Genomic DNA, 69,762 nt, shown 5'->3' with positions numbered 1-69,762 from the left:
TTAACCCTTTAATCTTGTTAACATGAGCTTTTCGCTCTTTCTGCAAAGTTTCCATTTTAAAAGCAAGCGCTTTAGCCGTCAGTTTTGCAGATCTTTTTTCTTCCAGTTCATGTTCGGCTTCTTTTATTTCACTCATCGTCACTTTTTCACATGCATCAAAACAACATTATATTCCACAGCTTCAAAGATAGACCACAGCCAATACTTTTCTTCCGTGTAAACCATTGCGCAGCAGCGTCACAGGCTGTCAAAACCAGAGCAGAGTCCTCCAGCTTGCCAAATCAAGCACACGCACGCACACAACGCAGATCAAACCAATGTCCCCAATGGACAAGCGATGACACTTACAAACTGTGTTCAAAACATCCAATAATACACAGAGTGAATCCGCGTGTCCTACCGCTTCTGAAGTGTCTGTTGCGCTGCGTTCCACCATGCCAGTGTGACGGTGCCGTTTCCAATTACTCATTTGAGAACTGCGTCCACTCATCTGACAGCTCCGTGACTCCAAAACGTATGTCCAAAAATCCTCTTCATTGTTTTGATGCGTGCAATAAAAGACACGGGTTTTTCTGTTGACTAAATGTTGCGACTTTCATCCGTAAATAAAGCCGCGGCCGGCTGAGTTGGTTGTGTCCCTGTGACGCGCCTCCAATAATCCATAATGAGTCGAACTTGTACTTTGCGCATTTATTTTAAGAACAAAACAAGAACAAACATTTGCGCTTTCAATCAATTTCCAACTAGCGCATGGATTAACTGGTGTGCCAAAAAATGACGGTCAACAGAAAAGTTTGCCCACAAACCACTCACCCAACACACCTGCTGCGAACACCGACCTCAGGTAAATAGACTGTGACCACACCCACACACCATCACCTGAGACGCAGGTAAAGCTATACACCTGTGCCACCAAAACAAAAAAGGAAAAACATAAACATTGACTTTGGCTCTTACAGGGAGGAAAAGAGAAGTTTGTGGTTGAGAAAAATGTGTTGTATGCAGTTGATGGGGACCACCAGCGGCTTGTGATCCCTGCTAGTTGTAGACCTCTCATTCTGCATTTAGCTCATACCCTCCCCTGGGCAGGCCATTTGGGTCGCCAAAAAACCTATTTACGGGTTAGTACGCGTTTCTTTTGGCCGTCAATGTATACGGATGTACAGAAGTACTGTCGTGCATGCCCTGTGTGTCAGAAAACTTGCCCAGCGCGCAAATCGGATCGGGCTCTGCTACAACCCTTGCCGGTCATCTCTATCCCCTTCCGTAGGGTAGCTATGGACATTGTGGGTCCGTTAGTAAAAAGTGGTCGGGGTTATCAGTACATATTGGTGGTGTGTGATTACGCGACCCGTTTCCCAGAGGCGTTTCCGTTGCGAGCGATCACAGCCCCTAATGTTCTGCGCGCACTGATACAGTTGTTTTCTCGGGTGGGGATACCTGATGAGATTTTGACCGACCAAGGGACTAACTTTACGTCGAAGTTAATGCAGCTCTTCCACACTCAGTTAGGCGTTTCGGCCATCAAGACGTCACCGTACCATCCACAGACAGATGGGTTGGTGGAGAGGTTTAATCAGACTCTCAAACGGATGTTACAGAAGTTTGTGTCAGACACGGGAAAAGATTGGGACCAGTGGTTACCCTTTCTTTTGTTCGCGTATAGAGAGGTTCCACAGGCGTCCACAGGGTTCTCCCCCTTTGAGTTACTCTATGGGTGGGAGGTACAGGGGCCGCTTGATCTCGTTCGAAAGGGGTGGGAGTCTTCGACCGTGGCTCCAAATGAGAAAGGGGTGGTGCAGTTTGTGCTGGAGATGAGAGAGCGGTTGGAGCGGTACCAGGCCGAGGCCGAAGCCAATCTGCGGGATGCTCAACGAAGCCAGAAGATCTGGTATGACCAACAGGCCCGGCAACGTGAGTTTCAGCCCGGACAAAAGGTGCTGTTACTTCTCCCTTCTTCCAACAGTAAACTGCTGGCGAAATGGCAAGGGCCCTATATCGTGCTTCGCCGAATGGGACCAGTGACGTATGAGATCCATCATCCGGGAAAAAAGAAACCGAAACAAACCTACCATGTGAACCTCCTGAAGGAATGGGTGGAGCAGCCCCGTCCGGCGCCGAGGGAGGCACTGATGGCCAGGGTGGTGCAAGGAGGAGGACAGAGTGAACCTGAGCAGGCTACGGATCCAAGGTCTCCGGTATTGACTCATCTGACCTCACAGCAGGCTGCGGAGCTACTGAAAATTCTGCAGGAGACGCCTTCGCTGTGTTCCGTTAACCCAGGTCGGACTACCTTGGTTGAACACGTGATCCGGCTAAAAGAGGGACAGCCCATCCGGCAACGGCCCTATCGGGTTCCGCAACACTTGGTGGAGAAGCTGCGACAGGAGGTGGAGAAGATGCTGGAGCTTGGAGTGATCGAGCCGTCCTGCTCCGAATGGTGCAGCCCGGTGGTCATTATCTTCAAAAAGGATGGCTCTTTACGCATCTGCATCGACTTTCGAAAGCTAAATGCCATCTCCGAGTTTGATGCGTACCCCATGCCGCGAATTGAGGATTTACTGGAGAAGATTGGGGCTGCCCAGTATATCACCACTTTGGACTTGTGCAAAGGCTACTGGCAGGTGCCACTGGAGGAGACGTCGAGGCCGTACACTGCTTTCGGGACCCCTGCCGGGCTCTTCCAGTTTACCGTGATGCCCTTTGGCCTACATGGGGCACCGGCTACCTTCCAAAGGCTGATGGACAAGTTGTTACAGGGCTGTGACGGTTATAGCGCCGCCTACCTGGATGATGTCGTCATCTTCAGCCACACGTGGGAGGAGCATATGCAGCATCTGTCGGAGGTCTTGGGAAGAATTCATAAGGCCGGGCTGACTCTGAACCCCTCGAAGTGTGAATGGGCACGGCAAGAGACTCGCTACTTGGGCTACCAGGTGGGACGAGGAGAGGTGCGACCGCAGCTGGATAAGGTGGAAGCTATCCAGAATTGTCCTCGGCCTCGCACCAAGAAGGAGGTGCGGGCTTTCCTGGGACTGGTTGGTTGGTACCGAAGGTTTGTGCCCCAGTTTGCAACAATGGCGGCGCCGCTGACGACATTACTGGGGAAGAACCAACGAAATCCGGTCATATGGACCGCAGCATGTGAACAGGCGTTCCAGGGACTGAAAACTTGCCTGTGTTCGACCCCCGTGCTCTGGAGTCCGGACTTTAAGAAGCAGTTTTTGGTCCAGGTGGATGCCTCCAAGAGCGGCCTGGGAGCCGTGTTAGTTCAAGGGGACCCGGGCGAGGAGCACCCGATCCTATATCTGAGCCGCAAGCTGCTGCCGCGGGAGACCAATTACTCGACGGTGGAGAAGGAGGCTCTGGCGATTAAGTGGGCGCTGGAGAAACTCCGGTATTACTTACTGGGAAGAGAGTTTGTGTTGGAGACTGATCATCGGGCGCTTACCTGGATCCAGTCCATGAAGGATCATAATAGCCGACTTACACGCTGGTACCTCTCACTGCAACCTTTCAGGTTCGCCATCCGGCACAGACCAGGTACACTCAATGTGGTGGCGGATTACCTCTCTAGGTTGCCGCACATCGCCAACCTCCGGGGGGAAGGGGATGATGTGACGGAGTGACCCGTCTCAAGGCAGAGTCCGCTGAGTATGGCACCGCCACCATTAGATCGCCACCATTAGTTCGATTTGGCACCCGGGGCGGCGTATCTTTCTGACGACCGAGTAGAGGAATAAAAGGGGTGAGGAGCGAGTTGTGAGCCGCATCGGGGGTGGCTAGATTTTGGTTCCCACTTACTTGTTAAGGGCGTCGGTTGGGGAGACGTGCGGGGGATCGCCAATCGTGCAGGGTGACGCAAGCCGATGGTATGGGGGTGTGGGGTTTAAATAATGAGTTCACGTGTGTCTGGACCGTCATGAGAATGGCCTCATTACGTGGGCCGTTAATGTGTATATGAAGTCGGGTAGACTTCCGGGAAATAGTTGAGAGCCTGTATCAATGTATATGTTTTGTGAGTGTATAATGAAAAAGAAATTCTGGGGGAGGGAGACGGGGATTAAAGTTAGAATAAAGAATTGGTGGTGACGCCAAGGGGGAGGGGTTACGGGATATAAGAGACGGCGAGCCGGATATGAAGGGGAGTGTGTTGTAACATACAGGCTGTGTAGCGCGGATCTCAGTTTTATGTCTTTGCAACCATCTTTTTATGCACTGGGGAGGCCGTTTCAAATAAAGTATCCACACTAATACCTTACCGACTACGCCTGTGTTTGTCCGGGAGAGGTCTGGAAGGGGACCCCGTGACAAGGGCAAAAACCAAAAAAAGCAAACAGACAAAAAATACAAATATCAATCACCTGTTGAGAAAGAAAAAAAGAGAAAACAAGCAGAAGAAAAAAAAGAGCAACATATATGTGAATATGACAGTAAATACTAAATATTAAACATCATTGTGCAGCACATAAGATCAACAGAACACAGTGTGCTTTGAGGTAGGAGCCAAAAAGGGTGTAGTTTGTGGGTGTGATCACCCGTGTGTACACCTGTGAGCATGGACGCACTTGTTTTTAAAAGGTTCCTTCATGTAATGATCTGCTAGAGGGTGTGGGGGGGCCACAGCCCCGTCCTCCAGGGCATGAAGCAGGTATGGAGGAGATCAAAACTCCAGACATCCAGAGGCCCCCAGAACACAAGAGACCAAGGAAGACCAACAGAGGGGCAGCCGCGCCACTGTCCCAGAAAGAGCTGAGGAGAGTCCCAGATGAGGGCTCACTCAGCAGCCGCGGAGCAGAAGCCAGGGGGAGTTGCAGTGACGCGCCCGTGAGCTCCGCCGGCAGCCAGCTGCACCAGAGTGACCGAGCCCCAGGCCGAGAGGACGAGGGCACCCCACCCCCGAAGTGGCCCGAGCGAGCCCCAGGCTCCAGGCCCCGATAAGCGGCCGCCAAGGAGTGAGCCGGTGTGTACCTGGACGCCCATCCCCGGACACAAAGAACCACCAACGCACCAATGTCTGAGGGGGTCCGCCACTGGCAGGGGAAGTGGTGGTGGGGGAGATAGGCCTCCAAACCTTGGAGGGCCTGAGATGTCCCCAGAGAGGTGGCGTCTGATACCCAACCTGACATATAGACACAGACATACAGGCACACACATATACAAACATCCATTCCCACCCTCATGCTCTCATATGCACTTACTCCACACTCAACCAACGTGGAGACAGACATAAAGAGACGCTGTACACACGATCACACTCCCCAAGCGTACTCTACAAACCGGGTCTAGGTGCCCTTGCCCCTGGAGGGGGGAACTGCACCCAGACCCAGGTGGTGTTCCCCTTTTCCCTGCGGTGGGGAGAGGCAGACTGCCCCGACTCAGCAGCAGCAGGGAGGCCCCACACTCCAGACCGCAGTCGGACGGCCAACTCCTCCTCCTAGCCCCCCCGCTCCAGCAGGTCGCAGAGAATGGGGGTGAGAGAAGACTCCAAACCTCCCTCCACCCGCTCATTGTAGTGTTGATGCATGTGTGTTCTAAGGTGCCTTTAAAACCCAGGAGGACATGGAGCTACCTGCCAGAGAGCAGCAGGTAAGCGCATAGTCCCTCCTGCTAGCCCTCAATGTCTACGTGTACTGAAAATTGAGAGGTGGGCAACGACGCCAGGGGTGAGGTGTACACCCTGATGGTACTTTGGATTCCGTGTAGCGTGCCCACCCCCAAGATCTTATATGTATGTGTAATGAGAGTGTGAGTAATGTGAATGTCTAAGTTGTGGGATAAAATTGAGGCTTCTGGCTAACTTGTGGTGCTGTTGTTGTCAGACTTAAACACAGTTTCTTATTGTTTCTTCATCCTTGTGTCTCGTTTCCAAACATGAACTTCAATATCTGGCTTCTGGACGTCTTTAATAAAGAATAAAGTTGCTTCTTCATAAAGACTCTTTATGAAGAAGCAACTGGTGAATCATTGTGCCCAATAACATTTGCAGCAGCTTGGTCCTTGGTGCAATGACACGATTTCGCCACCAGGGGGCGGGAATTATGCAGTTCTGAGTTCGACTATCACTTCCACCTCTTCTTATAGTCAATTAAGAGCTTTTTTATGTGATGGCATGAAGTTGGCTGTAATGTGAGTTGAAAGGTCTTTGTGTTGATATTGTTACAGTATCACTTTGATCACAAACTACACCCCCGTCGAACTAAAACAACACAAACTTCAATAAATAGTGCGACGGGTGAAATAGAGACATACAATGATCTATGTAACATACAAAACATACCTCGCTGGCTGACCTCCGCTTTGAGGCAGAAATGAGCACTTTACAGATACTTTTAAGAACATTTGAACTTGCTCTGACTTAAATTGGCCTCTACTGCTTCAACTTGCCTTGCTCATACATCCACATGGGCATGCATCTCACTCAGGTGCACCAGCAGAACTAACATGCAGTACAATAGTTCATGCATGAGAATTTCCACAATAAATGACCTAATGACATATAAAATATGCGTAGTATAAAACAAAATACATTAATTAAAAGTATGGCAGTGAAAATGAGAGAAATTCACTAGAATAGAAGCTCAGGAGCACGAAGGAAAGGCGCAGGCTTCAGGGAGCGCAACCGGGAGTCTCAATAGAGGTTTGCAGGTGGAGAAGTGGCAACAAGGGAGGTGGGGTGAGGCGGCTGGGTTCCGAGAGCGAGGAATCGGCGGGATGCAATGACGGTGACTGAGGGCAGGCAGGTGAGTTGGTGGAGTGATTCAGTGGAAAACTCCCACAGTTTCCTCCTGTTATGATAATATAGCAGGATGATTTATGCCGTGAGAGTTGAGACTCGGGTGTGAAATGTATGGTTTTCAGGGTTTTTATCGTTAACTCGGTTCCTCTGGGTCTTTCCCGTGTTGTAGTTGTGCGTCTTATTTTGAAAGAAATGTTTCCCCGTTATAGCGACCAGAGAGCAGGATGTTACTCTCAATGTTGTTGTCAGGAGGACGCTGCTGATGAAGTTACACAGTTACACAATGAATTCTCGTTTATTATTATATTTACAAAATACCAGGTTTTTTTTTGTCTTGGTCGTATCATTTTATTTTGTTGTATTTATCCGCCACATCTTAACAGCTGGTCCGTGAAAATATTGCCTGAAATTAAACCGTCCGTGAAAGGTTGGCGACTGCTGATTTAAACCCGCTCTAATAGATAATCATGCCTGTTCTGAAAATGCTGACCTATTGCCAGCAGGTGTGTGGGCGTGGTATGTATGTGGTGCACGCTGCATAGAAGTTGTGGATGTTTTGTCTGCTTAATCCTACTTTTTTGTCCATTTTGAGGTCACACTACGACAATACTGACACGGAGAAGTGGGATCAGGACAGGCGCAGAGAAAACATGGGGACAGAGACTGAACACAGAACAGGGACCATCAAAATAAAACAGGAAGCATAACGACAGGCACCGAGACACAGTTCTGACACTGAGCAGAGGGAACACGGCGTGCAGGGACAGGAGTCACATGAGACACGAGTGATAATATTAATCAAAAGAAAAACACCGAGTCATCACATACAGGACCGTGATAAAAACATTGTTTTCCTTTGAGTAATAAACTTAAACGGAACTGCAAAATGACCTTTTCTGTCTCATTTTAGTGGAACAAACCTGTGTGGCTTGTTGGTGTTTCTACTCATTACTCATCTTGAGTAGAATTGCCGAGGCGGCGTTGTTGCTGGAAGCCGTGGAAGCCGTGGAAGCTGTGCTGTGTCACGGATGGTCTCAGAACTCAGAGCAGGCTGCTGGCTGCGATCCAATCACAGCAGCCGATTCATAAAAGTGTCAGAGCGCTTCTTTGATGTGTCACATCCGCATATTTCTATCATCGCTGGGGAAACTTTCAGACTCAATATATGACTGACTGCATAGTAGATCTATAAAAATAAGCGTTTTATGAAAATGCTGAATGAAAAAAAAACTTCCTTGGAAGAGATCAACGTTCAGTTTGCTGTTGAAGATTAATATACTACATTATTATTACTATACACAAAGTGTCTTTGAATGGCAGAGGTGTGCGTGCATGTGTGTGCATAATAATAATGTAATAATGTGTATGTGTTAGTCCCCATAGGGAAATAGTTCCTCTGCATTTAACCCATTCACCCAGTGAAGCAGTGGGCAGCCACCAATGCAGCGCCCGGGGAGCAGTGTGTAGGGACGGTACCTTGCTCAGGGGTACCACAGGGTAGCCGTTCAATGGAGTTGAACCCCCGACCTTCCGATCATGGGGCCACCACTCTACCTACTGAGCTATCCCTGCCCTATGTGCGCTTGAAGCCATTTATAGTTCACTTGTTTGTGGTGAGCAGCAGAACAAACAAGCGCGAGTTTAAATTTTGGACGTTTAGCTGTGATTGAGTTTTACAGCTTTTCCCACTGATTAAAACCTCCTTAATGCCAGTCATACAGCACAAAGTAATTAAGTAAGAAACAACTAACCTGTTGAAAATCAGAGCCCCGGTACCCGGGGAGAACATCTGGTTTAATGGGATGTATCGCCACATCTGCTATTTAAATACAGATACGTGTGTTGTCCACAGAAACATCAGCATCTCAGCTAAAAGCCCACAAAACCATTTCAACAACCACCAAACGATTAGCAAGCAGGTAAACAGATTCCTTTAAAACATGTAAACACAAAGTGGACACGGACACGCCGTCTGTGCTGAAAGCCCACATCTGAGATTCGGAAGCTGCAGGTTTCATCACTCCAACCGAAACTCACCGAACCAGCAACAAAACACATTTGAGAACATCGTCATGAATTCCCTTTTGCTTTGGCTGTTTTACTTCCACTGTGATAAAATCGCCCTTCTGGGCAGCTCTCTGTGTTAAACTATTCCAAGTATTAAAATGCTTTTTACGATCCCAGGAAAAACAATAAAATGATAAGAGCCAAAAAGCTCAAACCTCGGCTCTGCACTGGCTTCAAACACTGGACACCATACTGGGCGTCCTCTAAAAATCGCCATGTTTGCTTGCCTGGCTATCACTGAGTGAGGGGCGGGGCACACCCTGGACAGGTAGGGCTGCAGGTAGGCTTGACTTTGGGCTGATATTGGCCTTACTTCAGCTGTCAGCTTGGCTTAGAATCTGGCTTTTGGTTTTGGACCTGCTTGAAACTATAAACTGTTGTGGTGCAATAAGACTGTAATTCGGATGCCCCTCCCCCTGAATAATTGATTCCATGTGTTTGTTCACCACTGTCAGCAAAGCCCTGTGATTTTTCTAAATATTTGAGTGTCTCTTCGGACTCTGAGGTCTGAGGAGCGGAGCGAGATTCAAACATAGACTAGTTCCATCAGAGCACCCCTAAAAACAACCATTAATAGTATTAACAATAACATGTTACAATAACACTCTGGCACAGCTGGCGGAGCCCACGGGCACGCCACTGCAGCCCCGTCTGGCTTCTGCTCCGTGGCTGCTGGCTGACTCCTCGTCTGGGGCTCTCCTCAGCTTCCCAGGTGGGTGGCACAGATGCCCCTCCGGTGGTCCTCCTTGGGCTCTCGCACTCCTTGGGCCTGGATCTCCTCCATGCATGCTTCATGCCCTGGGGGACAGGGCTGTGGCTCCCTACACCCTCCAGCACACAGGTGTCGAACTCCAGGCCTCGGGGGCTGAGTTTTTGCCTCGGGTTCGATAACTACAGGCTCCGCCCTAAAACGGTGGATTAGATTGAAATCTCTGATTATTCCCTCTGAATTATTCTTAGACACTACAGTAGGTCATCCAACACATTAGGTGGCTTTGGAACGTAACATTGTGACGTTTTCCAGTTGAATCATTAATATTAATTACAAGGCACGCGTGACAGTATGATTGGAAACTGAGCCCCCCTAAAAGTTTGGACCCGCCCCTGGATTCAAATATTAAAGCAATTCTACATTTTCTGCATCAGCAGCTGAACACACGAACACTGCAGTGATGCACAGTGTGGGTTCCTGTGGTGGCTCCACCCCATCTTTCCAGGTATGACCAGCGTCCGATAGAAGCTTCAGCAGTGGATGGGTCTGGAGATGTGACCACTAACGAAGGAACAGGGAAACAAGATTAAACACAAGGACTAAATCACAAAAACAAGGTACATGAAGACCTAGTTACCACCAGAACGTAGCTGACAAACTGGTGGAGAGTGGAGGACAGCGCTGGCCTCAAGAACCTTCTGCTGATTAACCGTGGATGGAACTCAGGTGAGACACCAGGGACTAAAATAAGTGCATGAAAGTCCTTCAGACTTTTTTACTGTGCGGAGTTTGTCCTGTGTTTGATTAGACACACAGGACATAATAACATGTATGTTATTATGAATGTAAATATATTTTATTAAAACAACATTAGCACAGTTACACACGGTCTTCTCTGCCTCATCAGAGAAACATCCACAGCTCAGCTGCATTTCTAATCTTATGACCTCTTACTGACCAATGGGAGCACTTTGAACTGCATGTGGCGCTCTGACCGCACGCTCATACAGCAGGTCACATGGCCAGCATAGAATCAAACTAACGCGTGAGTCTTTAGACTGTGGAGGGAAACCTGCAGGCGCAGGGAGAACATGCAAAACTTACACTGAAAGGCCCCGGCTCGGCTCGAGGTCACGGCTGACAGAGGTAGCACAGACACGGCGTGAATACACTTTCATCGTCTCAACTTTCACCAGAACTGCCATTTCCCTTCAGCTGACCCACACTGGTGAATCTAAACCCCCCGCCCTGTAGGGTTCCTATGAAGGGGGAGTCACTGCTGAAGCCTCTGCTGGACGTTAGAGGAACTGCAGGTTTTGGCACTTCAGCGTGTACCTCATAGCCCCAGAGCTCACTCCTTGTGAATGAGATGGAGTTACAGGTTTGAGTCCAGAAGCATTGAGGTGCTCAGAGATCCAGCAGCAGCAGCGGTGATGTTTTTAACCCAGAGAACAAGTTCAGCACCAGCTGAACAACTGGCTGCTGTTCACACTGGATCAAACTGTGATGTTTCACTGGTGCAGAAGAGCAGACTGCACCATCTGGTTGTGTGTTTGAAAGGCATGCAGCACTGCTGCGCTTCATTCCTGGAAGAGCTGCATTCACAGTTTGCACATCAGCATGTAAAGCACACTCTTATCTGAAGGTCTAATCAGGTGAACAGCAGGTGACACAGGTGTGCAGGCAGCATTCCTATGATAGTGCAGCCTGCTGAGCCTGAACTGTAGCGTGCGAGTAGCGTGTCGGGAATCCACCTCAGGATCATTCAGATAAAGGTCACATCTGATAGATATGGAAAAGACGGGTTAATGTAGACACGCCGAATATTTTACAGAAACACAACTCGCATACATCTTGAATTTATTTGGAGCTGGAATTGTACGCCTTTCTTTTCTTTAAAAAAAAATACAGAAAGAAAATGAAAAAAAAAATCAAAGTAAAACATAAGGAGAACAGAATAGTCATAATTAATATGGTAACATATTCAAAAAGGAGTAGGAAGAAGCTAAACTTATCCAAGTCCATCACCTTCTTCCATTTGTACTAATAATCATCACTTTTTCCTTCCTGTCTGTGCCTTATCCAATCAGGACTCAGATTCACGCTCGAGTGTCCGGGCAAGGTGAGAGCAGTGGGAGTAGCAGGAGATCCAATCCAGAGTTCCAAGGGAGTCCAGGAGGAGAACGATGGTTACAGATGAGCTTTCCAGGTATGACCAGCATCTGATAGAAGCTTCAAGACACTCTCTTGTACCATGACACACACACACACACACACACACACACACACAGATAAACTGACCGTCTCTAAGTTTAGCTGCAGCACACAACCTCAGGGGTGAAAGATGTTTTCTTGGGATTGCCTCTAAACATGTCTCACTTTACAAAGCTGTTTACAGGTCTCGGTCCTCATTCTGGTCCCGGTCCTGGTCCCGGTCCCGGTCCTGGTCCCGGTGCCTGTCTGATGGAAGTGACTTAAACTTGGTGCCTACTGCACCTTTAAGCAGTGAATCTCGATGGTTTTTGGGTTTCTTCGTTGATTCCCACTCACCTCAGCCAAGGACATTATGGTTTTTGTAGCGTTTGAGTGTCTGTAAACATGATAGGTGGAAAAGCTTTCAGTGGATCCTGATCAGACTTTGACCTCTGACCTTTGCCCTTTTAGATCAAAGGGATAATAATGCTATTAGAACCTGTTTCTCACTGCCGTGGTTCGTACTGACAGCTTACGAGCATGATGTTAGCTGAGTAAGAAAGCCTCACCGTTGTCCCTCAGTATCAGCTGATTTCCCGCCTGCTCCTGTCACGCTGTGTCGCGTTGCTGCTCGCTGCAGGTTTCCTTTTCCTTTTTCTTTGTGTGAGGTCTTCCTGTTCTTGGTGTTCCTGTGGTTTCCTGGCTGGCGTTGGCTGTTTTCATGTCCAGCCTGTTTTTGGACTTTATCATTATAATTTTTTGCTTCCACTTAATCTTTTTTTTTGTCGTTTTATTTTTTGCTTGGCTGGCTGATTAAAGATTAGTTCTGTGGACTGAGTGAGATCAAAATAAAAATAAAAAAGGCCTCATATTCTTAATCATGTCTCCATTATGTGATTTTGTAATCATCCGTGAACTATGTGAAAGTCCACTCTGCTGTCAGTCATGAGAGTCCGTTCACCCCGCTGAACCGGCCCTGCACTCTGACAACATGCCCCGCCCCCCACGGTATGCTGTTATGACTCTCAGACAGGTTTGTTCTATCCTGACATCTGATCTAACCCTGTTTGTCACGCTAACAAAGCCGTGGGCCTATAAGAAGCTCCGCGAAGCCGGTCTCCTGTGCCGACGGGTCCAGCAGACGCAGCATGGGTAAGTGTCTGCGCTCATTGGTAAAAATCTGAGAAATAAATCTATAAACTGCTGAGCGTCCTGTGGGCAGACCGTGTGCATCCACACAGCTCCCAAACAAACCTCAGGTTTATGTCTTTCTTTATATTTCCAAGTATTTGTAATTTTTTTCATAAAGTTTGCTCTCAGAACTGTAAAAACAGTGACCTCAAAGTAAGAAAGATTTTCAGGTTTGGATAATGGATCACTGCAGGAATGTGAAAATGGCGTAATGAATTAATACACCCCACACTGGGTGTTCTCCAGAGGTGTGGACTCGAGTCACATGACTTGGACTCGAGTCATTAATTTTATGACTTTAGACTTGACTTGAAAAAATGTTCTAAGACTTGTGACTTGACTTGGACTTTTACACCAATGACTTGTGACTTGAATTGGACTTGAACCGGTTTACTTGAAAAGACTTGATATTTTACCCCAAATATAAAATTTAACATGCATATTATATAGAGATTGAAAATGTGACGTCATTCACGGGTAGAACCGCAAAGGATTCTGGGAACTCGTGGCAAGCGGTACTAGCGCACGCAGGCTTTCAATTGAAATCAGTCACACAGCGATAAAAAGAAACACAAAAATGTCAAGAAGCTGTTGTATTATTAACTGCAATAGCCGGTCGCATGACAGCCACGGGAAGCCGACGGGTAAAGAGATCGGTTGTTATCGGATTACGTCGTTGAAGAGAAATTGTTCGAGCCATGTTTCCGAAGTAACAAAGACGCGACTGGATTGCAGCCATTCAAAGACCAAATATAACGTCCCAGAACACTCCAGCTCACAGGTTAGTCTGCTCCAAGCATTTACACCAAGGTCAGTCTGCTGTTGTAGTTAATGCGTCATTTTTCTTAACATAATTGGTGATATAGGTTACAAGCAAGTCTGGCGCTGAACAGAAATTGTCGCACTATGCTCCTTTATTTATTGTGCATAAATAGTGAATTGTCCTGACACAATATTGCGTTTCGCTTCTGTTATTATGGTACATTGACAAAAACATATACTTTTATTCACAGGATAAAACAGTTGTTTTGTATCACTAATTGTCCAGTACGATTACAGCATACAATATTATTGTCACTGCTACATTTCTGTGATGCTACCAGAAATTATTTCCACTACTAATTAATTACCGTTGAGCTCAAAGGTTATATTAATAAACGGTTAACGAATGTGTATTTATGACGACGATTTGTGAGACTGGTAAACTTATGATACGTACGATGGTCTTTCGTTCTACACGGTGCATTTCAAGGTCCTGCACCCATCCGTCGGTAAACTGTACCTGGGCTTGTTGCAGTGACCGGAAGTTACTAACCTTCATGAGTGTATGCACTCACTCCAAGAACCGTATAATTATAAATATGCATATAAATATGCTACGATGAGATAGCTGACTTCATCTAACTAGCAAATGTTTTCCAGGCTACGTTGGTGATGCAGTTTTTTTTAAAAAAAATGATATTTTTAAAAAAATATCATTTATTTATGTATGATATTTTTGTCATGCGATTTTAAGGCCGGTCCTACAACCGCATCCAAGAATAACATGCAGCTTATCTCAGAACTGTCGGTGAAAATTATTCTTGGAGCTAGGTTTAATTGAGCTGCATTTTAAAGAGGTGCAATTTCACAATTTGTGTATATTTTCTAAGTTCACTATTTTGTCATGTGTTGAGAAAAACACAGATTTTAAAATCACATGGTCTAATATTTACATTTAGCATAACTGCAACATGCTTTTTTCGTGTGTTTTTTTTTTTTTAAAGACTGGAAAGGACTTGAAATTCAAAATTTCAGACTTGAGACTCGACTCTGACTTGCCTGACATTACTTGAGACTTGACTTGTGACTTGAGGATAAAGACTTGAGACTTGCAAAACAATGACTTGGTCCCACCTCTGGTGTTCTCACATTTGCTTATTGGTTAAAGTGGAAGGAAAAACTAAACTGGAGGCTTCCTGTTTCTTTTTTATTCTCTCGGACTTCTGAAGCTGTGCATGAAATAAAAAAATAAGCTAAAAACAAAACAAAGGAATGTGTTTTTGTTCTTACATCCAGATGGACCAGGAGGAATTTATAATAACAGAAAGCACTGTGAAATCCTGCGGTCAGCCTGCTGTGACTTTAACGTTTCTAGTTTCACCTTCTGAAGGTTATTTACAGGATTTTCTGCTTCCTGTCTTTTGTATTTAGAAACACTATTTAAAGCTCGATTGTGTCGGACGAGCTGTACGTCTGTGTTTACTGTTAAAGAGGAAATGTTTCTGATAAACATCCAGATTTAAATTTGAACTCTTTTCATTTTTTTCACTAGTTTGTTCCAGTTTTCATATTTTGAGCAACACGACAAAGAAAGTCATCAAACTTGATTTCAAGGTTTAACAGCTCTGTGTGTGTGTCTGTGTGTGTGTGTGTGTGTGTGTGTGTGTGTGTGTGTGTGTGTGTGTGTGTGTGTGTGTCTGTGTGTGTGTGTGTGTGTGTGTCTGTCTGTGTGTCTGTCTGTGTGTGTGTCTGTGTGTGTGTGTCAGCTCAGAAGACAGCTCTGATCGTTTACGCCCACCAGAGTCCGGCTTCGTTCAACGCGGCGGCTCGAGACGTGGCGCTGCAGGAGCTGAAGCTGCAGGGATACGAGGTCGTCGTGTCTGACCTGTACGCCATGAACTTCAAAGCCAGTGCCACGCGGGATGACATCATCGGTGACCCCCCCCACACGGGGAACACACACACACACACATTATTGCTTGTTTCATCATCAGTGCTTTACAGTTTTTTTTCATCGTTTTATTTTTAAATCAGAGCAGAGTGCAGGAGCTCATCATATTTGTACATTTAAACTTTATGACTTCAGATGCTGCGAGACAGAGATGACTGCAGGCGTGTCTCTCTGAGCTCACGTTGCATCTGTCAGTCAGTTTTTGGCCTTTTTTGTGCTTCGTCTGCATTCATCTGACATATTTATTCTTTGTTGTTTTGTGTCTTTGGGCACGTTTTGAGCCGAGCTTCATCTTTCTCATTGTCAGCAAATCCTGGCAAAACACCAACTCGAGCTTTAATGCTGCTCTCTGTGTGTCTCTCAGTTTGTGGTCCATCACCTCACCTTTAAATCCTCACCTTCAAATCTGTGTAAATATTTAAAGTGAATGAAACATACCTTGGTCTGATTCGCAGGCTAATCATTTCTTTGTCTGCTGTAGTCTGCTCTTTAATGCTGTAGTGCTCAGACGGGGCATGCTCTGAGCTGAAATGCCCCTCAGCTCCACATGGTGACACAACTTCTGTGTGCAGTGGACACCAAAGAGGAAGCTGAAACTTTAAGACACGTCTCCCGGTGAAAAACAACTCCTGTGCGCCCTGAACTATCATCAGAACTTTTAATGATTGGACTGATGGATGAAGGCATGCCACGTGACTCTTGCTAACCTCGCCTTCATCACCTCATCAAACACTTTGAAGCTACCCAACAAACAGCTCTGCTGCCTCAGCTTTGCACTCAGACCTTAGATGCTGACCTGAAGGGATGTTTCAGGGACTATGTGAGATTTGCCTTTTTCCAGCCGCTACAGCTTTTGTTATAGTTTCTACAGAAAGTTTTTAAAAAATGCTGCTGATCAGTTTTTTGCACACTGGACTATCTCCCCTCACAAGCATCACACTTGTTAATAAATTATGGCCTTTGATGGGTATCAGTGAAATAACTCTCAGCTTAAGTCAAAGGTTTGTTTTATATAGAAAGGGTGCCTCTGGGTTGAAAACACCCAATTAAAGTGAACCGATAAAACCTCCCAGTGAGATTCTGACTGAGCGTGTTGTGTTCAGGTGATGTGAGGAACTCTGAGCATTTCCAGTACGGAGAAGAGACCCTGCACGCCGGGATGGAGGGCCGTCTCAGCGAAGACATCGTAGCTGAGCAGCGCAAAGTAACAGAGGCCGAGCTCATCATCTTCCAGGTCAGAGGTCACTAAAAGCTGCAGTTATTGAGTGTCACAACTTCCCATTTCATGATGAGTAACCTCTCCATCGTGCCCACAAACACAAGTGAGCCCACATCCTGGATTATCCTGAGAATACAGAGATCGGTTCCATTTTTAATGGTTTGTAATGTTCAGCTTCTGTGTTCTAAATTCAACAAGCTCCTTAAATCGCCCTGCTCATCGGGAATGTTGTTGTTCTTCTGAAAGATTATTCCTGAGGCGGATTCATGAAAGGTCAGAATATTTAAAGTGAAGCAGAACACAGACTAATAAAACCACCATCTGAGCAACATGAAGTAAAGTGGTTTTAGAAATAAATTTAGATTTAAATAGGATTTAGATTTTCAGGGTGATAAAATTCATCTTCCTCAGTAGCTGTCGTATCTCTATTGCAAATAAAATTCTCCAAACCTGGAGCTCCGCCTTCTCGGACGGTCTGTTAGTACAGTGACCTCACAGCAGCCATATTTTTGGTCACATGAGGTCATTGAAAATACTCCATAAGGCTCCAACAGAACAATTATTCGGTATTCAGAATACATTTACCTTGTTGAAATAAAGGGATTACACGGCGGTATTTTCCTGTTTCACACTGTCGCAGGTCAGGACTGTTTGGGTTTTGTTTGACAGCTATGTTGTTGTTCCAGGCAGCAGCGTTACAGTTGCCATGGTTACAGGGTGACGCTCTCTCTGCCACTGTGTGTTTCCTGGGTGAGAGAGGCCTTGTTGTTGTTGTTGTGCTAAGCTAACAGGCAGAATGCTACAGGCTCTAAAGAATGCAGCATCATGGGCAGTGTAGTCCGTGCTGCAGGGAGAATGGACTGCCATACCCGTGATGTGTCTGTGAGCGAGGAGGGAGAAAAATGAAAAGTATGAGCTGTCACGGAGCAGAAACGGGAGCTGGAAGCATGTAAATATAATAATAACCACTGCAGCCAAAAAGAGAGCCTGACGAGCCCAGTTGTAAGTAAGCTGTTAAGACTCGACTGTACACCGTGTTCCTGTTTTCCTCCGAAACAATAAGTTTTGTTGCAGCAGCCTTTCAACGCCTCTCTCTGTGTCTCGCTAGCAAACTTGACCCACACAACAAAGTAAAGTAAGTTTTCGGCTACGAGCCCGACATGAACCCGACGTATTAGTCAGAGGTCCCTTTACTACGGTTCAGTGCCGCGGACCTTCAGTAATAGTAATAAATCACATTCATGTAGTTGTAAACTGCTTGATAATATATTAAGTTATGGTGGACCACTAGAGGGCTCCACTCACACCCAGTGTTGAGGAAGTGTGTTGCTGTGTTTTGTGGCGCGATGTGTTCAGTTGATTTTGGAGAGGAATAAAGAAGGAGTGAGAACTGAGAGCTCTGTGTCGTCCATGCTTACCTCCACCACAAAGTAATCCAAAGTATTCAGAATACGTTACAAAATACATTTTGGGGCATGTATTCTGTAATCTGTAGTGGAATACATTTTAAAAGTAACCTTCCCAACACTGGTTATAGAAACATTCTTCCATGTACAGAGACCAGCTACCAGGCTGTAAACATGTTTGTTTCTGTTGTAAAGTTTGGAAGTCTATGGGGACTGACTCACTTCTGCCTCTGCTGGACATTAGGGGAACTGCAGCTTTTAGTACAGGCATGTTTGCGTCTTTGGAAATGCTTGATGTAAAAGAGTGTTGAACTAGAAAATGACTGAGAATAATAAAATTCTGAATGGTATTAATAACAACATTATTTTTTCCTTCTGTAGTTTCCTTTGTACTGGTTCAGTTTTCCCGCCGTCATGAAGGGCTGGATAGACAGAGTGCTGTCACAGGGCTTCGCTTTCTCCCTGGAAAAGATGTACGATAACGGGATATTCAAGGTACGTTCCAGCAGAGAACATCAAATCATTAGAAGGATGCAACAAATAACACAACCAACTCCATTAATATCAGTCTGGATTTATCGATTTAACCTACATTTAAGTGGGACAGTCAGGTGATGCGCTCATGTTTCAGAGATGAAAAGCAAAAGACAAGAAAGGAATTTCTGTACATATGTTTGAAAATTATTGGAAAACTTGATGTTGATAAAATAAAGAGCTTTTCTTTGTGGACGTGTTTTGGTCTGGTTATCCAACTGTATGTTATATTTCCTCTAAGGATAAAAAAGCCATGTTGTCGTTCACGACCGGAGCAGCTCCGACGATGTTTCAGCCTGACGGCATCAACGGGGACATCAACGTCACCCTGTGGCCTCTGCAGGTGAGACACCCGAGAAATAAACTCAAAACAAAGACCAAGAATTCACAACTTACTACAAGCATAGTAAATTATATAATTAATCGGCATGCACAACTATGCAGTAAGATCCAGTAAGATGAGAAGTCAAAACATTAAGGCAACATGGTGAACCAGAACACACAAAACAGAAAGTTCTTAGGAGGAAAATCAAAGACTCAGTGATGCTGCAACAAATCAAACAAAAGAATTCAAAACTTCAAACAGCAGAAGAGTAACAAAAACTCAGAGGATCCACTGTAATCCTAATCTCACATACAGAAACCTGTTGGAGGCAGATTAATGGGAATCGATCATAGCTGTGATGTTCCTGTTGGAGACAGATGTTGTTTTCATTCCTGAGTTATTAAATGTCACAATTTTATCAAATCCACTGGAGCCTCTCAGTCACACATGGATGTGGTACAGCATCAGGGAGACGGGCCTGGCCCTCAAAGCTCATTTTTTTCAATGTGTATGGTTATCGTAGTGAAGGCCCATATTTTATCCCAGAGGATTATCTTATTCTGATCCTAACAAGCTGCAGCACAAACAAAGGCACAAATGTGATTCAGTGTCTCGGCTGATAAAACTGTGATAAACCACTGAAGCTCCTCCAGTGTTTCAAAGCTGACTTTGTCCTCATCCGTTGGCCCATTTACCGCCGTTATCAGCTGATACAAACAGACATGCACCCTCCTCCTCTGACAGGCAGGCTCGTGGAGCTGAACAGAAATAATTTGTTGACTGCTGAGGGGCCAGGGTACGATAAAGGAACGCCTCTAATTCATGCAAAGCTACAGTAGGAAAGTCCAAGGAAAAAAATATGAAGCTTTAACTGAGCATCAGGAGTCTTTGAAAAGCAGCAACACTGCTGATGTGGGTGTGATTACATAAAAAGGAGATAAGAGCCAGTCACCGAGCTGCTGGTACAGTGGGGCAAAAAAGTATTTAGTCAGCCACCGATTGTGCAAGTTCCCCCACTTAAAATGATGACAGAGGTCAGTAATTTGCACCAGAGGTACACGTCAACTGTGAGAGACAGAATGTGGAAAAAAAAATCCATGAATCCACATGGTAGGATTTGTAAAGAATTTATTCGTAAATCAGGGTGGAAAATAAGTATTTGGTCACCTCAAACAAGGAAAATCTCTGGCTCTCACAGACCTGTAACGTCTTCTGTAAGAAGCTTTTCTGTCCCCCACTCGTTACCTGTATGAATGGCACCTGTTTGAACTCATCATCTGTATAAAAGACACCTGTCCACAGCCTCAAACAGTCAGACTCCAAACTCCGCCATGGCCAAGACCAAAGAGCTTTCGAAGGACACCAGGAAAAGTATTGTAGACCTGCACCAGACTGGGAAGAGTGAATCTACAATAGGCAAGCAGCTTGGTGTGAAAAAATCAACTGTGGGAGCAATCATCAGAAAATGGAAGACATACAAGACCACTGATAATCTCCCTCGATCTGGGGCTCCACGCAAGATCTCATCCCGTGGGGTCAAAATGATCATGAGAACGGTGAGCAAAGATCCCAGAACCACACGGGGGGACCTGGTGAATGACCTGCAGAGAGCTGGGACCAAAGTAACAAAGGTCACCATCAGTAACACACTACAACGGCAGGGAATCAAATCCCGCAGTGCCAGACGTGTTCCGCTGCTGAAGCCAGTGCATGTCCAGGCCCGTCTGAAGTTTGCCAGAGAGCACATGGATGATACAGCAGAGGATTGGGAGAATGTCATGTGGTCAGATGAAACCAAAGTAGAACTTTTTGGTATAAACTCAACTCGTCGTGTTTGGAGGAAGAAGAATACTGAGTTGCATCCCAAGAACACCATACCTACTGTGAAGCATGGGGGTGGAAACATCGTGCTATGGGGCTGTTTTTCTGCCAAGGGGACAGGACGACTGATCCGTGTTAAGGACAGAATGAATGGGGCCATGTATCGTGAGATTTTGAGCCAAAACCTCCTTCCATCAGTGAGAACTTTGAAGATGAAACGAGGCTGGGTCTTCCAACATGACAATGATCCAAAACACACCGCCCGGGCAACAAAGGAGTGGCTCCGTAAGAAGCATTTGAAAGTCCTGGAGTGGCCTAGCCAGTCTCCAGACCTCAACCCCATAGAAAATCTGTGGCGGGAGTTGAAAGTCCGTGTTGCTCGGCGACAGCCCCAAAACATCACTGCTCTCGAGAAGATCTGCATGGAGGAATGGGCCAAAATACCAGCTACTGTGTGTGCAAACCTGGTAAAGACCTATAGTAAACGTTTGACCTCTGTTATTGCCAACAAAGGTTATGTTACAAAGTATTGAGTTGTATTTTTGTTATTGACCAAATACTTATTTTCCACCCTGATTTACCAATAAATTCTTTACAAATCCTACCATGTGGATTCATGGATTTTTTTTTCACATTCTGTCTCTCACAGTTGAAGTGTACCTCTGGTGCAAATTACTGACCTCTGTCATCATTTTAGGTGGGGGAACTTGCACAATCGGTGGCTGACTAAATACTTTTTTGCCCCACTGTACCACCAGCAGTTCAAAGTTCTTTTGGGACTTTTGTTTCTCTCTTTTTATCAAATAACAGAAGCTGAAGGTAAACATATAAACAAAACTGACTCAAAGCAGGAACCCAGAAAACAGAAAATCCATGAAGTGAATGAGAACAAACATCAGATGATAAGTCTGGGAAGCCAACAGCTGACGGTTAATGATTGGAGTGAAAACAGCTAGGTAACAAGAAACAGGTGAAAATAATCAAGGAAATAAAGAGCTACCAAAATAAAACAGGAAATGACTGAGCACAGAGACAAAACCCTAACACAATTAAAGTTGATAAAGAAGGGCATAAGACGGAAAGCTACACAAATAACACATAACAAACCCAAAGATGAATGCTTGTGGAATCATCTTCCTCCCTTCTGTCTGCTCTTGTTTCTTCCAGAATGGGATTCTGCACTTCTGTGGATTTCAGGTTCTGGCTCCTCAGATTTTCTGGAGTCCGGCTCACAGTCCCCCAGCTGCACGAGCCGCGATGCTCGAGGGGTGGCGGACTCGACTCAAAGGACTACTTGCAGAAAATCCTTTGACCTTTGCCCGCTGTGAGCTCTTTGACCTCAGCTTTCAGGGAGGATTCTTACTTCGGCCGGAAGTGAAGGAGGAACTAGCGACGCAGCCTCTCGGCATCTCCACAGGACACCACCTGGGGAAGCCGCTGCCGCCCGATAACCAGACCAGAGCGGCCACAGCGGAAGACGAACGAGGCAACGGGAAGAAGGCGTGTGGCTCCATTCGTACAGTGTAATTCACGCGTGGTTTTAGACACGTTTACTGAAGTTTGAATAAAACTTTGTATTAAAGCACTTACTTTGGTGCTGGAGCATTTCTCTTTTTAGAATATCTGAACAAAGAAAAGCTTTTACTCTAAAACAAATTCTGTCGTCATAAACATGAAGCAATACATTTGATGAAAGTGTAACTGAAATGTATGAAATAAAAGTTTTATGTATTCCAAAAAAACATCAAAGAAATTATGCTTGATGTAAAGTGAATGTATCCTAATCAAATAAAGTTTATTTCACCAGATTTCATTAAACGTAACATTTTAAGTTGCACCCACCTGCTTTTATACAACTGAATTACTTAATGCCAGCTTTTTAAATATATTGTTTTAGTGAGTCAGCTTTTGGAAAGGTTTTTAAAAATCCCAGAAGTATTCATGCCTTTGGTTTTTATTTATTTTGTAAAACAGGAATGTCAAACATAAAGTCCGTGGGCTGAATGGGTATAGAAAAGACGCCATACCCAGGGCATAAGTTATTGAGCTTTTATTTGTATTTTCAGTTTTTTACAAATTATTTTACTGACAAAGACCTTGCCACAGCCAGTAACAGATAGAAAAACAGAACAATTTTTTTTAAAATAAATTTAAATTATTATTTTCTTCTTTAAATATAAACTTTTAGTTAGTCCAAAATTCAGGACAGTCTTGGCAAAAAGCTACCAGAGCTTTTTCTGTATGTCCATGATGTAAAATGAGTTGGACCCCCCTGTTATGTAAGGTTCAGGACAGATTAGTTCTATGTTACTCGAATAAAATGAGAAGAGAGGAAAAAAAGCAATGACACGTTTCTGATTGCAACACCTCCAGAAGCAGAATTACCAAGGCCATGGGTTTGTAGTTGGAGGCTGTGCTCTGGATCTCTCCTTTCAAAGCAAAACAGGAAGATAGATATTTATTCATTTTATCTTAATATCAATTAATTATTGTAGAAGTCTTAGCCCTGCCACGACATCATAAAACATTCTTAATACTCAGCATTTGTTAACGAAAGTAATGGTTGCATTTAGGGGATTCAAACTGCGCATGTCTGTGGGGACAATGCTGTAATGCTGGTTGTGTTTACGTTGTAGCGAGGAGAAATACGTATGACTGCGCATCACTACGGGGGGAACAGTGCATAAACTACCATGTGAAATGTTAATATCGGCTTATGCATACAGTGAAATGGAAACATTTAATCTTACTTAGGTCTTATGTGGTTATTAGCCTAGTTATGATGCATTTCGCCATTGCTTGTTCGTTATTATTACGTTTACAGAGAGAAAGAGTCGATGTTTCCGTCTTTCTCTCCCCCCTTTACATGGCGGAATGGTAGGGGCCTTGGTGACGTCACGGGCTGGGCGGGGCTCAGCAGGCTGATCGTGAAGAAGAGGATTGTTGCTGTTGTTGTTGTTGTTGTTGTGTAGCTGGAGCGCTGGGAGGTGCCGAGCCGTGTGTTCGTTTGTGGTTAAAACTGAGAGGACAGCGAGCGGGAAGATTGCTGAGCCCCAAATTTAACCGTGAGTCGCGTTTACAGCCCGCTGCACCCGACGAGAGGAGCCCGGAAACGGCAAACATGAAATGGATGTTCAAAGAAGACCACTCTTTGGGTGAGAATGGAGGCAACGTTCTGATTAGTGAGGAAAAATAGTTATGAGTTGTTATTATTATGTTATAAAAGTCTAGCTGTTTATTCTTCCGTATGGGAGTTAATGTGGGCTTTAAAGTTTCTAAGGTGTCGCTGGTAAACGGGCCCTGCGGGGAGCCGGGCCTGTCCTCCAGGCTTTTGTCCATAGAGGAGCCAGCGATCCATTAACGGGGACATACAGGTGTAAATGTTGATGTCCGCTCCTGTTATCGTTAACTTTTAAACCCGTAGTGTTAAAGCCGTGTACTGGGCTCGTGGAAGCGGACAAACCATCGTGTCTTTGTTGTTAACACGACGACCCAGTTTCAGGCTAATCGTGTATACTGGCTCAGCAAGTAGCTAGTCGGGCCTCGCCTCTGCTCGCAGTTCATCAGCAGCTGGATGACCAAACAGCTCTACACTGCGGGCCAGCCGCATGCAACACAGCTGGAAACATCTGTTTAGACATGTAAATGTGCTGAGGGATCATTTAAAGTGTGCTCAGTTACAGCTGAAGTACAGTAAAGTAAATCAAGGTAATCAGGAAAACTCACTTAGTGAAGTACAGGAGGAGTGCAGGAGCACCTTCCCTGTGATTGTGCTACTGTAAAATAGTTTTATATCCATTAATTTCACATAAAAATATTGTATTATTCTATAATTACGCAATTGTAATAAATATTGTGTAAGCTGACTTCCACCAGTGGTTGAAACTTACCATGAAATATTATTTGTAGGATTTAAAATAGCACAAATGTTGTCTCCGTTAAGAAAGACAAGCACATGTTGGTGAAGGCCCAACCCCCCCCCCTCCCCCCCCTGTTGATTTAGGTAAAAAAAATCAGTGGTAACTTTTTTGTGTCATTTATTAAATGTTGTTATAATAAAAGCTTAAGAAAGTATTTATGGTTCTTTCTTTCAAGCTAGCACTATTCAGGGTTTGTAGTCACATGACCATTAACCTGTCCACCATTTTGCCATTGTGATGCTGTAGGGTGGCGTGAACAAGGCCCCACAGAGTCACACGGTCCTAGATCAGTGAGGGGACTGGTTGGAGGTTTACGGTACACGGTGCTACCTGTATGGACCTTCCTGCGATGGCTTAGGTCGCTACACGTCGCCCCAGTCGCTGTTTGGAAGGAAGATGCGGACATTTCTGCAAATGCTCGCTAATTTCTAGCTGTAAAAATGCAAAACACAAAAGTCGAAACCTTTACAGGGAAGGTGAATTTCTGGGTTGTGTTGCACTTTGTGTTTCACTACAGTTCAGGAAGTAGTTAGCGAGGGTTTGCAGATAATTCAGTATCTTCCATGCAAACTAGAAGCAACTGCAGCAATTAGCATGTCTATGGCAGCCAACTGTGAAACCTGAACAGGAGCTCAGGGCAACCCCAGTGCTTCCTGTGAAAGATAAGATGTGGTTCCTGCGGCCTCATGCCGAGCGCTGTTTCAGCCGGCTGACTACAAACCGCGATAAGGATTTTTGTCCATTTGTGCTCATTCATCTTAAATTCATGTGACATAGTGAAAACGAATGATCTGAAGGAAAAGGAGCTGGTGAACTGTTAGAAACGAGAGTGGTTGTTTTACTTTAGTGCAAATATTTGCCAGAATAAATACTTGCAGGAATGCATGCGGCGTGATATCATAGAGGCAACATGGTGATGTTTTATTAAAGATTCAGTGCCTGCACGTTCTTCTTTTGAGTGAGCGGATCGAAGGTGTTCGGGCGGCCAGAGGTGGTGTTAACTGACAACAACTCCACCGTCAGATATCGATCTCTGTACATAATCAGCAGCAGGAGGTGCTGAGAGCTGTCTGAGGAAGGTTTTTTCTAAACAAACCTCTCTGAAGAACTCCTCACATAACCACCAGGGACCTAAAGACTTAAACTGAAGAAGTCAGCTGCTTTTTGAAAAGTAGCTTTTATTGATCATTTAAGAAGGCTGATAATATTTGGTACATGTAAACAAACTGCTGAAGCTAGCCTCCACACCACAGGGGGCGCTGCAGGGAGTCAAACGCTTGCCTTTGCATTTAGAAAGTTACTGAAAACCTTTTTTCACTGATTGAAGTGGACTTAAATCTGCATTTGTTAAACCCTGTCATATATCCACTGCTCCTGGTGGATGTTCATATGAAACAAGGCTCTGTATGAGATAAAGAAGGCTTATTTTGAACTGTGAATCATGCAAAGCTGTTGGGCAATATAAATATGTTGAATTAAGTTGAACATTCGATTGCAATGAATAGCAGCTCTTTGTAATGTCTGTTTTTTGTTATTTGTTGCTTATAATTTGCATCTGTTTGATCGTTATTGTAGTTTTCTGTCTTTTTAATCATGTTTGTTTCTGTGGTTTAATCAAGTGAGAACTCAGAGTCAGTTTCTTGTTTCATTATTGTTAAAATAATAATAATAATTTTCTTTATAGTTTCATTTTGGTTAACTTTCATTAGCCTTTTTTTTAAAAATTTCACTTGGAAACAGCGCGAGGTGCCGAGAAACACCCGTCAGACTAACCCACGTGTGTCTTTGTCTCCTGCAGAACATCGATGCATAGAGTCAGCCAAAATCCGCAACAAGTACCCTGACCGCGTCCCGGTGAGTGAGCGCGACGACGCGTGGGCGGCTGCTTCTGCAAGTCGGCCAGTTCGCTGATGATGAAATGTGTGTGTCGTTGCGTTCAGGTGATCGTGGAGAAAGTGTCGGGATCACAGATAGTGGACATCGACAAGAGGAAGTACCTGGTCCCCTCTGACATCACAGTGGCCCAGTTCATGTGGATCATCAGGAAACGCATCCAGCTGCCCTCGGAGAAGGCCATCTTCCTGTTTGTGGATAAGACGGTGCCTCAGTCCAGGTGAGCTCAGCCTTTCAGAGGACCTCGTTGTCTGATTTTTATATTATAAAGTAAAATAATGAGATCTGAAATGACCTCGCTCTGTAACTTCAGGTCGTGTGAGGGTTGAATGTTTGATTGTAAGCGAATACTGGTGGCTGCCACCATTAACCGTTTCAGTTTCAAAGGTCTTTAGATAAAAGACATCATATCTATGATATCTTTAATTTTCCATGAATCTGCTCGGCTTTTGGAGGACGAATGATAAAAGAAGGCCTGACAGGAAGATATTTACTCTACTGCAAAACACAACAGATGAAAACTGTAAATCTTCCCGTCATTCATTTAATACTGTATTCATTCAGTTTTGTCTCTCAGCATTCAGAATGCTGCACGTCTCAGTATTTCAGTGTTAGTGGGTCAGTTTCCACTAGGGCTGGGTTTTGATTATCGATATATAGATTAAAATCGATTCTAGCTTGGATAACGTGATATCGATTCATTGAAATCCTGAATTGATTTTTTAATATTAATTTATTTTGCCCGAAACGCCAGAATCTCAGGTTAAACCTCACAAAATTTCAACAACCACCAAACAGCTGAAACAGTAAATGAGAGCAGGAACACGGATTCTGCACAGAGACATAAACACAAAGCGCGGAGCCGCCGACACATCAGAATCATCAGGATCAGTGAGATGTGACTTTCTCACCCGCCGGCGCGGACACGGTCGGGGCTGAAAGCCGACAGCTCGCTGATTCTGATGTTTCGGCGGCTCCGCGCTTTGTGTTTATGTCTTTGTGCAGATGATTCTAAAGCTGTTAGTTTGATCTCTCTCCCAACAATATTGACTGAACCAGCAGCAAAAGAAGATCCAAACTACGCTTCACATAAACATCGTCATGAACTCACTCTGACTTTCGCTGTTTTGCTTCCACCAGGATAAAATCACACTTCATGCACAGCTCTCTCTCTCTCTCTCTCACAGTTTCCCGTCTAAAAATCTGTTTTCTTCATTATTCGCTTGCTTGCTATCACAAGTCTACTGTTGTTTACAGGCTGTCGGCCGCTCTTTATGTGCTAGTGTGTGTCACTTGGGCGATCGTGGCTCAAGAGTTGGGAGTTCGCCTTGTAATCAAAAGGTTGCTGGTTCGAGCCCTGGCTCGGACAGTCTCGGTCGTTGTGTCCTTGGGCGAGACACTTCACCTGTTGCCTACTGGTGGTGGTCAGAGGGCCCGGTGGCACCAGTGTCCGGCAGCCTCGCCTCTGTCAGTGTGGCTGTGGCTACAATGTAGCTGCCATCACCAGTGTGTGAATGTGTGGATGACTGGATATGTAAAACGCTTTGAGGTTCTTAGGGACGAGTAAAGCGCTATACAAATACAGACCATTTACTCCTCCAAATGTTCACAGATTTCTGTTGTTATTTATGAAAAAATGCTAACCGGGCGGATTTGTCGGTGTCTTTTCTGCGGTGGATTGTTTTCTTATTTGGTGTTCAGTGACGACGTTGCGTCTCCCTCCATGTTTCAGCATCACGATGGGGCAGCTCTACGAGAAGGAGAAGGATGAGGACGGCTTTTTATACGTGGCCTACAGCGGGGAGAACACCTTTGGCTTTTAGAGGAAAATAAAAGCTGCCTCTCCTGACACCCACCCACATCCAATCACAGCCCTCACTTGGCCCCTGGGAGACAGCGAGGGAAATTCAGAGACTGGAACAGACACGGATGCGCATCAGGAGACTCCGGCGTGCTTGTCCCGGCTCATGTCTCACCTCCTCTTTACAGATCCAGTGTGTCACATTTCAGTTACTCTTTGTTTGATGTTGTGATTTGAGTGTTTTAGTAGGAACCTTGATTTACTATTATTATTGATTGTTTCCACCTTTTAAAAGTGACGAGTGAATGATTTTTGCTTTCAGTTGTGCTTTCTTCTTTGAAGATGATATTTAAAAAAATGAATTATTTGACGGTAAGGTAGCTGGATGACCTAACCAATAAAAAGCCAAAAATAAATCCCGGGCACCTTCCTCATTTCTTCAAACTGTGTGTTATTTGATGCAAATGGGGTCATGTGACTCTTCAGCACAAAAGATCCCCATGAGTGTCGCCTCCAGTCGAGGTGTTAACAGATGACACAACAGCGACAAAAAACAAAGAAAAACTACAACATTGTTACAAATGTTGCTGCAGAGAATCATCTGCACAGAGTGGTGTCATTTCACATAGCTTTTGTTTCCCTGAATGAATGAAATGATCAATTAAAAGTGTATTTTGTATTTACTCGGGTTATCTTTAACTAATATTAAGATTTGTTTGATGGTCTGGAGCGTGCACGTGGAACAAATATCCAGAAAACCTCTCACAGCACTGAGGATGATCCTGACATCGCTCAAAATAATCTCTTTTCAAACGTGTTGTTTGAGGCGTGATGATTCACTGAACTTTGACCCTTTGCTCCTTGGTTTTAGTGAAATCTGATTGTATACGCTTTAGGAGGAAGTCTCGTTTCTTTTTGTTTGGTGTCATTTATGACTTGTGTTGTGATTTTAACCTTTGATACTTTCAGTCACTTTATTGCAAAACATTCATTCATTTAGTAGTTTTCACTTCCTGTTTAGAGTTTCTAATCGTGACATTTTACGCTGCACAAAGTGCAACGAGCTCTTCGGTGGGATGAAGTTGCCGCAGTGATTTCTGGGTAAAACCGACCAGGGACACATGAAAGTTCGTGGAAGCGCGTCTGCGTGCTGAGTTCTCATACTTGGTATTAGCAGCTCGAATCAGGAACCAGACACTCGATATCTGAGTGAGGTTGTGAGAATGTGGTTACTGACTTCTACGAAAGCAAAGTTTGAAAATGAACTCAGCGACTCCTCTTCACTCACTACATTTATTATTTATTATTTTACCTTTTCACAGAGATTTTAACTCTTTAATGTCACTTTAAGGCAGCGGTTCCCAAACTTGTTTTTGCTCCTTTGTTTTACAAGAAAAATGTTCGCGCACAAACACATCCTCCAACCACACGCGCCCATTTTTTGCTCCATTGCGGTTTAATTTCACAGCTCAAACATTTAGTAAACAATTAAGCAAATACAAGTAATCTGCAATAAATCACAGGCAGTAATAAAATAAACTTCTAACTCTTTCACGCTGCGTCCGCACCTACACGGGTATTTGTGAACACGCAGCTGTTTCGTCCGCGTCACCGAGAACGGAGGTTTTTTTTAACTCCTTTTTGCATTTATGTGTGGACGAGGAATACAGAGTTCTTCATGCAACGTCAAAGGTATGCGCCTTTTTCACGTCACGCTGTGCGCCACATTATTGTTTACATGAGATGAATCGCAGATGGAGACAAAATACTGTTAATCTGACTGTCTGCAGGTTTACATGCAGTCACTGTCCCTCCATTTAGAAAGGCAGAGGCGTCACGGTGTCATTATTTTAGGTGTAGTTGTTTCCTGTGTAATAATATTCAACATTGCATCAATACATTTTTCAAAAAATGCTTCTCTGTGCAAAATGGGTTTAAAAACATAAACAGCTGTGGGATCCTGTTTGTCCGTGATTTACACAGCCCAGCGCTGCTCCCGACACAGGGGAAACCAAGCCTGCAGGGAGACCTACCTCGGCACTTGTGCAGGTGAAGCCAAAGGGAAGATTTGCGTCACCATATTTTCTAGTCTTTGGCTCAGAATGAAGCTGGTTTGGAAACATATTCAGCGATGCTTCATCTCCTGCTTTGCGTGTCTGTGGGCGCCTGTGCTCGCAGTGTCCAAGCGTTTAGTTTTTTTCCTTTTCATACCGCGCCCCCCCCTGCCATGGCTCTGCGCCCCCCTGCCATGGCTCTGCGCCCCTCCTAGGGGGCGGCCCCCCCCTTTGGGAAGGTCTGATTTAAGACATTTTGTAATCGTTTCCAAAAAATGTGAAATACACACAAAATCTACAACAGAAAGATATAAAACACTTTTATTTAACTACCTAAAACTAATTCATGATCAATCTGTGTAAAACTGTGTTTCTGTGTGTATTCTTCTGGTTTCACTTCCTCCTGTAATGTCTGCGTTCTTTCTCTGAATTTTAAGGATACTCGGGTGTAAACAAACCACAGTTCCTCTTTCTCTAAATAACATCTGATCTCTGAGCCGCTGAAGCACCGCTGCTCGTCTTTGTTTTCATCACTCGCGTCGACAGCTTTGAGTTAAAACTCTAGAACGACAAATCAAATCTTTTACTTTGACAAATAATGTGTAAAAACGGTGAAATAATAATAAAATCCATCTTTTATAATTAAAAATAAATGTTAGAAGATGCGGCTGCTGACGGCGAAGACGCAAAGGTCCCAAAAGTATACAGCAAACACTGGTTTATTCCAGCTTTGGGTCTTTATGAAGGTGATGTTTGTCATAACATAACATTATTATAACATGGGTGCATGTCTTCATGACTCACAGCTGCTCTAAATAAAGCAGTCGCGGTAACACAACAAGCTCAGACAAGGACTCAGTGGGCTTTAAAGGTACAAAAATAAAGCTTTTATTGTGAAAGGTGGAGCAATGATGAACAGACATTTGAAACTTTCAGTCACAGTACTTGGTTTCTCTCTGGTTTCTCTCATAAAAAACATCCAAAAAGAAAAACTTTAAAGGTTTTAAACTAGAAACATTTCTGTGTGATCATCATTAATGATCAAAGTTCTGCAACAGTTCAAAACACATGAGAGCAACAAATAGCTTCTTTGATCATTTCTGGGATTCCAGACTCAGATGGTTGTGGGCTTCAGAGTGGTGGACGAGACGTTTGTCTTCATTTCTTTAGTGGTTTCAGGTTCCAGAGTGGTGGGCGCTGATCTTTTCTTGAATTCTTCCAGATGCATCTGCGCATGTTTCCATTCAGGATCAAGGCAGAACTTCTTCTTCCGAGTAGTGACGCTGTAAGAAACACACGACACAGTGTCAATGTACACGTCACAACATCGCAAACAGGGCCACTGATGGAAAGAAGCTGAAAAATAAGTCACACAGCAGCCAGTTTCATTTTTCTCAGTACTTAGTTTTACCAGTCGATGATGAACACACAGAAGACGATCAAATTTACTGAGTTTCAGACTGGTGGAGCCCAAACATGAAGCCAAGAGAGAGTGCACGCTGGTTTTTCATAATAAGAGCCTCCCAGTTCTAACTGCACTTGTGTAAGCCTACTTCACAATAACATACTACAACTGTCTCAATCAGAAGACTAGAGGCAAAATAAAAATCTCAAAGTCAAAATGTTCTAAAATCCTCTTTAATTGCAACTCCTCCAAATTCGATGCCTCCTAAATGAACTAAAACATCAAAGATATTAATGCAGGTTAGCCGCACTCTACAGTTCTGCATCTGCACAGAGACCTGCAACACCTGTAACCTGACTTTCATGTACTCACATGATTGCATCACGACTGCAGCCGCTGCTCTTCATCACATGCTTCACCTTGTCCACTGGTATGTGGATTTTATTAGTGACGGCCTGGCAGCATTCGACACCGTTTATCACCATTTCCATAGCGACTGGCACTGTGGACACACACACAGAGTTAATACGAGTGCAGCTCAGACTCACGGCGCTCAGAGGTCAGAGGTCAGCGGTACTCACTGGCAGAGCTGTGCTTCAGGAAGCAGATGAGCGTCAGGACTGTGAGAGCCAGCAGAGTCTTCATGGTTCCCGACACAGACAGATGTTCTTCTGTTGGAATGTGCAGGGCTGATGTGCTCCGACCTGCTCGCTGCTCCCTTTATATCCGACGTCCACGTTCATGGCTCAGTGTGTTCTAAGAAGTCACGGTTCCCCTTTGGTTCCACTTCTTCTCCTTTCTGACAGGATTCAGAGAAACCCCTTACAGAGGATTTCTTTTTTTAAATGATGTTAAAACCACCAAAGAAAAATGCAACGAAATCTCATTTTACTTTTAACTAAAATCTGTCTTTGAATATCACATTTGATCTATTTCTCTCTTTTTTTATTTCTCTGATTTGTTGTCAATAAATCAGAGAAATAAACTCGGCAGAGCTTTATGTGAAAATTACAAACTGATCGGTCTGTATTGGCAGAACTCATCCGATTTGAAAACAACAACAATGACACGACCCTGTTTGAGTAAGTACTCTGGTGACAGTAGGAAGGAAAAACTCCCTTTTAAAAGGAAGAAATATCGGCTCAGAGAGGGACGGGGCCACAAGCGGCTGGGATTTCTCATTTTAAATAAATAAAAATAAAGTCCTTCCACGGCTTCATTAGAAACATTAGAAACATTAAAAACAGTCACTTGGTTTCCTCTGGGACCCTCTGACCGCAGAGCCTCGACACTGCTGGTAGATGCAGAGGAATGAGTAGAAAAGATCATAGCAGCTATGTTTAATATGTTTGATATGAATTTAACTTTATAAAGCACATATGGTACAAGTTGTAGTGCAGTAGTAATGGTAGTAATACTGTTGTAATGAACAGTAATACTGGTAGTATTAGCAGGACAAAGTCACAGTGCTCCAGTCAGCACGACCTCTGACCTGTGAGGTCGGAGCACAGATTACAGATCTCTGTTATTCTCTTTCATTTTCAGCGTGTTGAGTCTGAAACACAAACACCTGTCCAGGTACTCGCAGGCCGGACTGCAGCGCTGTGGGGTGACGTTGTGAGTTGTGTGGCGGTTTTCACTTCCTCGTCCACTTCCACCAGAAAAAAGTTTCTGTGAATCTGTTTTCACACTTTGAGAAAACCCGCACATTTATTGTGACTGTGTGCAATTTTGTGTTTCTACTTCCTCGTTGTGGTGAGCTCGTTTAGGAGGCAAAAGGAGAGAAGTGGAAGAAAAACAAGCGTATTTCCTCTTGTTGACTTTCATCATGAGCTTAAATGTGTTCATTTAACTTCAGAGGGAATTTTATTTGTCTTATTCATTATTTTATATGTGTTTGGCTTTTCAAAATAATGTGCTTCATGTTTTATTTGATCTCATTTTATTTTGGTATTTTTATTGTGTCATACATTAATTGATTTACGTAAATAAACCTCTGTTTGCTGTGACACATCAACTTATTTAAAACTAGAAAACGTACTTTGTCCTCAGTGGTGTTTGACACCAGTCTGATAGTCTTTGTGTTTCTGGTGCCTTTTTGGGTCACGACTCTATATATTTAAAAATGCACATACTAATATTGCACCTGTGTTCAAATGTGCTTTTTAATAAATCAGGGACAGTACATTATGTGAAATGTTTGGAATATACCTGCTGAAATATGATATACAGTCTCTCCATAGTGAGGGAAACAAACACATGACCTGCAGGCCAGCATTTGGTGCAACAAGCAGATTCCTTTCTTTTAGTCTGAGCCTATCAGTGCTGCAATCAACTCACTCAACAGAAGAGAACAAAAGGACCGGTCCCGCTAAATTAAGAGGGACGGCCGGGGGCATTCGTATTGTGCCGCTAGAGGTGAAATTCTTGGACCGGCGCAAGACGGACGAAAGCATTTACCAAGAATGTTCCAATGTGCCCATCTCACATTGTGCGTCAGAAAGCTTTTTCTGTAAACACGGGACTGTTGCTGTTGCTTGCTTTGATTGGACCGCAGCCAGGCTCGCTGAAGCCAAAGCCCTAAAAGTTGTGTCCCGGTTGCGTCAAGGTGTTGAGTCACCCAGAATTCACTGTTTGCATTTGTGATGATAAGTCATAACAAGAGGAAACTCCTTCCTTCCAGTGGTGACTAAAGGGATGTGCATCTGCGAGGAAAGTAGGACGTAAATAATTCAGAGCAGAATAGAGTGAGACGCCTCGTCAGTGCGTCAGATCCATGAGGAAAACTACCCAGATCTGCGTGTTTAAGCAGTCAGGTTCATTTTCCTGCATTTATTCAATTTTCATTCTTATCTTTGTAAAGAGATAAGCAGCAGCTTTGCTAGGAAAACTGGCAAGTCCCGTTTTTCCTTAACGGGAAACAGAAACTTTTCATCTCTGTGTAATTCCTGCAGACCAGGCTGCATGACATCCCAAATTAACCTGCTGCTATCAGCCTATTTCAGCTTCACTGACTCAGAGAAATGTGAAGCTGTGAAACTGAAAGAACGTCTAAGTGGAAAAAACAAACCGAACACTTTCCCAGAAGCCAATCAGTCCCCCAGACTCTCGTGTTCAAATGTCCAAACTTACAGCAGAAATAAACATGTCATGTGTGGACGTAACACAGCTATAAAAACTGTTTCAGTCTCTAAAGATAATTCCCCCTTCCATAACAGCAGGCACACTGCACCACCTTTTCTCCAACAGGCTTCATCAGGACCAGACTTAGGGAAGGGAAGCTGTCTGCTTACACCCTATGACAGAGAGAAGACAAAACTTAAGGACATGCAGTACTGCAGCCTTCAAAATAGAGACAGTGTCTGTCTCCTAAAGAGGGGACGAAGCTGAAGGCTCTCCCTCCCATTCTATTTTTAAATACTGTAGGAAGAACAAGTAGGCCTGCAGTGCAAGAGCGAAGTGCTCTAATAGGGTGATATGGTACTGTGAGGTCTATCACTGCATTTTGGATTGGCTGGAGTCTTTTGAAAGAACTTTAAGGATAACAAACTTCATGTCAAAATGGGACACGCCCCCTAGGGTGGTTGAGAATGACCAAGCAAAGATCCTGTGGGACAGATACAGGCGGACAAATGGCTAACCAACCGGACATAGTGGCGTAAGACAAGCAGAGGAAGACGGCTGTAGTGATCGATGCAGTGATACTGAATGACAGCAACATCAGGAAGAAGGAACACGAGAAGCTTGAGAAGGACCAAGGGCTCAGAGAAGAGCTCAAGAAGATGTGGAGGGTGAAGGTAACGGTGCTCCCAGTGGTAGGGACCCCCAAACTGGGCAAGTGGCTCCAGCAGATCCCAGAAACAACATCGGAGACCTCTGTGCAGAAGAGCGCAGTCCTAGGAACAGGAGCAGCTCAGATACTGATACGAGCTTGAAGGATAGACCGCCAGCAGGGGTGAGTGGGGAGTTTTATTCATATTTCCATTTTATTTAAATTGACAAGTTTAGATTGTCAGTTATTTTGATTTTATTTAAATTTGTTCTTTTAGTGTAGTTTGAATTAACTATAATAACCTGGTTAGGCAGACTCCTGACGGCCTAATGCAAAAACTTCCTTCTTGTCTTCAAACCTGTATTCTCTCTAATGCCCAGCAGGGGGCGAGTCCCCTGCTGCAAAGACTCAGATTACACAGGTCTCCAAAAAACAAAACAAAAAATATTTTCAGCTGCATGGGATATTTCGGGTAAATTGTATGTTTTTTAGGGTGCTGAACCCAAAAATGATTTCATTTCCCTCCATCACGTTCAGTTTTTTGCAAAACACGAGTAGTTTACATTAAAAAAAAGCACAACAGCAATGAAAAGTATCAATAATTTAACTGTGCACACTTTTTCTTTAGCTTTGGCTATGAACAAAATAAACCTTTTGGGACACGACCATCTGAGCTCCTCACACCGCCAAACCCACCGTACCCTCCCCCCTCCTACTGACCCCCCTCAATTCCTCACATTTTCTAGTTGTATGTCTCGCTCTTAGAAACATTAAATTAATGTAAGGAATCCTTATTGGATATGGTTTTTTGATTCAATTATAGGATACCAGATTTCAGTTGAAAAAGGTTAATTACAGTAAAAACATGAGTGTTGCAAGAAAACCTGATGAGGTGGAACTTTTAGAGGATTTTTCCCAGTGAGTAAAAATCTATAAGAAACAGTCAAAAAAAATCATATACAATGTTCTGTTTGCAGACCTGTGTTATTTGGATGTCAATAAGAAACTGAGCCTGCTGCTTCCTTTATCTGTGACCTCAGATTCGGTTATTTTCCAGTGGATTTATGTCAGTGCACAGTTACATTTCACTAATTCTGTAAATTACTGAAAATGAACAAAATGTCTGCATTACTCGATTATTCACCCGTCATTCTTAATTTCTTGGACACTTTAATGTCACCTCCCAGCGCTCTTCACAAACTTCACCCTTTGATGCTGTAGTACAGGAAGATGGTGTCGCAGGTGTCGACTGGAATGCCCCTGAAACTCTGCCGCCTTGGCTGGATATTTTGCAGAAAGTCCCACGTCACATTCCTGTACGTACATCAGCCCGACCGAAACAACAGAAGGCTGTTCATGTTTGCATCACTGCGTCATAGTGTGCATGCAGTATGCTGCATGCACATGAGGGAAAATCTGCAGAAATGCCTCAATATCATTATATATTTAAAGTATGTAAATATGCAAAGAATCCCAAACAGCTCTTCTTGGTTTCATCCACAGTTTGTGCTTTTCATGAATCATAGCAGTTAGACTCTGTTTGTCTGAAACGCTGAATTATAGACAAACCTAAAATTCCTGACACTAAACAGCCTTTTACACACATCTAAAGCTTCCATCACTGTTACATTATTTCGGTAAATTTTGCCTGTTCCTCTTCCTTTTCCACTGACACCAGGTAAGCAGTACACCTGGGAGGTTAGGTGCTTTATAAGAGTAAATTCCTGCCTCAGATATTCACGAGTATCCATTGGGGCATACGTACAGTGGGGCAAAAAAGTATTTAGTCAGCCACCGATTGTGCAAGTTCCCCCACTTAAAATGATGACAGAGGTCAGTAATTTGCACCAGAGGTACACTTCAACTGTGAGAGACAGAATGTGAAAAAAAAATCCATGAATCCACATGGTAGGATTTGTAAAGAATTTATTCGTAAATCAGGGTGGAAAATAAGTATTTGGTCACCTCAAACATGGAAAATCTCTGGCTCTCACAGACCTGTAACGTCTTCTGTAAGAAGCTTTTCTGTCCCCCACTCGTTACCTGTATGAATGGCACCTGTTTGAACTCATCATCTGTATAAAAGACACCTGTCCACAGCCTCAAACAGTCAGACTCCAAACTCCGCCATGGCCAAGACCAAAGAGCTTTCGAAGGACACCAGGAAAAGTATTGTAGACCTGCACCAGACTGGGAAGAGTGAATCTACAATAGGCAAGCAGCTTGGTGTGAAAAAATCAACTGTGGGAGCAATCATCAGAAAATGGAAGACATACAAGACCACTGATAATCTCCCTCGATCTGGGGCTCCACGCAAGATCTCATCCCGTGGGGTCAAAATGATCATGAGAACGGTGAGCAAAGATCCCAGAACCACACGGGGGGACCTGGTGAATGACCTGCAGAGAGCTGGGACCAAAGTAACAAAGGTCACCATCAGTAACACACTACAACGGCAGGGAATCAAATCCCGCAGTGCCAGACGTGTTCCGCTGCTGAAGCCAGTGCATGTCCAGGCCCGTCTGAAGTTTGCCAGAGAGCACATGGATGATACAGCAGAGGATTGGGAGAATGTCATGTGGTCAGATGAAACCAAAGTAGAACTTTTTGGTATAAACTCAACTCGTCGTGTTTGGAGGAAGAAGAATACTGAGTTGCATCCCAAGAACACCATACCTACTGTGAAGCATGGGGGTGGAAACATCATGCTATGGGGCTGTTTTTCTGCCAAGGGGACAGGACGACTGATCCGTGTTAAGGACAGAATGAATGGGGCCATGTATCGTGAGATTTTGAGCCAAAACCTCCTTCCATCAGTGAGAACTTTGAAGATGAAGCGAGGCTGGGTCTTCCAACATGACAATTATCCAAAACACACCGCCCGGGCAACAAAGGAGTGGCTCCGTAAGAAGCATTTGAAAGTCCTGGAGTGGCCTAGCCAGTCTCCAGACCTCAACCCCATAGAAAATCTGTGGCGGGAGTTGAAAGTCCGTGTTGCTCGGCGACAGCCCCAAAACATCACTGCTCTCGAGAAGATCTGCATGGAGGAATGGGCCAAAATACCAGCTACTGTGTGTGCAAACCTGGTAAAGACCTATAGTAAACGTTTGACCTCTGTTATTGCCAACAAAGGTTATGTTACAAAGTATTGAGTTGTATTTTTGTTATTGACCAAATACTTATTTTCCACCCTGATTTACCAATAAATTCTTTACAAATCCTACCATGTGGATTCATGGATTTTCTTTTCACATTCTGTCTCTCACAGTTGAAGTGTACCTCTGGTGCAAATTACTGACCTCTGTCATCATTTTAGGTGGGGGAACTTGCACAATCGGTGGCTGACTAAATACTTTTTTGCCCCACTGTAAATGTTTAAAGGTTATACTTATGTTCCATATATGTGTGCACGGTAACAAAAAAATGCATTCTTCATTTTTTGTGCATTTTCTATGAGTTTCATGTACAAAGGATGATTTTCATGAGACAGATCAGGATTTACGAGGTCGCCACAGATAACATATGAAAAAGTCCAAAGGAGCTGCAGACTTGCTGCCAAATACACCGACTAAAATGACACTATAATAAAAACTCGTCAGGTTTCCGAGGCACTGACGTCCCACCGACAGACAGAAGGCTTCATGTTGGTCTCTGTGTGTAAACGCCGTACACGTGCAGGACTGCTGAGTGTGAGATTACAACATTTCTGACATGTTAGCTGCGAAAACAACTGAAAGGAATATTTAAAAAAATCTGAGGATTAGATTCAAAACCCAAAACAATGACAGTGAGAATCAGTCATCCTGAATCATTGCAGGTGCCCGAACGATGATGTGAGTGTGGAAAACCCGTATTGCATGCCCTGGTTTCCTTGTCACTCACAGAGAGGAAGTCGGTCAATGGGAGTGAAAGGGTTCAAAGAAGCAGGAAGAATCGGCCTTTTAATTCTAATCAGACACATATCCTCTTTCCTCTGTGGGACAGTGATGCAATGAACAGGTTTGACACACAAGTTATTTATAGAATCAGTGGAGGAAGCTGCTGAAATTGTTTGTTTTTTAATTCAGCGTAATTGTTAATTGTTAGACTGGTTTTGTGTGAAGGCATCAAGCTTTAGCAGCAGGCTGAGGTGAACTATTAGCTACTGCCTGTGTTTTTTAAGATTTAAGACTTTTAGAATCTTAACACGACGGCACAAACAAACTCGTTTCAAGTTCATTTTAAACGTAAAGTTAGGACGTCTCACAGGCTGATCTGGCAGGCGAGCTCTGCTTCTAAATACAGGCAGCAAGGCTTTATAGCGAGAGGGAGGAGACTGCAGCGGCATTGCATCACCTCACTGGTTTCTGTGCCAAAAAGCACTGTCAAAGACACAAAGAGCATAAACTCCACACAGAGTAAACAAGGAAACTCTAGCATAAGACTTATTGTGATAACAGAGGCTGGATTTAATCAGTAACTTGTAAAAGCACTGTTACAGTTTCACTTTGAATCATTCAGCTGAAGGCCCGTACCCTGAACGTTTACCTTAATAAAGAATCCCAGAAGGATCTTAAAGACATTTTAAGCTGAAAGATTGCGAGCTTTGTTTGCCCTGAATTTTACCCCACAGGTACCAAACAAGCTTCCCTCTCTCTGCACTGAGGGCTTCAGAAAAGCTTCCAGAAGCAAATGCACCGTTAAAAACACAGGTGGGAAGTGAATAACTCGCTCTTATCCTGGTGTGACAGAGCTGACGTCACACAGACCTAAACATTAGAGAAAAAACTGACTGAAACGTTGGTGCTGAGCCTGTGGACAATTGCCACAGACTGTAGCCGTGTCCCAATTCATAGGCTGCATCCTTCAGAGGCTGCATTTGTAGACCGACTACGTCACAGCGATGGGACGAAGGCTGTCCAAATTCGAAGACTCCAACAAATGTGTCCTCCTTTTCCCCAGATTTGAAGGATGGCTCGGGTGTATCCTTCGTAGCCCACCATATCCCATAATTCATAGCACGGCCCAGCCAATTCCAGCTTCCAACATTGGCGGCAGCTATTTAATTTTAATATTATTCTTATTTCTCTTTCTGGGTCACAAAATAAAGTTTTAAGATAATTTCAGGCGAGAATGTAGCTGTGTAAACTTCAAATATCAGCTCGGTTTATCAAGACATCGCATATTTGAGACGTCTGTTACCCACCAGCTTGGAGCGGACCATGAGGTCAAGGCTCACTAGAGCCGACGAGAACAGCGAACTCCCGGCACATTGTTTTCAGACCCTCGCGGTCTTTTGCTACTCAGGTTAAACATGATACATAAGTCACTTAGATAACTTAAACATGTTATTGTTTGGCTTTTTTCAGTGCTTTATTTGTTCCTGAGTAAATCGGTTTGGCTGAGATTAAAGTTCTAGTTTTCATAAACGTCAAACAAAAAACTGATTAAACAGAAGTGTGAGATGGTTGAGTTTATTAAACTCTACAGAGACAGCGGTGACGCTGAAGGCCAGACCGTCCCATTTCACAGCCTCACACTTACGGCTTTCTCTATCTTCGACGGACCCGGCCTACGTAGACCGCGAAGGCCGGGTCCTCATGCTGAATTTGGACACAGCATGTATGTAAAGGATGGAATTAGGCACCATCTTTAGTCAACAACTGATTTTGGACTCTGCAGTCAGACACATGAACATTAGCAGTGTGGCTGCTGCCACCTTAGACTTTCAAAGCCAGAAGTGACCACATTTGGATGACAGGCTGGCGTGCTAAGTTACCAGCTAACTCCAGTTAGCTCACTCCACAAGCTGCATTAATTTAAAAGGCCAGTAAACCAGGATAGCCAACAAACTGTCAGTCACACGTGTCCATCAGGTTGTCTACAGTCTACCATGTACTTACAGTTTCAGGGGTGAGGGGCAGTGAGCGCACCCAGCACAGCCAAACCCTGCAGTCTTTGTTTGCTGTGTGTGATCTGAGGCGACACTCAAAATTCATGCATTGCACAACGACTTGGTGTGTGTAATGTTCTGCATGTGAGTGAACAAAGTCTTAATTAGAGATTTTCAGAGAGTCCTGGACAAACAGCACACTCGAGCTGCACACGTTTAGGCCGCTCTGTGGTATCCATGGTTACCGAGTAACAGCGGGAGTTCAGAGCTGCTGAATGGAAGCGTCGCATCATCTCAGTTCACTCTAATGGACTACGTTGTACTGCAGCGGTGGATCGTGGAGCCTCACAGTAGTTATGAAAGTTATCCCCATGCTAGCTGCGCCGCAGAGGCACAAGCTATGTCCCAATTCATAGGCCGCATCCTCCTGAGGACCTGGCCTTCGCGGTCTATGTGGGCCGGGTCCTTCGAAGTTATCTAAGTTATCTAAGTGACTTATATATCATGTTTAACCTGAGTAGTGAAAGACTGCGGGGGGTTTGAAAATGATGTGGGGGGAGTTCGCTGTTCTCGCCCCGGTCAGCTGTTCGCCCTGGTCAGCTATCGAGCTGGTGGGTAACAGACGTCTCCGAAAACGTTGGAGCACTTTTGCAAATATGCGATGTCTTGATAAACCGAGCAGATATTTGAAGTTTCTACAGCTACATTCTTGTGTAACACAGAAAGAGTAATAAGAGCAAAATTATAGTTTAAGTAAAATTATAACTAAGTAGCTGCCGCCATTGTTGGAAACAGGAATCGGCTGGGCAGCGCTATGAATTCTGGGATAGGTTGGGCCATGAAGGATACACCCGAGCCATCCTTCAAATCCGGGGAAAAGAAGGGCGCATTTGTCAGCTGCATTTGGAGCAGCCTTCGAATCAGGACAGCCTTCCTCACCTGGCTGTGATGTAATCGGTAAGTAAGTAAGTAAGTAAGTAAAATTTTATTTATATAGCACATTTCTAGATAGAGATCACAAAGTGCTTTACAAGATATAACAGATTAAAAAGACAAAATACAAACAAAGTTAGCAAAAGGCGGTCTACAAATGCGGCCTCCGAAGAATGTGGCCTATGATACGTGCCTACAGTTTGCGTTTGAGATGCATTTTTAAAAGGTAAGAAGTTAAAAACAGCTCTGTATTTTAGCAGCACATGTTTCACTTGGCTAAGCACTTGCAGGAAGTATATGAAGGCTATATGACCTACGTGATGAGGCAGGGGCCCTGCAGGTTATCAGCCCGGCTTCTCTCAGCCTGAACGCAGCACATTCTCGTGAGTTATTCTGAGCTGTCACGATCTTAGGGTTTTCCTCACTGGGCCAAGGGGAGGGGCAGCAGGAGGAACCGGTACGTAGCCCCGCTTCCTGTGCGTGATCATACTTCCTACATTTGTCATATCAAAATTACTACAGCGGCTGAGTCCTTCATTTTTAGGTTAGTTCCTTTGTATTAAGAGTTTATGCCTTTCCTCACAAACTCCCCGAGTGAAAGTAATTCATGTGTCTGTATTTTCCTGCTTAGTTACTGCCTCTCACTTCCTGTTTTAACTTGTCAGCTTAATGTCTCTGCATTTTTAATCGTCTCTGCATGCTCCTAACCAGCTTTGGATGGCGTTCACTCTGCTGACCTTTATGGAGGTTTCATCAGATGAAATAAAGGCTCGCCTTTGTTGCTTCAGTCAGTTTTCCTCATCCTGCTCCACATGACTTCAAATTCATCAACCCTCCAAAATAAATATTTAAAATGTATTTAAAAACAAACACTAAATGTTTTGTGTTTATTTCCTCCTTCGACTTCTGCTGACCTCAGAACCTCACTCCAGCAGCAGGAAGTGAATGTAGTCTGACGCTTGAGTCAGCTCGAGTGTGTCATTGCATCACCAGGACACATCTGTGGAGTGATAGGGTAACCACAGGGTGCGCCACACACAAGTGCTGTTATTAAAGTATGAGGGAGCTGCGAGGGCTCCATATTCCTGCTGGTGGTTCAGCAGGAGGATGGGCCGGGGTGGGAAGATTTACAGGGATGAAACTCAGTGCCTGAGAACTGATGTCATATCATGTCATCATGCACAAAAAATAGAGCTGAGACCATAGAGAGCTCACCGGCTAAAAACTGTGAATTAAGATAAGATCACAATCTGATTCATGCAAATACTCACATTGTGAGAACACACATCATGAGTCACCCCGCTGCTGTAAAGTAACTCATCGCTCCCACTTTTCTGTAGCCTGCTGTTCCTGATGCTGACAGTCCACGTGACAAAGTTCCCACATTTTTCTACAGAAAAATATGAGCGATGAGTGACTTCACAGGAGCAGGGTGACCCCAAGAGGATTTTTTTCCATGTGAAGAGTCAGGAATGACCTCGTTTTATTTTTAAATACATACAATACAGTGTTTCATGGCGCTGTGTTGACATTTTGAAAACTTTTCATTTGAGTTCTTCTTCTCTCAGAAAAAGAAGCCGACAGAAGCTTTTGTGACTCTGATGTGTAAACCCTGAGATGTACTGTTGAGGATCAGAACAGCAGCAGTTGCAGAAAACCTGACAATATTCACGTTTCAGACGATAAACCTTTTTCTGTAAAACATAAACATCTGTCTCTACCTTTAAAAAAAACAAACCAACAATGAAACGTGTGAAATGTTTAAAAAGAGCTCACGGCGGAGTTTATTAGAGGTACGAGGCTGTCTGCTCGCGGTGTTCTGAGAAACCATCCTACTCTGACAAATCGTCCTACTCGTATTATAATTTGACGGTGACTTGTGACTAACCCTACCCATAACCTTAAGAAGTATTCCAGAGAGAAAAAGTTAATTTGGGTTCGGTGTTATGCGCATGCGCCGCGTCAGCGCAGAAACATTGGTTAGGACGTTTTTTGACCGGTCACAAACACAGCGCACAGCCAGCAGAGGGGCGGGGCCGCAGCGAACTGTTTCTCATGCGGAAATGTTGATTTTGAGGAGATCCCCATGGCAACCAGGCAACCGTAGGAGCTCCGCTTGTGTATTTAAAGCAGCTTCAATGGAGCGTCCGCCAGTCTCAGCCGTCCGAAGTCAAGATGGTCGCGAGCTTCCTGCAGTTGGTAAATCACATCACATTAGCGCCCCGGGCTCGCGGACAGCTCTCTCTGACTCTCACGCGTGTTTCTGCCACTTTGCAGATCTCTCTGCTGATCCTCCACGAGCTCTGCGCCGCCGCCTCCAACTCCACGTGTCTCAGCGCCGAGAAGGTGGAGGCCCGCGAGCGAAAGTTTGACGTGAACCTGAAGAAGCTCGGCCTTCAGCGCGACGCCCGCGAGGACCAGAATCTGACTACCTGCGAACACACCTGCGAACAGGCTGCCCAGCAAATGCACGAGCTCAACGGCCGCGCGCTGTCTCCGTGGCGTTACTAGTAAGTATGGAACCCGCAGAGGGACAAAAATGCTCAGACAACAAACAAACAAACCTGTTCTTTGCCTCATCGTCAGCATTTAAAGCGCGCTTTGGGGAGCAGGTTCGACACACTTTTACTTGATTTTAAATGTAATTTATTTAAAATTATTAAAAGTTGTTTAAAATGTTATTTTAATGATTTTTTTTTTTTTACCATTCTACTTATTGAAGCCAGTTTAGATGATGGTGGAAATGAGAAATCATTTGTGTAGATCATATTTGTAAAATTATTTGAGTACATTTGAAACGATGTTGTGTTAATAATACTAGTAATAAGCTGGCAGATGCCTGTATATCTGCCTCTCTGTGTGCATATGTAAGGTTATATGTATATGTAGCTCACATCTTTTTTCCCCTGTATTTAACAAAACCAAAGGAGTCACTCAGCTTTGTGGATAAATGAATGTTATCTCATTAGATGGCATGTGCTGCTCTGTGGTTAATGAAGTACATAGTTAAAGTAAATAATTATGTTAAAAGCAGAATTTTAACCGTTTTGTTGCTCACATTAAGTCATTCATTCAAAGTACAGTAAAAAGTATTTAACTTTTGTCCGCAATAAACCTGCATGTAGCACACCAGTGAGTTAAAAGTGTTATTTTAGATTAATACTAATTCCTGATTCATACACCACTATCATTAACTCAAGTGCTGTAAACAAATACTTGCAGCCAAATGTACATGAAGTAGGCTCCTCACAGCCCTGTTTTACTAGCATAAAAAAAAATAATTTACTGCATATATTTATATATGGAGGATTTGGAAAATGTATATGTTATCAAGAAACGGTAAAAAAATAAATAACAAAATGAGATGGCAGCTTAGTGAAGTAAGAGTTCAGTGAACTAGAATGTGACAAAACAGGTCTGTGTTCATGTAGCACACAGGTGTGTTGCAGGTGTCAGCTGCAGACTAAAAAAACTAATTCTAATCAGTGTTTAAGGTTAACTACAGATGTCATTGCTGGGTGCAGTGTTACCAGAAAATGTGACTGTAGCTGAGATGTAGATGCATTTGAGAGTATATACATCATGCTTTGGTTCAGCAGCAGGTATGGTGGATGTTTTTGACAGTAAGTAAGATTTCATCAGAGTGACGGCCTGTGGAGGAAGCTGCACAGATGTCTGTTGGCGTACAGTGCTCTGTAGCGCCTACTAGAGGGCAGGAGTGGGAACAGGTTGGGTCCATGCTGTGATGGTCTGCAGTGGTGTTGCCTGCCTGTTTCCTGATTCTAGATTTGTACAAGCCCTGAATGGAGGACACGTCAGCAGCAGCAGTGACTTTCTGTGCAGTCCTGACTTTCCGGTGTATTCTGTTCTCGTCCTGTGTGGTGGCCAGTGTTGGTCAAGTTACTTGAAAAAAGTAATCAGATTACAGTAATGCATTACTGCCCATCTCTGGTGGTGGCTGATCCAAAGTTTGGACGTGCAGAGAGCAGGCTGGATTATTGCGGAGTAGAAATGGATGGACGGCTGCTGAGCTGGTTCAGGAAGTTCAACCTGGAACCAGCGAGCAGATGAAAGCTACCAGCTTTAATATTAAACGAGCTTTGATTTGAGAAGCCGCGTATTGTCCTGACTGAATCTGCTGTGTGTTCACTGTCTCCTGCACGTGTTGAGGTCTTTTCTGTCTGTCTGTGTCTCCAGCATAGACCGAAACGACAGCAGGTATCCACGTGACATCATCTTTGCCGAGTGCCTTTGTAAGGGATGCATCATCGACGGGCGCGAGGTGAACGACTACAACTCTGTGGAGGTTCGGGCTCCGATGGTGGTCCTGATGAAGACCAAGTGTAAGGACGCAGACACATATCGAGTCCAGAAGACGCGTATCGAAGTCCCGGTGGGCTGCACTTGTGTAAGGCCCAAAATTACTAAGTGATCTGAGAAACTAAGCTTTACTCACACTGAAGGCCATTTATAGCTGTGCAGCACCTTCACTTACACTATAAGAATATTTATCACAGCTTTCTGCCTGCATGTGAAAATGTTTTCTGTAAGTAGTAGTAGAAGATTTTCTGTCCTGAAGCTGCCAGTCCACACCACAATATGTCAGCAACTATCCAGGCCCGTTTTGGTCTGGATAGTTGAGAGAAACTAACCGTGATCGGTCATTCTGGAGTCTTAATCATAAACAGCACCAACACTAAAGCGCAGACAGACTCAGAGGCTTCACGTCCTCAAAGAGCCTCAGACCTTTGCTGTGTGACAGAAAACTATTACAGCTGCTGCGCTGCTTTGTGCAAATACATATCAAGCTTATTTAATATAGCACTTTATCTCCAACTACCTGTAACTTTCCTTCGTCATTCAGACGTTACTTGCAAGTGAAAACTGGTGGTGATTTCTTTTTGTTTAAAACTGAGTTGTGATGAAGACGGATCCATCATCCGTCCGAGCGTCAGTCTGCTCTGTAGAGTTTAATGAGTGACTTAAATCAGGCAGGACTGCAGTCAGTCAGGTTTTTTGATTATTTCTTGGAATAACTCGTCTGAAAGCAGCTTGTTTCCACCTTTCAGTAAACGTCCAACCAACAGACCAGAAACTCCAAAGAAAGTGAGATTTCTTCCCATGTTTTTTTAAAATTAAAAAGTCTCTTTTTCCTCACACGGTTAAAACTGTGAGACCTGCAGGTTTAACCTCTGAAGCACAGAGACTTCACCAAAGACACGAGGATGTGCTTTCACACTTTAGTATTTATTTTGTTGTATTTTATTGTATTTTTTGAGTAGTTTGCACATGCAGATTAATGTGAAATGCCACTAAAGCAGAGTGCCGCTGTAGCTTCACTTTATGCCAGAGCGGCTGGAAGCGTGAACAGAAGATGAATAGTTCAACATTTGGGCAAATTTGAGGCCAGGAGACGTTAGCTTAGCTGAGCACGAAGCCTCGAGTTTTAATGCAACGATGAGTCCAAGGAAAGATTTTAGTATGTTTCATTTACCAAAGAAGAAGCAGAGAGACAGTCAGCTGATCGACTGTTTCACCGTCAGTAACAGCATCATGTAAATGCACTGAGTTTACTAAGGAAGAGTCCATAATTACTGTCGGGACTTCAAATAAATATGTTTTTAATGTGACTAATGTTGTTGTCAGATGGATGCAGAGCAGTAAAAAGCTGGTGAGGTCTCTGACCTGCAGCAGAGTAAAAGTCAGGATGCTCGAGCTCGGAACAAGTGGCTGAAAATCCTCTAAAGCTGACTTGGTTTGGATCCTGGCAGAAACGCTGTGAGCCTTTACAGAGACGCACCTTTTTCTGCTCAGCTTAGCAAACAGCTTCATGGCTCCACATTTAGCAGAGCGATGTGAGAGCGGTCCGACCCCCTCAAGCTGTGAAGGAATCAAATGTTAAACTATGCAAAACAGGACAGTATTGGGCACATGCACAATATGAAGAAGCTGCACATGAATTAGCTTTAAAGAGACTAAAAAGTAATGAAGAGAGGAGAATGAATGTGAAGAAATGTTTTAGTTTCACTATATTTCTTTGAGATATTGTTCATGTTTTTATTTATTTGTATTTTCATGTGAGGTAATGATGCAGATTTGATCCCTTTGAAGAGATTTTTAAAGCTGTTTTTGTCAAACTGTCAGTTTCTGCTGGATAAAGGTGTAAAGCAGGGGTGTCAGACTCAGTTTGCATTGTGGCCACATACAGCCCACCCTGTGTTAAAAGGCCCGGACCAGTGAAAGTGGCCTTTCTGTCAGCGTAAAGAAGCTTAAGTACATATTTAATCCCTGACATGTGTTCATATGAGACCAAGAAGGGCAGTCTGCACAGTACAGCTCAGTTTTTCTACGTGATAAATAAAAGCAGCTGCAGGAAAGAAAGAAACCTGCCAGCCTGACTCTTTGGGCTTAAATGTTCAGAGAGCTCATTCCTCACACTGTACTTATAAAACACCAAGTTTTTGTTAATTCACAGAAAACTTTTACTGTAGTCTCATTATTGAAAAAAGAAATTTTCTGCCCTCAAACTGATTTTCTGTTATTTTATTTCTGTGTTATAGTATGAATGTGGATGGTGGACGTCTTTATCAGTAAGAAAAGCTGCAAACTTACGGAAATACAGTTAAAAGGGCAAAATGTATGCCTTCCTTCACTTGTTCCACCGGCCGAATTAGTCTTTGCTGGGCCCCGAGCCTCCTGTTTGACACCCCTGATATAAAGACACCTGTGAACTTTAAAATTGTATTTTTATTTATTTAACCAGGAAAAATAAAACTCTTGAGATTAAAATTTCTTTTACGAGAGTGCCCTGGCAAAGAAGCACAAGGACTGACTTTTTGCTGTAATTTGTGTTATAAATGTACCGTCAAAGCTTTGTTTTTATTTCTGTAATCTTTACGTTATAATTTCAGGAGAGTTTAGAAGCGAACCGGGTGTGCGCTGACATGAAGCCGCGTTTATTTCATTTACACTTGTGAAATCCTCCCTGACTCCTGTGCGGCTGATCGTTTCACCTCAAAACGGTTCAACATCTCCTTAAAAGAACATTGTGTAACTATTTTACTGCCAATAAATGAATTTGTTTCTATGATTTGTCCTTTTGTGTCTTTTCTGTAAGTCCTCACAAGTGTCTACATACAGCAGTTTCCTTAATCTGTCACATGGGGGCGCTGTTTTGCATAGTTTCAGCATGACCAGTTTTGGATTCTTTGCGTTAAGACGCCGGGGAATCTATCTTCTGAACTGGTTCGGAAATCCAAGATGGTATGATCTGTCATCTTCATGCTTCCTGTCCTTCCGTCATGACAGGGATAAATGTAAGGAATGTGGAAGAGCACAGACTAAATGTAACGACTGCAGTGGACATGTAGGGAACAAAGGTGGTGCAGAGGTGTTGGGTGGTTATGGCATTAAGGAGAGAAATCCTGATGTGCAGCATCTTCTGTGAAACATGGAAATGGGTGTAGAAGGTGCAAGGCGGTGTCAGATGGTAGTCTGTAGGATGGCTTTAAGGAAGAAGCAAGCGAAGGCAGAGGCAAGGATTAAGTGGTGGAAGTTACAGAAGGACAAATGTTGCTCAGAGTTCAGAGAGGAGGCACAGGATGACTGGGAAAATACGTCTCCAGTCCAAATCCCAAAATACTCCAGTACAAGGAGTATTTTGGGATTGGAGTATTTTTACTGCAGAGCTGCGCCTCATTCAGGGATTGTTGGGAACTTGTGTTACTGCCCGGCAGACTAAGATAAGCAGACATCGCCACCAACTGGACAAAATTATGTGGACAAGTGAGGACAAATGATCTCAGCGAGGCAGAATATGTTTAATTTGACTTATTATTGCACCCACACAGGACACTTACATTTCCAGCTCATTCATCTGCTGTTTCAGTTCTTCATTGTTTGGATTTTGGGCAATAACAACGTTGTTATTATATAGAAGGACAATCAATGATTTTCCAAGTGGATTTTCTCCAAGCTTCACTGTAACAGTAAAATCATATTTCATTGGTCCCTCTATGATCATTTCACTGAGCATGATGACTTTTATTTTTTAGTTTTTTGGTTTGTTCTCTTTAATTTATTTTGACCATGTAAACAATACAAAGAAAGCTCATTGAGAAAAATAAATCAAATTCACTCCAGCTGTTCTGATTGGCTTGCCCTCGAGAAGGAGTGGGAGGACGTGCACGCTGATCTGATTCCACCTCTTCTCCAAAAATTATCAGTTGACATTTATCCAGCTTCCTTACTGATATGAACCTCAATAAGAACATTTTTCTAATAAGCCTCTACGTAAAATACAAATTATTATCATCCTGTTTTTGCAGCCTGCACACATCGAAGCTGAATAAATACTCCAGTGTTGGAACGTTTGCTGTACAATGTGAATACGGACAAAGTGGTCGCTAACTAAACCGAGACGTTCGCTAATATTCACCATTTTTATGATCTCATTATGATCTTTATGCCTCTTTTTTGAAGTGCTTCATGTCTGTGCAGTGCTCCAGACATGAAGCACTGACTCTTTCTGTTATACTTTTATTTCAATTAGATCTGCAAACCTCAGCATTTTAAGAACAATGAGTTAGTATGAATAACACTGAAAATGATGGACACTGTAATGGTAAAAATGGTAAATGGCCTGTATTTGTATAGCGCTTTTTCTAGTCCCTAAGGACCCCAAAGCGCTTTACACAACCTGTCATCCACCCATTCACACACACATTCACACACTGGTGATGGCAGCTACAATGTAGCCACAGCCACCCTGGGGCGCACTGACAGAGGCGAGGCTGCCGGACACTGGCGCCACCGGGCCCTCTGACCACCACCAGTAGGCAACGGGTGAAGTGTCTTGCCCAAGGACACAACGACCGAGACTGTCCAAGCCGGGGTTCGAACCGGCAACCTTCCGATTACAAGGCGAACTCCCAACTCTTGAGCCACGATCGCCCCCTGTAGTTTATAGTTACTGCCCCAGACTTCTGCACAATGGCTTAAATAAGCTGAAAGCAGCGAAGAGTCGAGACTATGGAGTGATGTCAAATCTAATTCCCTTCTTTAGTACTTTAAAAGTATTTTAAAGTTTTATTTTAAAAAAAGCACTTTTAAAAATACTTTAAGTTAAGGTGAAGCATTAATTATCAAGCCTTTTAAATACAATGACACGAGTTCAGTCGCACTACTTGGTTTAGCTCAAGACATCAGAGAAAAATAAACTTTCAAAGGTTTAAACTGAAAACGTTTCTGTGTGATCACAGTCGACCACACATAAAGTTCTGCCGCAGATCAAAACATACACGTACACCGTGTTCTCACAAAAACACAGTCAGACACAATCAAACACAATCAAACAGTCAAACTAGAGCTGGGCGATATGAGATTTTTTCATATCACGATATGTTCTTTTCATTTCAGGCGATAACGATATCTATCACGATATAAGCCAAATAACTATATTTGTAAGATTTAAATGTGCCGTTGCTCACAAGTAAAATGTGAAATAATCAGCAGCTTGTTTTTATTTAAATATTTATTTCCCATAATAAGTTCAACAGGGTAGATGTACTTAAGGAACATGAGACTTTTTCAGATCGCAACAGTTTGATTTTCCTAACGAGAAAAAGTTATTTCGCAATACATATCGTTATCGTTCTATCGCCCAGCTTTAAGTCAAACACAATCAAACAAACGTCAGTTTGTGCACAGAAGCTTTCTGTTGTTTTTAGATCTCCTTCATCACTCTCAGGGTTTCCGGGCTGAGGATTTTTTCTTGAATTCTTCCAGATGCATCTGTGCATGTTTCCATTTAGCATCAAGGCAGAACTTCCTCCGAGCCACAGTGGTGACTCTGCAAGAAACACATGATACACACTTTAAACACACACGTGCAGTTTCACTGTCGGGAAGAAACTGGAATATACGTCGCAAAGACTTGATTAGAAGTAATAAACATTTCATTTAGTCATTACCAGAAGCCACTGATAGAAATCGCACTTCTTTATTGTCGAACTGATTCAGATCAATCGTGACTCCGAACGAGAGCAAAGACTTGAGTTTTCATTTATGGCAGTTGATCCTGACAGATCAGTGAAGCTGATCCGAACAGGACCCGAGAGCTAAAAACATCTTTTTGGAGGCAGATTTCACTGCATTTACTTAGCTTCACCTAATTTTCTCCTCAACATTATTATTATTGTTTTACAGTTTACAGTCCTGAGCTCACGGACCATGCTGTTGTTGTAATGGCTGCATTTAACATGTGGCAACAGGAAAACGTATTAACACTTATAATTAGAAATCTACATGACATAGATTGGTTCACCCCTATTTCATAAAACCGTTTTACAGCAAGAACATTAATTATTTTGTCACAGCTCACAGTTTGCTGGATGAGAAATATTTAACAGAATTTCAAAGTCGGGTGGTCACAGTGAGAATTTAAGCTGCTACAAAACTGAACAAAAACAGTCGGGATAATAACACTCCTGACCTCCTGAGGATACTCACATGATCGCTTCAAGGTTGCAGCTGCTCTTCATCACATGCTTCACCTTTGTCACTGGTATGTGGATTTTATTAGTGACGGCCTCGCAGCATTCGACACCGTTTATCACCATTTCTATAGCGACTGGCACTGTGGACACACACACAGAGTTAATATGAGTGCAGCTCACACTCACGGTGCTCAGAGGTCAGCGGTACTCACTGGCAGAGCTGTGCTTCAGGAAGCAGATGAGCGTCAGGACTGTGAGAGCCAGCAGAGTCTTCATGGTTCCCGACACAGACAGATGTTCTTCTGTTGGAATGTGCAGGGCTGATGTGCTCCGACCTGCTCGCTGCTCCCTTTATATCCGACGTCCACGTTCATGGCTCAGTGTGTTCTAAGAAGGCACGGTTCCCCTTTGGTTCCACTTCTTCTCCTTTCTGACAGGATTCAGAGAAAAACATCTGGCTGCATGATAGAGCTGCATTTTCAGTCATAAAGTGTTTTCTGTCATAAAGCCCAACAGTTCTGATTGGCCAACGCTTTGGAAATAAAAGTATAGATTGCTTTATTTTTACGAGTGTGTTGGCCTCATGAGACAAACGTCCAGCAGTGACTTCTGGGTACGTTATCTACCAGCCTCTTTATACAATCCTCTGGCATTGTAGATCCATGTGTCCACCAAAGCTTCTTCAGGTGCTATTTTACATTCTCTAAGAGAAGAAAAGGCATCTTGGTGCAAAAATATAACAAAATGCAGATAGATGTAGATGTTTGGTTTCAGGTAAGCAAATCCCTAAAAGTCGATGCTGTTTTTGTTTTATAAGGACGGTTCTAGAAGCCGGTGCTGCAGGATAGTGAGCTCTTGATAGAGCTTCAGTTCATGGTTTCATGGTCTTCAGAAATCATGTCATGCTTTTATTTTCTAACACAATAAAAACATATGTGCCGCTGTGGTCAGAGGATCACATCCAGTCATCATGGGCATGAACATTGTTGTAATTTTATGCTTGTAATGATTTCATTGAACTTTTTTCAGACTCAAATATGTACAAACAGCCAAACTAACATGAGCTTAAATGTCCTGTAGCAAGTTGCACCTCGACCAGATGCTTTGGGAAACCATCAACAAGCTTCTGGCGTAATTCTGGCTGAATATTTGACCGCTCTTGTTAGCAGAATGGTTAGAGTTCATTTAAACTGGTGATGAAGTCCTCCTTCATTATTCCCACTTTGTGCAGCATACCATCACCACTGGCAGTAAAATAAAAAGCCCCAGAGCACGATGCTACCGCCACCGCCTCAGGTTTGAAAGTCTCACCTTTACTCCTGCTAACGTAAACTGGTTATTGTTGCCAAACAGCTCGGTCTTTGTCTCAGCTGACCATAAAACTTTTCTCCAGAAGGCGACTGGCTCGCCCCTGTGGGAAGCCACGAATTTCATTATAGCCCGAAGGTGTGGACTTTGGATATATTTTGTATTTGTATATACATTTGAGCCTTTTGGCACTGTGAGGATTAGAGAGAGTCCAACATAAATTAAATCTTGTCCACCTAATTCTTGTTTTTTGAAGCCATTATCCACCCTGGAAACAGAACAAGCCCCTGAAATCCACGAGTGACACAACCTTAAACAAAGCTGGTGTAAAAGTGTGTGTCTACTCTTCTTTTCATGCTTTCACTTCCTCGTCTGTCCTCTGCATCATTTCTGCACAGCTCACAGAAAAATACTTGGAAAACTCTCAAAAATTTCCAAATTTTTAAATTTAGTCAAAGAGGAAAAGACGCTCATAGTCAGCCCCACTCGTCCTTCCAGCCACACCGGATCTCACAGCTCGTTTTGATCAGCTGTTCTCTTTCGGTCTAAAGATTCCTCTTCTTTGAAACAGCCTCCGGTAGAAGAAAAAGCTTTACTGCTCACTGTGAGGTCTCAGACGTCATTTCCAAGGCTGAGTCTGTGCAGTGTGTGTTTGCTCTCAGTGTCTGGGGAGGAGACAACATATGACTGTACCTGAAAACACGGACATGTCACCGGTCAGTGACAGAGAATGACCGACAACATTTATCTGTGGTATGAAAACTGCTGCAGCAGGATAAGCAGAGAAGTCAGAGATCAGAGTCCTCCCCGCGCTCACCTTCACAACCAAAACCCTGTGAGGGGCACAAAAGTAAACCCCTCAGCACTCACGCACAACTTTGGCTGAAAGCTGTGTGTTGTTGAACGACTACAGATGTTATTTTGTGTTTGTGGCATAAATGACGCAATCAGATGTAAACCTCACGGTAACATTAATAACAGCTGCTGAAACGACACCAAATTTCAAACCTGTGGGTCTGCATCGTGTTTTTATTCATCTTTACTGATTTCACCAGAGGAGAAAAGGAGCCTGCATCTGTGTTAAAGCTGGTTTTTTACAGGAACAAGAACAGGACCTAAATAAGGAGAAAGAAAGTGATGTCATTTCACCTTCTTTAAATCCTTTTCTAAGCAGAACAATGAAGAACAAAAACATTTATGGTCTGTCTTCGGGCTGTGTGCGTGGTCCCCAGCTATTCTCAGAAACCTTTTTTCAGTTGGAGGAAGTGAAAACTGCGCGACGCTGACCATCTCGCAGCGTCGCAGCTCTGCACTGCCAAACGTATCTGGACATGTGCCACAGAAAAAAGTTTTAATTTAGAAATCTGTCAAAAACTACCAATTATGATGTTGTTTATTCAGCAAGTAAACTGAATTCACACATTTAGACCCGAATTTCATCCGACAAGTCAGAAATGAGTCGATCCCACAGTCCATCAAACACTAAAACATGTTTCTGTTCATGAAAACAAGTAAATAACTGATATTTGTCATCTTAATCAAAAATTATGATGTGGTGTAATATCTTTAATATTTGTAATATTTATAACCAATCACAGCAGATGGCCCCGCCCCTCCCTGAGCCTGGTTCTGCCGGAGGTTTCCCTCTGTTTTTTTTTTTTGCCTGTCCCGTTTGGCTCTTTTGCATCAGAATTGTTGTCTAAAGGCAAAGAAAGATGCCCAACGGATTTACTTTACCAAACTGACCATCCCAGCCTTGCCGTAATGGTCCATTTGATTCACCTTTTATTGTTTATTTTATTTTCACTTACTGAATATGGGACAGACTTGACTGGGGGAAAGAAGGGGAGAAAGAAAGAGGGAAAGAGAAACAGCTGAGAAGAGGGACGGGGGAGAAGGGCAAAAGACAAAAACCAACAGAATGAGCAGAAAAAGAAATAAAAAATGCATATATCAATCACCTGGATCACCTGCTGAGAAAGAAAAAAGAAAACAAGCAGAAGAGAACAAGAGTAATAGAATAAACAACATCACAATGATATATGGGAATATGACAGTAAATACTAAATGTTAAACATTATTGTGCAGCACATAAGATCAACAGAACACAGTGTGCTTTGAGGTAGGAGCCAAAAAGGGTGTAGTTTGTGGGTGTGATCACCCGTGTGTACACCTGTGAGCATGGACGCGCTTGTTTTATTTTTTTTAAAGGTTCCTTCATGTAATGATCTGCTAGAGGGTGTGGGGGGGCCACAGCCCCGTCCTCCAGGGCATGAAGCAGGTTTCTTCCTGTTAAAAGGGAGTTTTTCCTTCCCACTGTCACCAAAGTGCTGCTCATAGGGGGTCATATGATTGTTGGGTTTTTCTCTGTATGTGTTATTGTAGGGTCGACCTTACAGTATAAAGCACTTTGAGGCGACTGTGATTTGGTGCTGTGTAAATAAAATTGAATTGAACTGAATTGAAAATCTGTCCTACAAAAGTGATCTGACCAAGAGGGATAGCAGCATCATAAATCATTGATACAAAGCATAAGATGGATAAAATAATAGCACATACGCATACATACAATTACAACACATTCATACACAGGTTTTGGTTTAGAGTAAAGTTACGTTGAAACCAAGCACACCATTGTTTTTCTTGTGACATTACCAATAAGTGTGATGTGTCACATGACCCTCTTCCTATTGAAAAAACAAAAGTTGTATCCAAGATGGCCGACTTCTAAATGGCCACCATGGTCACCACCCATCTTGAGGAGTTTACCCCCTCACATATACTAATGTGCCACAAACAGGACTTTAATATCACCAACCATTCCCATGTTGTTACGGTGTATCCATATAAATGGCCCACCCTGTATAATTTGTCGCTCACTGCTGGCTCGCATGTTTATTTGTTTGAAAACGTGCATTTTAATACATTTGGGCACGTTTGTTGTATCATTATAAATGCAGAGATGATGTGATGCACGGAAATCTTTTCAGTTTGTGTTCACGTTTTTTTAAATGTGTAAAGTAACCCTGATAATAATATACAATAATATAATATTTTCTTCTCATTTTAAATCAGGTGTCTTTATTAATGTGATCAAAGTGAGTGCAGCGGTTTCCATCACTGAGTTTGCATCAGTTCTGTCTGTCGCTGCACGGCAGCGATGGATTAACTCTGACTCCGGTCCCAGGGGGCCTGAAATCGGTGGCGAGATGATTTCCATCAAATAATAGGCTGAAGTATCTGAGATCACGTCATGAACGCGCTCTGATGTGAACTTTAGCAGCTTTAAGAAGATGACACTGAGGGGAGGAGTCGGAGCGCTTTGTGTGCTTCCTGTTGGACTTTGTTTGATTTTGAGCATCTTTGTTTTTGTGTGTTTCCCATTAAAGACTTCACTTTGGTTTTCAAATCAAATCACTTTTATTGTCACACATGTGCAGGTACACTGGTACAGCACATGGGAGGGAAATTCCTGTGTGCAAGCTTCACAAGCAACAGAGGTGTGCACAATACAATAACATTAGAATAAGAAATATAAGAATGGGAATCTGAGAATTATAAGAATAAATATATGTACAAATACAGAATGTATGCGCATTACTGAATATGTATATATATACATACGTGTGTGTGTACTTATATATAAAATAAAATAAAATATACAGAGGTCAGCGGTTGGATATTGTGCAAAACAAGTGGCATTTATGTACAGTTCTGGTAAGTGAAGGTGAGGTGTCTGTGAAGTGTTCATCAGTCTGCTGGTTCGGGACCAGATACTTCAGTACCTCCTGATACTGCAGACTTCCTGCCTGATGGAAGTAGTCTGACCAGTTTGTGGCTGGGGTGACCGGAGTCTTTGATGATCCTCTCCGGTTTCCTCAGGCAGCGCTTTCTGTAGATGTCCTGGAGGGAGGGAAGCTCACCTCCAATTGTCCTTCCCGCACACCGCACCACTCCCTGGAGAGCTTTGCGGTTGTAGGCGGTGCTGTGGCCGTACCAGGTGGTGATGCATCCAGTGAGGAAACGGAAGCTGCTCACTCTGTTGATGGTGATGGGGGTGTGTGCTTCTCTGCTCCTCTTGAAGTCTACTATCAGCTCCTTTGTCTTTGTGACGTTGAGGGTGAGATGGTTCCTCGGCACCAGTGGGTCAGGGCGCTGACCTCCTTCCTGTAAGCCGTCTCATCACTGTAGTGTCGTCTGCAAACTTCACAATGATGTTGGAGTTGCTCATGGCTGTCCAGTCGTAGGTGTAGAGTGAGTACAGGAGAGGGCTCAGTACACACCCATGTGTGTTCATTATGAGGGGGGATGAGGTGATGCTGCACAGTCTGACCACTTGGCGTCTGTCAGACAGGAAGTGAAGGATCCCGCTGCAGAGAGAGCTGCTCGGTCCTAGATCCTGCAGTTTCCTGTCCAGGTTCGAGGGATCGATGGTATTGAATGCTGAGCTGCAGACAGAGAGAGGGAAATGCTGAAGATGTGTGTAAACACTCCAGCCAGCTGAGCCGTGCATGACTTGAGGACGCAGCCGGGGATCCCGTCCGGACCACGTTCACCTTTTCTTTAACCAAACTCTGGTTTCTCGCATTTTGATGACATGTCCTTGGACTAAAGTTTCTGCCCAGAATTCAAATGTAGATCAACTTCAGTGAATGGAATCACCCCCCAAAAATCAAATTGAACAAACTAAACATTTCTTTGATTTAAAGACTTAAAGCTGTTATTATGTTTTTTTATTGTTGTATCTGGAAGATGAAAAAACGCAAGTTATTTAAAACCTCAACTTCTTTTTCACTTCTTCACGTTTTGACATCTTGCAGAAAGAGGCAGTGAAAGTTAGACAGGAAGGATTCCAGCTCTGCTCAGATGCAACTGTGTTTTTTATCCTGCAGACCCTGACCTCTTAAAACAGACAACACTTTGTTATTGTTGGTCCAGAGAAACTGCTTTCAAAAAGTAAAAAGTCCTGACCAAAAGGAGGTAAATACCCGTGTTGTTAAGTTAGGTGATGATTTGTTGCCTGGAGTATGTCTCCTGTGAGGAAAAGCCAGAGGCTGCCAGTGATGTAGCCGACTGTCTAGGATCAATGTCAGTTTCACTGAATTGTAACTTAAGTAGCTGTTTGCTACAATACAGTCACACGTGTTAGCATCGTTTAGCTATCTGCCATCCCTCCTGCTTAACTCTGTCAGTGACAGCTACCTGCTGATGGTTAGTTCAGAGCATAGGGAGTAATTGTAATTCACAACACGTCTGCACACACAGACATGTTGTGTGTTCTCTCGTCCTCGTTGCTGGTTCGTCTGTTTTGTTCCCCTCCGTCTTCCCCGCGTTGTTCTCCCTGCATCTCTGTTTCATGTCTCAAGGTTTCAGGTTTGTTTTTGCTTAGCTTTTCCCAGTTTAGGTTACTCTTAGGTTTTGGTTTTGTCCACCACGTTCCTGTTTGTTTCACCTTCATGGTAATGAAGCTCGCTCACTTCCGAAGCAGTCTGCATCTGGGTCCTTTAACAATTCACACACGGCTTGCCCCGGCAACCCATGACATGTTGTGAATGACAGTGGATGTTTGTAGGCATGTTAGATACAAAAAGATGTAGTCTATGACTGAAACGCTCAGTTGAGGATTAACAGAAACTTCTGGTTAGCTGTTCTTTAGCTTGTCTGCAAAAAATCTGAAATACTGAATGTAAAATAATTGCAGTGTAAGGAAAAAGGGAACTACTACTGAAATCTTTTTAGAATTGCATTTTGTTAACTTTTGTCTGTTTTTGTTTTATACCTTGTGAAGCACTTTGTGATTTTTTTAAATCTAGAAATGTGCTATATAAATAAAATTTTACTTACTTACTTACTATTTGCCCTATTTGTTGACGTCTACCACCATAAATCACTGCAAACTTCGATGATCAACACTGTGCTGTATTTGTGGGGAGGAGGTTTACTGATGATGCAGTCGGGTGGAGGGGGGTTGGCAGTGTGCTTTGTGCATGTGGGGAATGGGCTAACTAGTGATTGCAGTGACATGTGTGTGTGTGTGTGTGTGTGTGTGTGTGTGTGTGTGTGTGTGTGTGTGTGTGTGTTGGGTGGTGCACATTGTGCTGTATATTGGCGTGAGGGGAGAGAAAGGCATGTCAAACAATAGAGGAATGTTATGTACATGTTATAAGTAAAAGTATGTAAAACTGTAAAAAGAACATAGTATAAAGTTTACTGTATTACAGTAAACTTTTGTGGGAAACACTGAAAAAACATTTAAAAATATGTTAATATGCTAATAAGAGGGCAAAAGGTGTTTTAAATGCTTTCCAACTTCTTGGTGAGGGAACATGCGTTCTCCAAAACTGATGTGAATGTCCCACCTCTCTCAAACCATTTAAAAATTAACTGAGCTTTTTCAAGACATTTGCAGAACGAGTGATCAAAGAGTGGACTGGTTCTACTCTTCTGAACACTTTATACAACTTGTGCATTCACCCATTCGCACAAGCATTTTTTTCTAAGTGCTTTCTGACTAACATTCACACACATTCAGTCGTGGCTAACTGTGCTAACTCCGGACTCACACATAAACATGAATGGTTTTCATCTGAGAGACAAGCTGGAGCTATCAGGAGGGGACCACCACATGTCCCAGTGGATACTGGACTACCTCACAGGACGCCCACAGTATGTGAGGACACAGGGCTGTGTCTCTGACACACTGGTCTGCAGTACGGGGGCCCCACACTGTGCTGGCACCGTTCCTCTTCACCCTCTACACTGCAGACTTCTCCATCCACTCCCCACGCTGCCACCTACAGAAGTTCTCTGACGACTCTGCCATAGTCGCCTCATCACAGGTGAGGACGACTCAGAGGACAGACAGTGGACTCTGGACTTTGTGGACTGGTGTCAGCAGAACCACCTGCTGATCAACGCCGGGAAAACCAAGGAGTTGGTGGTGGACTTCTGGAGACGCAGACCCACCACACTGACACCGGTGAACATCCAGGGAGTGGACACTGAGTTAGTGGGGTCTTATAGGTACCTGGGTGTTCACCTGAATAATAAACTGGACTGGAGCCACAACACTGATGCTCTTTACAGGAAGGGTCAGAGCAGACGCTACCTGCTGAGGCGGCTGAGGTCATTTGTGTTAGGAGGTGGTGGGTAGGTGTATTGTTGTTTTTGGGTTTTGTTTCCCTTTTTGGCACAGGTAGGTGGGGCGGGGCTTGATGGCCTTCCGGCACACCTGCGGCGCATCGGACGTCATCAGTGAGCGCTTTTATGGAGCTGAGTCACGGACGTCTGGTGTCGGAGTATTGTCGCTGTCACAAGTGGTAACGTGTTGGTGCCAGCTGAATCTGTTGATCCCACGCTATTGAGCTGCATGTTTTTAGGATCCATCTCCTGCCTGCTTCTCCTTTGTTCTAGCCTGTCCCGCTGCCTGCTCGCCTGCCTAGTTTTCTTTGTCTTGGCTTCTTTGGATCCGTGACGGAGAGTTACTTCATACCAGTCTGTGACCACCGCTACAGCTGTAGTTCTGTGTTTCAAGTAAGCTCTCCAACTCTCTCCGTCCACTTTAGTTTAACTCTCGGCTATCGACGTTACTCCGTAAACTTTGTTTGTCCCTCGTTTTCAGGTAGCTCCGGTGCATCATCTGCCCACCCGCATACCTCGGCTCTGTCTCATCTCTTCAGCTCTGCTCTCCTTGCACATTTTTACCTGTCACTGTATATAGCCCCTTCCCTTGTAAATATTTCCCCATCATTGTATATAAATCTGCATCACTACTATCTTGTGCCCGTGTGTTTCTGCCACTAAATCCATCCGTGTAAGTTCCCCTAACAATTTGGAGTCCAGGGAGCGCTTTTAAAGACCTTCTATGACTCTGGTGGCATCTGTCATTTTTACTGTGTTGTATGTTGGAGCAGCAGTTTATCAGCAGCTGAGAGGAAGAGGTTAGATAAACCCAGTGCAGGTGGTGGGAGACAGAAGGACTCTGGCCAAAATAACATCTGTGATGGACAGTCTCCCACCCCATGCATGTAAATGTTGCTGAACTGCAGAGCTGCTTCAGTGACAGACCGCTGCATCCTCGATGCATGAAGGAGCGTTTCTGCAGGTCCTTCCTCCCTGCAGCTGTCAGACTGCACGATCAGAACTGCTCCTAACAAACATACAAGGAGTGCAGAATTATTAGGCAAATGAGTATTTTGTCCACATCATCCTCTTCATGCATGTTGTCTTACTCCAAGCTGTATAGGCTCGAAAGCCTACTACCAATTAAGCATATTAGGTGATGTGCATCTCTGTAATGAGAAGGGGTGTGGTCTAATGACATCAACACCCTATATCAGGTGTGCATAATTATTAGGCAACGTCCTTTCCTTTGGCAAAATGGGTCAAAAGAAGGGCTTGACAGGCTCAGAAAAGTCAAAAATAGTGAGATATCTTGCAGAGGGATGCAGCAGTCTCAAAATTGCAAAGCTTCTGAAGCGTGATCATCGAACAATCAAGCGTTTCATTCAAAATAGTCAACAGGGTCGCAAGAAGCGTGTGGAAAAACCAAGGCGCAAAATAACTGCCCATGAACTGAGAAAAGTCAAGCGTGCAGCTGCCAAGATGCCACTTGCCACCAGTTTGGCCATATTTCAGAGCTGCAACATCACTGGAGTGCCCAAAAGCACAAGGTGTGCAATACTCAGAGACATGGCCAAGGTAAGAAAGGCTGAAAGACGACCACCACTGAACAAGACACACAAGCTGAAACGTCAAGACTGGGCCAAGAAATATCTCAAGACTGGTTTTTCTAAGGTTTTATGGACTGATGAAATGAGAGTGAGTCTTGATGGGCCAGATGGATGGGCCCGTGGCTGGATTGGTAAAGGGCAGAGAGCTCCAGTCCCACTCAGACGCCAGCAAGGTGGAGGTGGAGTACTGGTTTGGGCTGGTATCATCAAAGGTGAGCTTGTGGGGCCTTTTTGGGTTGAGGATGGAGTCAAGCTCAACTCCCAGTCCTACTGCCAGTTTCTGGAAGACACCTTCTTCAAGCAGTGGTACAGGAAGAAGTCTGCATCCTTCAAGAAAAACATGATTTTCATGCAGGACAATGCTCCATCACACGCGTCCAAGTACTCCACAGCGTGGCTGCAAGAAAGGGTATAAAAGAAGAAAAACTAATGACATGGCCTCCTTGTTCACCTGATCTGAACCCCATTGAGAACCTGTGGTCCATCATCAAATGTGAGATTTACAAGGAGGGAAAACAGTACACCTCTCTGAACAGTGTCTGGGAGGCTGTGGTTGCTGCTGCACGCAATGTTGATGGTGAACAGATCAAAACACTGACAGAATCCATGGATGGCAGGCTTTTGAGTGTCCTTGCAAAGAAAGGTGGCTATATTGGTCGCTGATTTGTTTTTGTTTTGTTTTTGAATGTCAGAAATGTATATTTGTGAATGTGGAGATGTTATATTGGTTTCACTGGTAAAAATAAGTAATTGAAATGGGTATATATTTGTTTTTTGTTAAGTTGCCTAATAATTATGCACAGTAATAGTCACCTGCACACACAGATATCCCCCTAAAATAGCTAAAACTAAAAACAAACTAAAAACTACTTCCACAAACATTCAGCTTTGATATTAATGAGTTTTTTGGGTTCATTGAGAACATGGTTGTTGTTCAATAATAACATTATTCCTCAGAAATACAACTTGCCTAATAATTCTGCACTCCCTGTATGTGTTTACATCTGTGCTGTAACTGCAATAATTTAATCAACCGATTCGCACTACAGCCTGGTTTGCCTCTTATCTGTAGTTAATTTTATTTAATTTAATGACTGTACAGTACTCTGTATATAGTAACCATTGTCCTTAATGTAAATATATAAAAAATGTGTATGTTTCTGTTCTGTGTCCTGTTTGTTTGTATATGTGTCTTTCTGGCTGCTGTTACCAAATTTCCCCTTGTGGGACAATTAAAGGATTATTCTATTCTATTCTATTCTATTCTATTCTAAATCAACAAAGGATGTCCTCTGTACATCAGGACTTAGTAAGGTAGCTCAAATAAGTCAAAGATACAAACAAATGTCCATAATAAAGAGGACATTAATAGGCTGGTTATCAGGAGGAAAATAACAATATCCGTCACACAGCAGGGATAAGCTTGCACACAAAGAGGTAACTGTTCACCTAAAGCTGTCGTCTTACTAAAATCATGCTAATGACCGGTCATTTGGTGCCACCTAGTGGTATGAACTGAACATGGCGTCCATATGTTGCCAAGAACTAATTCAAAAATTTAAATGCCGGCTTTGTCTACCTTTGACTCAAAGTCCAAAAGTACAAACAGGTGTTCTGTATTATCAAATGGTGTGTGTGTGTGTGTGTGTGTGTGTGTGTGTGTGTGTGTGTGTGTGTGTGTGCTTTTCACTCGTCATGTTCCTCCTGACACTACACCTTGTGCTGGATGCAGGTTTAGGAAACACTGAGGCTTCTGAAAGCTCAGCTCAGTAAATAAGTCAAATTTATTTATGTAGCGCTTTTTGCAGATCACAAAGTGCTTTACAACAAAGAAAATGAAAAATAATGGAAATACAACAAATAACAATGTAAAACAGTAAAATACAAAATAAAAACAACAAATTAATTAAAAGCTTGCCTTTATAAAAATGTCTTCAGCTGCTTTTTACAAGAATGAAAGGAGTCTGTACAGCGTAAAATCAGTGGGAGAGAATTGCACAGCCGTGGTGCCCGAAAGGCCCGATCACCACGAGTTTTAAATCGAGCGCGTGGGGCCACCAACACTCTCTGACCTGTTGACCTCAGAGCTCGGGAAGAGGATTGCAGTCTCAGCAGGTCACATATGTACTGGGGAGCCTGACCATGTAGGGCCCCAAAGGTTCAAACTAAAATGTTTTAAAATGAAACCTAAAACTTACAGGCAACTTCTGCCTTTTTAAATGAAATAAAGTAAATAACACAATTTTCTTCCTGCTGTAATTGATGCTGTGATCAGATCAAACTTCAGTCACAGTTGAGTCAAAGGTTGAATGTATACCTTTATATTCTTTTGGATGTTTGCTGTTATAATTTCGATCAGGGTTGATGTGCATACAGTACATGTGCTAACACATGCATGTGTGCAGCGAGGATTGCAGGAACAGGAGCAGAGGTGAAAGGAAGGAAAAGGAAACTGGCTTTCTTTCTCTTCTTCCCTTTTCTCGATGTGCCAAAAATACCAAAGGACAAACATTTATTGTGAAACTCTTTCTGAAGGTCCTAAATGTGTAAAGACAGATTCTCAGAAGCGTCCTTTTTCTGGTGGAAGTTCGGCCCAGGCTGCGAGTGTCTAGACTCAGACGTGTTTCTGCTTCAGACTTCAGAAGTGAAATAAAATAACAGAAAAAAGTTATTTTAGAACGTTTTCTACCCTGTTCATTACAGGAGCTGGTAACAATAGTTAGCTCACGCAAAGCATCGTCCTGCTCACTTGACTGTTTGCTCCTTTAAAAACAACCTAAGTTAGCCCTTCTCTTACCAGCCGTCTTCTACGTCACTGACACAAGACAGACGCCAATTATCAGCTCTGGAGAAGACATCATGAACGCTTCCTGTCCATCCAGTGAAACTGTTGGGAAGACAACGTTGGAGAAACGTGAACATTTTCTTTGTACTGCATAATCTGTAGATTCTGACAGAAATCTGCAGCTATCCTCTGAAGCAGCGCTCCTCTAAAACAGCAGTAAGGATCATTATTAGGCCAACTGTAGAAAACACAATAACTTTATAACTTAAAGCAAAGTTGGGAAACGTAAAGTCCGAGGTCTTTATATTAAGGCCATCAGTCACACATACTGTTGCTCTGGGTGTAAACTGAGCGCGTTGTGTGTGACGTCTTCTTTTGCGCATGCGGCGCTTTGAGCGCTCACACTAGAGCGCGTTTGCTGTCGCATTTTATTTGTTGTGCAAACAAGCAGAGAAAAAAATCGGATTTGATCAAAAAAATCAGAATTGAGCATTAAGACCTGCAGAGTGAACGCAGCCTAAGCACAGGTCGTCTTCCACGTCCCTGTGCTGTGGTGTGCCACATGGCTCTGTGCTGGGGCCTTTATCACTCCTAACATATCTACTTCCCCTCCAGCATGTTTGGAGCTCCTTTGAGGACATCTGCTAGCACTGCTACACAGACGATATCCAGTTATACATTTCTTTCAAGCCCCAAGATGTTTCTAAGCTGCAGATTTTGAATGAGTGCTTAGAATCCGTTAAAGTTTGGATGGCTGACAACTTCCCCCAACTTAACGAAGGAAAGCCTGAAGTCCTTGTATGTGCTGCTGACAGAATGTACCTAAGATGATGAATGCTCTCGGTCCTCTTTCAACATTTGTGAAATCATCTATCAGGAACCTCGGGGTAACCTTTGACCCGGCTGTCAAATCTCTGGTTCGGTCCTGCTTTTATCACTTAAGAAACATTTCCAAACTAAGTCCTATTGTATCTCGTATTGAACTGGAAAATGTCCTTCATGGATTCATTTAATGAAGACTGGCCTACTGTTCACTGTTTACATGTTTAAACAAAAACCCCTTGAAGCGTCTACAGACTGTTCAAAACGCTGCAGCAAGACTTCTGACCAAAACATCGAAGTACTCGAAAGGTTTTCTCATGTCTCACAGAGGCATGCTCACTTCCAGCGCTCTGGCTTTTCTGTGGTCTGCCTCACACATAAAATAACTTTAGTGAATTCAGTAAATAGAAGAAAATAAATCTTAATCAGCAGAAGTTTATCGTAAAACCACAACTTCTTCACTGTGACGTATTTGACATGTTTAGAAGAATTAATAATTCATGGGAGCAGAAAGAGGAAGTGGAAGTAAAACAGAAAGTATTTCTGTTCTGTCTTTAATTCACCTTCATTCATCTGCCAACACTAAGTCTGAAATTCATTTTTGCTGATGCTGTTTTGATTAAAAGACAAAGTGCTGTACGCAGTGTTAGCATCGCTGTTCCAATCACTTCACTTTGATTTATTGTTATGTGACTGCACTCGTCCTCTACGTGCTGTGAGTCTCAGGGATAGTTCAGGGTGAACCGACTGAAACATCATTCATAAAACTCGTTCAGTGGTTCCAAAATCACACCTCGCTGATGGCGCAAGAACTGCAGCCAACCAGTGACGACGTCCTCTGTGCCTGTTGTACAGATCGGTCCTTTCAAAGCATCGATGAGGTCTGATCACAAACCTTATTAACATAACAGACTTTAATGAAGTATTTCCTTTAATTACACCTTCTTAACAAACGATTCTATGTGAGCCTGCAGCTTAATAGCTCATAATTATGGTATGTGTTTTCAGAAGCGCCTGTGAGGTGTCCCTCTGCTCCCAGATCTAAATTTAGCTCCAGGTTAATTTCTTAAGGACGGCATGTGGAGCTGCAGAGAGCTGATGAGCAGGGCAGGAAGTCAGACTTGGGGATGGCACACAGCAGCCTGTCATTTTTCAAAATAAAAGACCTTGTGCAGACTAAACATAGGTGTGAAACGCTCCCAGTTTGTCTCCGAGGGTCCCAGACAGAGCTGCAGTGCATTTCAGGAACTACACACTCAGGCAATGGGAGGGTGTAGTCTCTGAATAATCCTTCTTTGTATCAGACAAAGGAGGATTATTTTCATCTTTGCATCGTGCAAAACTACCGTAGAGTCCCGTGACTAAAATATGGAGCAGAAAATGAAAATAAGTCCCCTTTAATTACGTTTTACTACAAATTTTTTCTCTTCTCATCGATATTACATCACTCTCGCCTTTCTGCATGTGGGTTCTTTCTGGCTTTTTCCCGCAGTCTGCAGCACATTAGACTAACAGGTGATTCATGATTGGTCATAGGTGTGAATGGCGGTCTGTCTCTGAGTCAGCCCTGTGACAGACGGCGACCTGCTCAGGATGTACCTGCCTCTCTCCCTATTGGCTGGGCTGGGCTGTAGCACCCCTACAGCCCTGACCTGGAATAGCAGTAAAGAAAGCAGATAGATGTTTACATTAGAAAAGAAAGAAGAAGAAAGACGTTCATGTGGCATTAAATCATTGAACTGCAGAGTCCATGGCGGATGGATCGGCTTCCCCGAGGATTATGATGAGGCTCCTGCAGAGAGCTGATGTGTGGAAAGCATTTAAACAGCTGATGTAGGATGAAACCTCCACTGTGTTTTACTCCTGAACGCCACGATGCAGCTTTCATTAAACATCGTCACGTCACGCTGCCATCGATCACGACTGTGGGTAAATAAAGCGGACTCTGTATTTGGATTTGGACCTTCTAATGGAAGTTAAGTGGACGTTTTGTCACTGTGACACTCTGAGAAAGCTCTGTGTGGTTTGTGGTGTACACAGCTGCTGAGGGTGTAATTTTCAGATAAACCTCAGGCTTTAAAATCAGAGCTGTTAAACTTCTTCAGAGAATGCAGCACAAAAACGATTTTTGTTTCTCTGTATTAAAGAAAGGAGAAAAGAGAAGTGGAACCAAAGGGGAACCGTGACTTCTTAGAACACACTGAGCCATGAACGTGGCCGTCGGATATAAAGGGAGCAGCGAGCAGGTCAGAGCACATCAGCCCTGCACATTCCAACAGAAGAACATCTGTCTGTGTCGGGAACCATGAAGACTCTGCTGGCTCTCACAGTCCTGACGCTCATCTGCTTCCTGAAGCACAGCTCTGCCAGTGAGTACCGCTGACCTCTGACCTCTGAGCGCCGTGAGTCTGAGCTGCACTCGTATTAACTCTGTGTGTGTGTCCACAGTGCCAGTCGCTATAGACATGGTGACAAACGGTGTCGAATGCTGCGAGGCCGTCACTAATAAAATCCACATACCAGTGACAAAGGTGACGAACGTGATGATGACCAGCGGCTGCAACCTTGAAGCGATCATGTGAGTAAACACAGAAAGTCATGTGACAGGTGTTGAACATTCATGTTATCTAATTTGGAGTTTTGAGTTTTGCAGCTGGCATAATTACTTCGTGTTACTGTGGCTCCCTGATCAGCTGCTCAGCTGCAGCTTTAGTTTTAGTCTCTTTGCTCCATTTTTGGTCTCCAAATCATTAGACCTGTAAATCTGCTTCATGTGATCATTCTCACTGGGTTCATCATCCGTTCCACTTTTTTAAAATGATTTTGAATGAAGCATTTTTACGTGTTTTCGGGTATTTTGTGCCTTTCAGCTTCTTCCCATCACTGGTGCTGTGCACGTTCCTTACAGTGTGCATTGTGTGTTTCTTACAGAGTCACCACTGAGACCAAAAAGAAGTTCTGCCTCGACCCTGAATGGAAACACGCGCAGATGCATCTGAAAGAATTTAAGAAGAAATCCCGACAGTCAGGAGCCCCGAAAGTTTGACAC

The 69,762-nt window shown here is 43.7% G+C and overlaps 5 protein-coding genes and 2 long non-coding RNA genes across 9 annotated transcripts in view; 4 read left to right on the top strand and 3 right to left on the bottom strand.

Annotated features, from left to right (window-relative positions):
- Window positions 1-11,388: 11,388 nt before the first annotated feature.
- On the bottom strand, window positions 11,389-12,677 carry LOC143418948 (uncharacterized). The gene is made up of 3 exons (XR_013098914.1): window positions 12,281-12,677; window positions 11,898-12,108; window positions 11,389-11,764 (listed from the first exon to the last, which is right to left on the bottom strand). It is a non-coding gene; the product is annotated as an uncharacterized LOC143418948 (long non-coding RNA).
- nqo1 (NAD(P)H dehydrogenase, quinone 1) lies at window positions 12,639-22,751 on the top strand. Its single transcript, XM_014411078.4, has 7 exons — window positions 12,639-12,719; window positions 12,796-12,863; window positions 15,431-15,598; window positions 16,719-16,849; window positions 18,622-18,735; window positions 19,016-19,117; window positions 22,088-22,751. The coding sequence occupies exons 1-7, from the start codon at window positions 12,703-12,705 to the stop codon at window positions 22,445-22,447; spliced, it is 960 nt and encodes a 319-aa protein (XP_014266564.2). The 5' UTR covers window positions 12,639-12,702; the 3' UTR covers window positions 22,448-22,751.
- Window positions 22,752-23,832: 1,081 nt separating this feature from the next.
- LOC101473761 (gamma-aminobutyric acid receptor-associated protein-like 2) lies at window positions 23,833-28,950 on the top strand. Its single transcript, XM_004565743.4, has 4 exons — window positions 23,833-24,075; window positions 26,639-26,694; window positions 26,781-26,953; window positions 28,466-28,950. Exons 1-4 carry the CDS (start codon window positions 24,042-24,044, stop codon window positions 28,554-28,556), a joined length of 354 nt encoding a protein of 117 aa, XP_004565800.1. The 5' UTR covers window positions 23,833-24,041; the 3' UTR covers window positions 28,557-28,950.
- A 2,515-nt stretch (window positions 28,951-31,465) lies between these two features.
- Window positions 31,466-43,064, bottom strand: LOC143418880 (uncharacterized). Its single transcript, XM_076884509.1, has 4 exons — window positions 42,888-43,064; window positions 32,575-32,792; window positions 32,366-32,495; window positions 31,466-31,871 (listed from the first exon to the last, which is right to left on the bottom strand). Exons 2-4 carry the CDS (start codon window positions 32,636-32,638, stop codon window positions 31,703-31,705), a joined length of 363 nt encoding a protein of 120 aa, XP_076740624.1. The 5' UTR covers window positions 32,639-32,792; window positions 42,888-43,064; the 3' UTR covers window positions 31,466-31,702.
- Window positions 43,065-43,636: 572 nt separating this feature from the next.
- Window positions 43,637-49,657, top strand: LOC101472595 (interleukin-17F). Of its 3 annotated transcripts, XM_076884479.1 has the most exons (4): window positions 43,637-44,769; window positions 44,848-45,080; window positions 46,768-46,978; window positions 49,482-49,657. In XM_076884479.1, exons 1-4 carry the CDS (start codon window positions 44,746-44,748, stop codon window positions 49,545-49,547), a joined length of 534 nt encoding a protein of 177 aa, XP_076740594.1. In that variant the 5' UTR covers window positions 43,637-44,745; the 3' UTR covers window positions 49,548-49,657. The 3 variants fall into 3 exon arrangements, with proteins under 3 accessions (XP_076740594.1, XP_076740576.1, XP_014266497.3); XM_076884461.1 differs by having other exon boundaries at window positions 43,637-45,080; XM_014411011.4 differs by having other exon boundaries at window positions 43,637-45,080; window positions 48,217-49,657.
- Window positions 49,658-51,103: 1,446 nt separating this feature from the next.
- LOC143418892 (uncharacterized) lies at window positions 51,104-53,677 on the bottom strand. Its single transcript, XR_013098813.1, has 3 exons — window positions 53,279-53,677; window positions 53,080-53,206; window positions 51,104-52,420 (listed from the first exon to the last, which is right to left on the bottom strand). It is a non-coding gene; the product is annotated as an uncharacterized LOC143418892 (long non-coding RNA).
- Window positions 53,678-68,428: 14,751 nt separating this feature from the next.
- The window catches only part of LOC143418692 (uncharacterized), a 1,554-nt gene continuing 220 nt past the window's right edge, over window positions 68,429-69,762 (top strand). Inside the window, exons 1-3 of the mRNA XM_076884420.1 lie at window positions 68,429-69,082; window positions 69,162-69,291; window positions 69,645-69,762. The exon at window positions 69,645-69,762 is cut by the window's right edge and continues 220 nt beyond it. Of these exons, the coding sequence (XP_076740535.1) occupies window positions 69,019-69,082; window positions 69,162-69,291; window positions 69,645-69,759 (309 nt within the window). The 5' untranslated portion in view covers window positions 68,429-69,018 and the 3' untranslated portion in view covers window positions 69,760-69,762. The remainder of the gene's footprint in view (window positions 69,083-69,161; window positions 69,292-69,644) is intronic.

Source organism: Maylandia zebra, linkage group LG1, assembly GCF_041146795.1.
Source record: "Maylandia zebra isolate NMK-2024a linkage group LG1, Mzebra_GT3a, whole genome shotgun sequence".
In the NCBI taxonomy this organism is placed as follows: Eukaryota; Metazoa; Chordata; class Actinopteri; order Cichliformes; family Cichlidae; genus Maylandia; species Maylandia zebra.
The sequence above is the reverse complement of the archived record's forward strand: the minus strand, read 5'-3'. Positions and strand labels throughout refer to the sequence as shown.

What these genes read in the sequence shown, in the direction of transcription:
- LOC101473761 (XM_004565743.4), top strand. Translation starts at nt 24,042, where the DNA reads ATGAAATGGATGTTCAAAGAAGACCACTCTTTGG. An exon ending in AGTACCCTGACCGCGTCCCG is followed by an intron (nt 26,695 to 26,780) that starts GTGAGTGAGCGC and finishes CGTTGCGTTCAG; the next exon opens with GTGATCGTGGAGAAAGTGTC. An exon ending in AAGACGGTGCCTCAGTCCAG is followed by an intron (nt 26,954 to 28,465) that starts GTGAGCTCAGCC and finishes TCCATGTTTCAG; the next exon opens with CATCACGATGGGGCAGCTCT.
- LOC143418880 (XM_076884509.1), bottom strand. Translation starts at nt 32,638, where the DNA reads ATGAAGACTCTGCTGGCTCTCACAGTCCTGACGCTCATCTGCTTCCTG. An exon ending in CCTGAAGCACAGCTCTGCCA is followed by an intron (nt 32,496 to 32,574) that starts GTGAGTACCGCT and finishes GTGTGTCCACAG; the next exon opens with TGCCAGTCGCTATGGAAATG. An exon ending in TGCAGTCGTGATGCAATCAT is followed by an intron (nt 31,872 to 32,365) that starts GTGAGTACATGA and finishes TGTTTCTTACAG; the next exon opens with CGTCACTACTCGGAAGAAGA.
- nqo1 (XM_014411078.4), top strand. An exon ending in GTCCAGCAGACGCAGCATGG is followed by an intron (nt 12,864 to 15,430) that starts GTAAGTGTCTGC and finishes TGTGTGTGTCAG; the next exon opens with CTCAGAAGACAGCTCTGATC. An exon ending in TCACCCTGTGGCCTCTGCAG is followed by an intron (nt 19,118 to 22,087) that starts GTGAGACACCCG and finishes TGTTTCTTCCAG; the next exon opens with AATGGGATTCTGCACTTCTG.
- LOC101472595 (XM_076884461.1), top strand. Translation starts at nt 44,746, where the DNA reads ATGGTCGCGAGCTTCCTGCAGTTGGTAAATCACATCACATTAGCGCCC. An exon ending in CTGTCTCCGTGGCGTTACTA is followed by an intron (nt 45,081 to 46,767) that starts GTAAGTATGGAA and finishes CTGTGTCTCCAG; the next exon opens with CATAGACCGAAACGACAGCA. An exon ending in TCCCGGTGGGCTGCACTTGT is followed by an intron (nt 46,979 to 49,481) that starts GTAAGGCCCAAA and finishes TTATAATTTCAG; the next exon opens with GAGAGTTTAGAAGCGAACCG.